Source organism: Ascaphus truei, chromosome 2, assembly GCF_040206685.1.
Source record: "Ascaphus truei isolate aAscTru1 chromosome 2, aAscTru1.hap1, whole genome shotgun sequence".
Taxonomy (NCBI): Eukaryota; Metazoa; Chordata; class Amphibia; order Anura; family Ascaphidae; genus Ascaphus; species Ascaphus truei.
In genome coordinates, this window is record NC_134484.1 from 371,390,163 (window position 1) to 371,462,251 (window position 72,089).

The following is a 72,089-nucleotide window of genomic DNA, read 5'->3' on the forward strand; positions in this document are numbered from 1 at the left end:
GAATTTGGATTACAGACATTCCCTGGACCAGGATCACTGTTAATTGTATCAATTATTTTTCACTTTATGGTGTTCAGCATAGCTCTATTAAATGTTAGTGAATGACTGAGCCACTTATTGAGCCACCTGTGCTGAAGCAGGGATATCCTTAAAACCTGACCGGTTGGTGGCCCTTGAGGACTGGAGTTGGCCACCCCCTGTGCTAGTCACACAAGTCCCAGATTGCAGACCAGCCTTTTCTAAGATTCCACTTCTTTAAAACAAATGTCAACCAGGAGAAACCAGCCCAATATATCTTTCGAAAAGGCTTAGACATATCCTATATTCAGCGACTTTCTATTGGTGACCCTGCTGCCATACGGTATGTGTAGGTTAAGTGTGTCAAACGCCAACACAAAGGACCGGTGGATCAGCTCAGGGAGGTTCCCCTTGATTCAGATACATATAGAAAATAAATAATTAATAAACAAGGTTTAAATTGCTAGATTGTGTAGGTTACCCAAGATGAATATCGAATGACCTTGGAAACCTGATCTTCCATAATGATTACGTTCAGTGATATATCTCTAGTGTAAAGTTGATTGAAATGAGAACAGAGGCATACATTTTATTCTTGTACTTCTTTACCTGAACTGTTTTGTTTCAATATGTATGGCATTTTTTTGTACGTATAATTTCTTTTACTCCGATTTTCATTGTAATGTTAGTCTGTGATACTCCTGTTTCCCTTTCTCCAGTTTCCGCCCCTTTACTCTTTGCTGTATCCCTTCCCAAATATGAAAAAAGAAAAAAAATGTAACAAAAACGGAAAAATAAACAAACATATAAACCGTTTAATAACACTTTATACAATCCCAGCCTGCCCTGATGAAAGGAGCAGGCTCCACAAATACTGTGGGCCAACATTTTATTTTAAATTCGTTATTGTAACTGAACGCAGCAAACGTTACTTATCGTTTTTTTTTAATTTGTTGGAATTACAACAGTATTTTGCTTTTAAATATGAAAATATCTTTTCAAAGTAGAAACGTATTCAGAGTGATGTCCGCAGTTGCTGCTTCAACCAGCTTTGTTGACAATCGGATCAGATATACGTCATAAAATGAAATTAATGATTTTATTTGTGACTTTGCAAATAAAAAAAACAAAGACATCTGTGAAAGGCCTCGGCCATGCTCCCTGCTGGCGTGCTGAGGCGCGCTGAGGCGCAGGGAAAGCGGGTGCTTTCCCTGGCCTTGCGGTGGCTTACCGCACACGCAGTCAGCGGGCCGTCAGGGGGCGGGCCGGGGGCGGGCGCGTCACTGGCCGGGGGCGGGCCAGGGACGTCACGGAGCTGGTTCGCCCTCATTGGGCAAACCGCTCACGTGACCGGCCTGTCGCGCCGGCAAGCGGGGGAATTTTAAATTCCCCTAAGACCTGCGCTTCCGCAAGCACGCGGAAGCGCAGGTGAGCCCCTACTAAAGCCGCTCTAATTGCGGCTGTACGGGCTCAGTGCTGAGCGGGAGCGCGCGTCAGCACGCTTCCGCCAGCAAGCGCTAAACATGGCCAAGGCCTAAGAGACGTGTGCAGAGGTACGCAATGGAGACCGTTTTTAAGGTGAAATTAAAATAAGGCTTTATTGCCTGTTCCTTTATATAGCACATCAAACACAAATATACAAAAACAACAAACAAACACCTATCCCTTGTAAGGTCGCGGCCCGAGGCGTGCGCTGTGCGTACAAGAACTACACCCCAATCAGACCAGGCCCAGTACTTACCTTGGTGCGCATTTAGCAGCCGCGCTATACGACGAGTTTTTGGAAATACAACCAAATTGTATTTACAAGTTGCGACGAAGGGGTGGCCACGCCCCCGCTGGTGGTTCAGCCAATGAGGGCGAAGTTTCCGTGAGAGGTCATGGCCACGCCCCTAGAAAACCCTAGCCACGCCCCCCGTCACAAATTCTTCCATCTTCTCCAAGACCGCAGATCGTGGTGAAGCGCTGTGCACGTGCGACTCTACCCCCCCCCGAACCCCCTGGCACGCGTGCTACAGTACACACTGGGAACGCAGGGCTAACTTACCTTCCCCAATCCCTTTCTGCAGGGCTGGAGGGATAATCCCATTACCAGCCTGTTCCCCAAAGTCCCAAGAGATACCTTAAAGCAGGTGGCCCTCCATGTCAGTCTCTGGTAGGTTTCTGGGTCCCCTGTGCCCACGTATATAGGTCTCTGGGTGTCTTGATCTCAGCACAACCTTTCTACTGAAGACCTCTTTCCTCCTGTTAGCACCCTTGTGTACTGAGGAAAATCTCTCTCCTGTTGGAAACAGGAGGCTTTTCTTTACAGACTTAAAAGGCCAGGTGGAGTCTGGTTAATTGCATGCAGCACTTAACCAGATCCCTGCTGGATTTTAGAGAGTTTCTTCAACAGGGATAAGTCCCTGTTACAACATCAATAAATACAATGTTTGTAGTAATATTTGTAGAATTTCAATAACATTTTTGAATGTTGTTCAATAAAAACATACTGTATTTGTATTTAAATGTGACCTTTGTGGGTGGGGCCCCAATTTACACTTGGCTTAGGGACCCAAAGATTCTTACGACGGTTCAGCATGTATTACACCCTAAAATGTCCCAGCAGTATTTAATGTCAAAGAAATATTGATGTAAACTTATTTTTGCGGGGCCTCCTAAATGTGGTTGCCCTTGTGACTATTCAACGAATCGCCCTATAACACAGCTCAATTTACTCACCCAAGCAACACCCTCTGTGCTATTTATTATTTTGGTCTTTCCATTTGAGATGTATTTAGTAGTAAACATAGGAAGCACGAAGGGAAATGTCAAAATGAAGTATTTTATCAATAATACAAAATGTCAAGAAAGACAAGGTTAGTGGTGACAAAAACAATGATTTGTATTTTTTGAGCAGATGCTAAAAACCCCATTGCTTCTTGGTGCATTTTGCATTATTTATGTGTGGTAAAAACGAAACGGAGATTACTCGGGCGCAAGCTACGGCCGGTTGTCAATTCCAGATCAAAGATACTACCTCCACTGCTCCCTGCTGTTCAAAACATGCCAGGGTTTGAAGGCTCCTGCTGCTCAACACCACCTAGGATCAATCCTGGATCCTTAAGAATTTGTACAGAAAACAGAAAAATAGGGGAGCACAGGATTAAAGGATTGTAGGACACAAATACAATATAAGTAAATACCCAGAGGCAGGCTGCTGAGTTTGTAGCCCGACCCTTTATACCACACTGTAGTGCACAGGGGTTTGCTTGACCACGGTCAATGCTCCTTTATTGGAGCCTGATGAAGCCATTGTCATGGCGAAACGCGTAGCTCCGTGAACTGGACCAGAGAGGCCACCGTAGGAGCGTGTGCGGCCTGCGTTTCAGCTGCGTTCCATAGCCATTGAACCGGATGCGGGAGCAGGAGCGCAGGGTTTCCCGTGGATGGTGCAGACTTGGAGCGGTCGCTTACTGGGACTATCTGTAATGTGAGTTTGGATTGTTTATGCTATTAAAATTGTTTGAATATAATCTAATACTCATCTCTGGCCTCAACACCATTGGTGGGGGTATACCCCAAGACGAAGGGGCACAAGGACCATCAGGACCTGAGGATAAGCTCATCTAGACGATTGGGGTGAGGAGGGAGGAGGAGAAGTAGAGGAAACCATTCTACATGTGTACCACTCACACAGGGCCGTGTGAGTGTTTGTGGTATTTTGATTTGACCCACAATCCCTTCCCTCCCCCCCTGTTTTTTCCCCAACCACACAGCAGGAGCATCGACCATGGTCAAGCAAATCTCTGTGCACTGCAGTGTGGTATAAAGGGGCGGGCTACAAACTCAGCAGCCTGCCTCTGGGTATTTACCTATAGACTGTATTTGTGTCCATACAAACCTTTAATCCTGTGCTCCCCTATTTTTCTGTTTTCTGTCATTACAAACATGTCAGTTAATCTTTGGGGCCTAAACCTGAAATGCTTTCTATCCAATCTTAAATGATGAAATATCAATGTGAAACACCTTGGAGGAGGAGTTACGTTCATGGCGCCTCCCGCCCCATTTTTATTGCAACTCCAATATAAGTTACAAAGTGAACATGTGCCTTTTAATGAGGCTCAGAATCAGCTTTGTGCCACATTTCCAAGCACCCGAGCTAAGGTGGCCGGTGAACACGTTTGTAGCATAAACAGGAGACAACATTGCATGGACACCTTTGCTTCAGAGGCTCCCTGCCCGTGTTTTCAGTACAAACAGCAGTGCAGGAGACAATTCGCTAACAAGTCATGACTGGTTTCTTTTGGCACGGGGCAGGTATTTTTCACTTGCAATATGTTGCATCGCTCCCATCTATCCGTGTCACAGTCAGTAATATCCTGTTGAACTGTAATGGGCACCATCAATTATTTACCATGTAAACATGTCTATTGGAGGCACAATGAGCTCTAGGCTGCTACTGTGCCACTGCCCTTTTGTAGCTGTGCAAACAGAAGTGTACTGTATAAAGCTAGGAAACAAAGCCAGTGATTATATATGTGCACCGATCCTATCAGAGAAATGTTGCTTGCATTTTTGACACTGCGGTTGCCCTACCATTTGTATAACTTCCCATCATGTCCTAAAAGAGCGCACTCAGGCCGCGCTAATAGTAGCGGAAATGGCGCGCAGTGTGAAAACAAAGGCACGAAGTTGGAAGCGGGTGCCCAGAGTGGGCACGACCGCGACGGCGCTGCGCAGTAAAATGGCGACCAAAATCGCTGGAGTCAGTGGATTTTCTGTTGGTGTGCGGCCGCCGCGTGACGTCAGCATCACGTGAAGCCGTTCAGCCAATAATGGCCGCGACGGACTTCATGCCTTTGTTTTCACGCTGCGCGCCATCGCAGCTACTACTATAGCGTGGCCTAACGTGGCCTAACGCGCAATGGTCGCGACACCGCAGGATTCCTGATACAGATGGTCCCCTCGGAAAGCGTGGCCCGCCCCTTCCCTCCTCATCCATGTGACCGCGGCAGGCACCAGAGACAGCACGTCTGGTTAAATGTGTATGAAAGTTTATTAACCCTTGCCGTGCCGAAGGGTTCTACAACAGTTAGTGAAGCACAGAAAGGGTTAAACAAAACGGAGTGGGGAGTGCTCAGAACAGCACCGGTTTCCTTTGCCGTTTGTCTCTTTGTTGTTCTTTGGCTTTCCAAAATTGTAAGAGGCACTAATCGTTTGAGTGACCATATAAGATACAAAGAAGAGGACATAAATCATTTCTTCATGAAGACGGTCAACAAAATCTGCGGTGTACAATGCATGCTGGGAAATATTGCTGTGATGTCCCAAGTAACAGAAATTCCATGCGCTTAATGCGCCATAAAACAAGATGTTATTCTTCTGCGCCAGGAGTATAGAAAACAGTGTTATATACAGGAGATAAGACAGGGACCATAGAGAAACTAATGAACTCTTTCAGTTGGAGGTAACAAAAGTAAACAGGATAAAAAAATACATACTGTGCAAGCCAATTAATATTGAAATAATCAATATTTGGAAATCTGATGCCATTGTCTCCTTTACTAATTAATATTAATGCAAATAATTCTCTAAAGGTCAATGCTAAAACAACATAAATAATTGGGCCCTTTTCATGGTACCAATCAGCTTAGCAGCATACTGTACATTGGAGCCTCTCATGCAGTAAAGTGCTTGCCTGTGCTGGGGTAGAATTTTGTCCCATTTATTTGAATTAAGATTGCCTGTCCCTCAGAAGCTTCACGCTCTCTGTTTGCGGTGTTAGCAGGTCACAGTTATACCTTGTGCATTATCACAGGACATTTTTGGAAACATGATGCCCCTTTTCAATGCAACCTTCCTGGCAACAAATAAATAAAATAAAACATTTTGAGGAGAATGTTCTAAGGAAAAAAAATATATATTATTTTAGAATCAGAACAAGTAAAGACTAAATGTACAGCTCACTGGCTAAAAGGCATTATCAAAACACAATGGATAAATAAGGCATGTTTGTTCTCTTAATTTTAAACCTGAAGCTGGGATTCACTAAGCTCCAATAACGGGTATTAGAACTTGATCCAGCATTAAAGCAGCAGTCGAAGCTGCCGTTTTATTTATTTATTTTTCCCTTTAATATGTGCATCAATACAATCCACACAATGATAAGTAATTAGCTAAGTTGCCGATCAATCCGTTCTCATGAAATCGGTCGGCGAAGATTCGGCTCAGGGGTTCACTAAATGGCAGCAGAAGAGGACCCAAGATGCAAATTTCTGTACGGAAGATCATGTGGTGACCAGTCACTAGATACAATTGGTGCACTGCTAGAGAGAGGACAAAGCTCAAAAAGGGTGTGCCAGAGCCTGTTTCAGAAGAAGGGGGATGTGACTTTGTAAATGGTTGCTATAGAAACAAAAAAATGCTTGTTACATTCTAATACATTAAAAATGTCATTCAGAGTTGTTTTTAAAAAAAATGCTACAAGTTTTTTCTCATAGTACAGAACGGATTTCTGAAAATAAAAACACACATGTAGGGTATTGCTTGGTATTCAGCTTTAACTCCCACTGACTTGAATGTTAGTTAACACAAGATCAAGCTCCAATGTCCCTCTTCAGAGCTTTGTGAAACCCTCCTACAGTAAGTATAAAAAGAAGCACTTTAATGACTTGTTCTTTTTTTTCAACTTTGAATTTGTATTAGTTATTTAAGCAAAAAAAAAAAAAACACAAAGAGGGGTACAAAAAAAATAAAAAAAGGGTGAGGAGAACAGTCACAGTATAACAACGTCATGTACATACTGGAATATATTACAAACATAGCTTCCTGCAGATGGTCTTCCATATTTGTGTTCATTTGTCACATATATAAACATGTTTGAAAGAATTTAACAAACAATTTGGGGTAGGAAGGGGGAGGGGATTGTGGGGTACAGAACACATATGGGGTGGGGGGTGGGGGATGGGGGGGGGGGGGGGAAGACCTGAAATTTAAATAACCTAGATGGGTCAGGTACCAGATACTGCTCAGCCAAGATCATACCAGTTCCTATAAGACTCGTATCTATTCAGGTAACAAATACTCTAGTCCAATCTGCTGCAGGGTCATCCTGGTTAGAGTATTCAAGTTGTTCTATCAAACTGTGAATGCGAGTTTTTTTCTATCCATGGCGACCAGATCTATCCGTCGCTTCATTGACCCAGGCAGTGAGTTTCTCCCTGGATAGAACTTTCCATAGTTTATGTATAATTGGGGGAAATTTTAGGTATAGGACCTCGCCAGGCCGCTGTTATAACATCTCACCCCAGCGACTATAGGGTTTATCAGCTTGCTTTGCTTAAAGGAGGCAATGTCAGACCTTTTGTGTAGTAGTGTCACCCATGGAGATGGTATGAGTGTAAGATCTAGCGTCTTACTTATTAGATTCAACACCTCTATCCATAAAGCTTTAATGATCTGGCACTGCCACCATATATAGAACATTGTGCCAATCTGGCCACAACCCCAGAAACATATTGGTGAATTATTTTTGTTATATGTATCCTAGAGGAGGTCAGGTAACATCTGTACAACAGCTTATACCTTTTCCCTTTTGTTCGAGTGTTAATAAACAATGGCTAGTCCTAAAGTACAAAAGAGCTAAAGTCAAGCACACCAAAAATAACTAGAGTAAAAGGAGGTCAAGTCATAGTCAGTTTAATGATATCATAGCAGCATCCAACGTTTTAGTGCAGACAAGCACCTTCATCAGGGATACATTATCCAGAAAATAGTCCTATATTTATAGTCCGAGAAATTACCCACCGCCCACCTCCCGCCAGGTGCCATTTGTCAGCCTCTGGACATGTGCACTTACTGTTTGATGAAGTAATGGCGCCAGATGCGTCACACAACATGATGATGTCACAGCTTCAGTAGTGGAAGATCTGCAGACATCAGACACCGTCTGACAGAGCAGTAGTTCTACAGTACACCATTGGGATGGAGAAGACAACAGACAGCAAAACCAAACAGATACCACAAGATTAAGGAGATGACTCGATGTATTGGTCTGTTTCAAGTAAAATAAATATGTAACGTGATAACTTTTATTGGGCCGACAAATAGTTTTAGGATTTGTAAGCAACACAGCATGTCAGATTGACACACTTGTTCACTATAAGTATTCTGGAAGCCAGAGGGTCACGTGGGGATGACTTAGCTCAGATAGTGCCAACTCGCCCTCTTTCCTAAGCACGACAAGATCTGTTTCTTTTCTTAGTTTTATTGAGGGAAAACAGGATAAGGTACAGTCTCTTGTGTAGAGGTGTAAGTGTCTCTGTGTGTGCTCAGTATTCAAGGGAGGTGAAAAGATACTTCTACATCACCATTACAGGGATTACAGTAGGGTGCTTCCAAGTCCAGGGAAAATGGTGGAAAGGAAGAAGCAGTGTGTGCTGGGTGGTGAGATAGTCTGGGGACAGACCATCTGTGGGCAGAGCAGAGGGGAAGACAGCAGACTAACCCATTTGGGAGAAAGGCTGGGGCTGCCGTGGCAACTCACAGGAGTGCCTGGGGAAGCTGCAACATGTAGCAAAATGTAGCATCTTAATGCAGCAAACTGCTGGGAAGAGGGGAACTGTCACTGTGTTTGTGAGCAGAATCTAACACATGCAGCTTGCTCTAATAAGCTGACAAGCAGGGCTGCAATAAAAGAGGGGTTAAAACAAAAGTGGAGACAGGGGTATTCCTGTTCCATGACACTCTCCGTCTGGTATCTGTAGATACCACTATATGGCAGGCTATGTGGAACATATGTGCAATACATACAACATAACGATATACTGCAAAAGTCCATATTTCCATAACAATGTGATACCGGCCGGTACCACTGGCATCAAAGTCCTTTGGCCAGGCCTTCCAGTAAGGGAAGCCAGGTGGGTGCGCAGCTCTTGGTTAGCTTGATGCACCACAATGTCTCTTAAAAGTCCACGGCACTGGTAACCAGTTTTTTTCCATCACAGTCCGATTTGGGCATTAGAAGGATAGTCTCTGTAATGGGTCTTATTGAGGCGGCCTCCTACTCTCATGAGGCCGTCGTTGTCGATGAAGGGATTCAACTTCCAAAGTGGACTGTTTTTGTGAACACTCTTCTTTCCGCGAATGCAATTGATCTCTTCCGCATACGTTTCTCTTTGAACATGACTGAGAACAGTTTCCTTAGCCTTTGTAATTTCCTCTACGGTGCGCAGCTCTTTACAGATGTGCCAGCCGTGGCAGCCGGTAGTTTTACCATCTGGTGTCTGGCGGAAGGAGGAGGCTATATGCCCGAGATGGGCTACTGCTCGCAGAAGGGCCGTCCATCTTGAGAAGCGTTGGAATCGATGTGATCCGAATGCGTTTTTGTGCGCTACATTGGTGAGAACCACAGATACTTGTGGGGGTCTTATCTCCGTATCCTTCTCGGGATCCATGAGTTCAAAGTCGCCAACTTGGGTTGGTGGTGTTTCCGTGGGCTGCGTGAGAAACATTGGTCCTGTGAGCCACGACGTATTCTGCAGTTGAGATGCGGGCACTGATCTGGTGGCGTGATCTGCGGGATTTTGTTCTGTGGGCACGTGGTGCCATTGTTCTGGTTGGGTTGACTTCCTGATTCTTTCTACACGGTTAGCTACGTATACATAGAATCTCCTTTTCTTGTTGTATATGTATCCCAGTACCACCTTGCTATCTGTGTAGAGTTTGACGGCATCTGGTTTGCTGTCCATCTCGTTCTCGATGAGCTCCGCCAGTTCTACTGCTAACACTGCACCACACAGCTCGAGCCTGGGTATAGTATGGTCGGGTTGTGGCGCCAGCTTAGCTTTGCCGAGGATGAACCTGATGTGGCAACCTCCATCCACGTCCGTGGTTTTTAGGTAGGCCACCGCTGCTATAGCTTTGGTGAAGGCATCTGAGAACACGGAAAGCTCTTTGCTGTGTGCAGCGGTGAGAGATATAGGTGAATAGGGGCGTGGGATTTGAAGTTGCTCGAGGGCCTTCAAGGAGTGTTTCCACGTTTCCCACTCTTTCCGTTTTTCTGGAGGTAGTGGGGTGTCCCATTCCTGTTTTTCGAAGGACATTTCTCTGAGGAGAGACTTCCCTTGTATAGTGACAGGAGCCACGAATCCTAGCGGGTCGTAGAGACTGTTAACGGTGGACAGGACTCCGCGACGTGTGAAGGGTTTTTCTTCGATGGCTACCTGGAACGTAAAGGTGTCTGTTTTAAGATTCCAGCTTATCCCCAGGCTCCGTTGTATGGGAGGCGTGTCGGTCCCCAGATCCAAATTATTGAGATCTGGTGCTTGATCATCTGCGTGGAACGCCTTCATCACTGTGGCACTGTTGGAAGCTATTTTGTGCAACCTTAAGTTGGCCTTCGCTAACATCTTTTGTGTCCTCTTGAGTAGATCTACGGCTTCTTCTTCGGTGGGAACTGATTTTAATCCGTCGTCCACATAGAAGTCTCTTTCGACGAAGCTCCTGGCGTCTTTCCCGAACTCTGCTTCTCCGTCTTGAGCCGTTATTCTGAGGCCGTAGGCTGCCACTGCCGGTGATGGGCTGTTCCCGAAGACATGTACTTTCATGCGGTACTCCGTGATTTCTTTTTCTATGTCGTCATCTTGGTACCACAGGAATCTTAGGTAGTTACGGTTGTCTTCTCGCACAAGGAAGCAGTGGAACATCTGTTGAATGTCTGCGGTTACGGCGATAGGTTCCTTGCGGAAGCGGATCAGCACTCCCAGAAGACTGTTTGTCAGATCCGGCCCGGTGAGGAGAACATCGTTTAGGGAGACTCCCTGATGCTGAGCGCTGGAGTCGAATACCACTCGGATTTGGCCAGGTTTCTGGGGGTGGTAGACGCCAAACGACGGGAGGTACCAGCATTCTTCGCCTTCTTTCAGTGGGGGCGCCGACTCTGCATGGCCACTGTGGAAGATTTTTTGCATGAAGGCCACAAAGTGTTCCTTGGTCTCCGGTTTCCTTTGTAGGTTACGGCGGAGCGAAGCGAGCCTAGACATAGCATGGTCTCTGTTGTTTGGGAGGCGTCTTCTTGGCAAGCGGAAAGGTAGTGGGGCCACCCAACTGCCCAATTCGTCCTTGAAGAGCTCCTTATCCATTAACCTCAAGAATTCTTTGTCTTCCATTGATGGCGCCTGTTTGTCGTCGTCCTTTGTTGTCTGGAACACTGTACTCCCTAGGTTGTTGGGGTATTTTCTTGCCACAGGCGCGTCTCCATAGTTCCTTTTGGTCTCGGGCTTCTCGTGGACCTGAAAGTGGTTCGGACAAGGTTTGAAGTGGGATATACGACCGTTCTCCAACAAGTTCGTCCGTAGGGCGCCTACGTTGTCGGGTCCTCGTATCCTGTCTATGCATACTTCTCCAACTACCACCCATCCTAGATCGAGCCTTTGAGCGCTTGGGCCGTTGTGGTCCCCATTTCGCTGTTCGCGGATCTTGTGTGCTCTCATGACGTCTCTGCCAAGTAGCAGCAGGATCTGGGCATCTTCGTCTAGTGGTGGGATATGATCGGCAATGGTTTTTAGATGGGGATGGTGTCGCGCCACGTCTGGCGTGGGGATCTCAGACCTATCTTCTGCCATGTGATTGCACTCGATGAGTGTGGGAAGGGGCATGCTCACTTTGCCATCTATTGAGCATATGGTGTACCCATTCACTCTTCTCCCTGTAGTCTCCATTCGCCCTGCGCACGTTCTGAGAGTGTAAGGAGAAGTACTGTCTTGTATGTCGAACATATCGAAGAATTCTGACCTGACCAGCGATCGGTTGCTCGTCGATGATTGCATACATCCGTTTGGCTCTTTGGGGTTGTCCCTCTGGGTGCACTGCTACCAGACATATTTTAGAGCAAGATCTACCGTCGTTTCCTTCTCCGCATACTTCTGTGCATTTGGATGCTACTGACGTCGGGGGTGGTGTGTCTCCCACTTCTTCCTCCCCGCCCTGCTTTGTTGGAGGGTTAGGGGCTTTGCTTGCTTTGGGCTTCATAGCTTCAGGGTGTAGAGCGGCTATGTGCCTGTCGCTATCGCACTCTGTGCATTTCATAGCTTCTTTGCAGTCCTTGTATAAATGAGTTGTGGAAGCACAACATTTGAAACAGGCTCCCCATTCCCTGAGTAGGTTCTTTCGCTCCTCTATGGGTTTCATCCTGAATCCGAAGCACTTGTTAAGTGGATGCGGCTTTTTGTGGATAGGGCATTCTTTGTTAAGGTCCCTTGTTTTTTTGTCCCTGTCGGCCGTCTGGCTGGGACTCGCGTGGGTCGTAGGGGGCACGTCCGTCCTGTGGACCGAGATGGGTGTTCTGGAGTCCTTGTACCTTGCTGTTGACCTTTCGTTCCTCGGGTGGCTGGCGCTGGATGTGGTTTGCGCCCCTAAGATGAAGCTGGGGTCGTTCCTTGTCTTTGCTGCTTCACGAATGAAGCTCAAGAAAACTGAGAATGGGGGGTAGACAACCTGCTTCTCCCTTTTGTATTTGGAACCTTGTGAAAGCCACCTTTCTTGGAGGTTGAAGGGTAGCTTCTCCAGGATGGGTCTCACTCCACGAGCTGAATCTAGGGCGTTGAGACCTATTAAGGAATGGTCTTTCCTTGCGAACTCCAGTTCTTGCAGCAGGTCTCCAAGATCTCGTAACTTCGAGTAGTCTTTAGTTGTGATCTTGGGGAAGCTCTCGATTCTTTTGAAGAGTGAATCTTCGACTGCTTCGGGGCTGCCATAGGACTCTTCTAGCCTTTCCCACACTAGGTCAAGACCTACTTGGGGTTGGTGCGCGTTTGCCGCCCGAAGTCTCTGCGCTTGCTCCCTGGATACGTTCCCCAGGAACTTGACTAACAGGTTGAGCTCTTCCCTTGCTGAGAAGTCCAAGCTGTCGATTGCATCTTTGAACGTGAACTTCCACGTCCGGTAGTTCTCAGGGCGGTCGTCGAAGCTGATGAGTCCTGCGTGCACCAAGTCGCGCCGGATCATGTACTTGGCTATGTCTGTCAGACCTGAGACATCGGCGCGTTTGTCCCGTTCCGAGGTAGTTGCTGGGACGGTCTGTGCGGTCGCCTCTTCCTTGGCGTGGACGCGTGATGGCTGCTGGCCAGTGTGAGGGGCTGTTTTCTCCCGCGTGGGTGTACCTGGATTGCGAGCCTGTTGTGGTGCATCCGTGTGCGCGCTGGCGTGTGGATCACTCCTGTGGCTGTGGCTATCCCAGGCAGCATGTGCCATTGCAGGAACGGCATCTTCTCCTCGTGGGCCTAGTAGGTCTTCGGTATCTGTGGAGTCGCTCCATCCGTGTTGAGATGGTGCGCTGGTGTTTACACTGAAGAGGCTCCTTACGTAGTCTTCAGTGCGTCGGGCCGGATCCTCTGAGGCAATCCGTCTGTACGGTTGCTCCCCGCCGTCCTGTTGCGCGGCTGCTTCTAGGACTTCGGCTTGGGCTATAGCGGCGGCGGCTTCCTTCTCTTGATTAAGTGCCTCTAGTTCCGCATCAAATTCGGCTTTCCTACGCGCAGTGGCTGCGGCAGTAGCGGTGGCGTTAGCGGCAGCAGTGGCGGCATTAGCGGCGGCTGTCTGTTCCTCCTCTTCTATGCGCGCTCTTCCTGCTCTTATGGCTGCCTCTCTGCGACTATATTTGGCCCTGGCACGTGCGGCCTCTGCGGAGGCTCGTGCCTTGGTAGCGCTTGCGCTAGCGCTGGACGCGTTAGATCGCGCTGATCTTGCTGACCTTGAGGAATGCCTGGATGTGCTTGAGCGCTGCGATGCGGTTTCCAGCAAAAGGTCTTTCCTCTTACTCTCTGCTTCCGTGATAGAGGTTCGCACGCGGCTGTCACGTGTCAAGTCAATATTGAGCTGTAAGTCCCTTTCTTGCAGGCTTTCACCGGTGTTAGCCCTGGCCAGGTAAGTGACGTATGCCTCTGACAGTCTTTGGTAGCGTGCGTGATCTATCTTTAATTGAGTTGTTGCCTGCTCGAGCTGTTGCACAGAATTGCCAGCGCCGGCGACATTGCATACCCCAAGTGCGGTTGTTTCCCAGGCCAACTCTAATTTAGCGCGGTGCGCTTCAATGTCAGTCTCATGTTTTTCGCAGGCCTTTTGTGTCAGTGTGACTGTCCGTTTAGGCCTTGCGCCTGCCTGCGCCTGTTGCAGATGCGCAGCGGTCTCTGTGTCTGAGAGATCGCTTTCCTGCGTGATGTCTGGTGAGGCTCTGAGTTCTGCCATGCTGTAGGTGTGTGTAGGCCTTTTGCCAGTGCGTGTGGCGTGCGGTCTTTTACCTTTTCAGCGATGGGCGTCTGTCTCAGATGATGCCGAGCGGTGTCCTGCAGCGTGCAGCGTTGGGGTAGCTGTACTTACAGGTGTCCGTTGGCTCCTCACTGTGGGGCTGAGCAGCTGGTGGACTCAGACAGAGAAAAAGGCAGTTAGGAATTGTGAGAGAAGCACTGTTTGTTGCAAGGCTGCTGTGCAATTTGAGCTACTGGTTGTCTGTGAAAGCAGCAGGCTGTGTGCAGTTGCAAAGGCTGCTCTGTATTTGCTGTGTAAGCTGCTTGCTTGTACTGCAGTAGAGGCTGCCCTATATAGTCATGGAGTTTGGAGTGGCCGCTCCTGTAAGTGTCTGTAAGGCACAGATATCTTTTCACTATTCTGGAAGCCAGAGGGTCACGTGGGGATGACTTAGCTCAGATAGTGCCAACTCGCCCTCTTTCCTAAGCACGACAAGATCTGTTTCTTTTCTTAGTTTTATTGAGGGAAAACAGGATAAGGTACAGTCTCTTGTGTAGAGGTGTAGGTGTCTCTGTGTGTGCTCAGTATTCAAGGGAGGTGAAAAGATACTTCTACATCACCATTACAGGGATTACAGTAGGGTGCTTCCAAGTCCAGGGAAAATGGTGGAAAGGAAGAAGCAGTGTGTGCTTGGTGGTGAGATAGTCTGGGGACAGACCATCTGTGGGCAGAGCAGAGGGGAAGACAGCAGACTAACCCATTTGGGAGAAAGGCTGGGGCTGCCGTGGCAACTCACAGGAGTGCCTGGGGAAGCTGCAACATGTAGCAAAATGTAGCATCTTAATGCAGCAAACTGCTGGGAAGAGGGGAACTGTCACTGTGTTTGTGAGCAGAATCTAACACATGCAGCTTGCTCTAATAAGCTGACAAGCAGGGCTGCAATAAAAGAGGGGTTAAAACAAAAGTGGAGACAGGGGTATTCCTGTTCCATGACAATAAGCAATTATTGGACAAGTAAACGAATAATACGAATGACTTTTTTTAATTACGTTTCTTCATTTTGCCCCCTCACTGTAACGCTCGTGCTGCCCGCAAACCTGACAAGACCCCGGTACTGATGTGGGAAGGCGAGATACCTCACACCCACAGCAGCGGGGGCGTGCCCGGAGTGTGGTATAGCGTGTAGCCGGGACTGGGCTGCAGAGAAAGGTTAGTCGGGTACTTGCCGGATCCTGGGTTAGAGAAGATAGAGTAGTCGTGACCATAAGTCAATGGTCTTGGAGAGTAGAGAGCCGCATAATCAGTATCCGTAAGCCAAGTCCAAGGAGAATGGAGGTAAGCATGGTGGAGGGTTAGCCAAGGTTGAGATCCAGAGGAGGTACGCAGACAGACGAGGTCAGGAACGTGGAGACTGAAAAGATAAGAGCGAGAACCAAGCACAAGACCAGACAGCACAGGGCTACAAGGGATTATGCTGAGCACTGACTGAGTGCAGGAACAGGATGTAAATAGGAACAGGAAACCAATAGCAGAGGGGGCGGAGCAGAGGCTCGGCCCCAGCTGAGACCGGGATAGGTTCACAGGAGACAAGGGGCAATCAGTGCTTGACACGCAGCTGGGGATCATTGCGCGACGTCACGTGTGCGCACCGCGCGCTAGGGAGGCACGACGCATCAGAGGAGGCGGAGTCAAGCTCCGTGGCAGCAGTAGAAGAGGAGCGGATGCGCGCATGTTCTGTAACTGGAGCGGGGGTGCGCACACGGGCGGAGAGGGCAGCTGCGGTACATTCGGGAGGTAAGGAGGGAACACACCGCAAGGGACGTGTTCCCCGATTCCTTACACTCACTAAATATTACTAATACTAAGTGTATGATTTGGGGAAAGAATGGTTAGACGTGCACTGCGATGTGCGGCAGACTCCCCTGGCAGTGAGGTAGTTAATCTGATTTGTGCACATTTGCTCTATAAATCGGATCTGTGGTGGATAACTTGTATTTATACCCATCTCAAGGGTGATACAAATGAGTGGGTGTTGAGACATACTAAAGCTTACCACCTTTTACTGAACCTACTGTAGGTCTTATTTGGTTAATGAACTGAAATCACCAGGTTCTTTCATAAGAAAATGTAGCATAGGGATGAGTAAGGACTGATAATGTTTTGGCTATTAACCCCTCATGTAAAAGCCAAGACACTAGCTTTTTCTTATGAAGCAGCAGCGCTCAGTTAATATCTGCTTGTGACTTTTCCAGTGAGGATAGTACAATAACCTGCTGACTTCCATTGGGTATTATGGGTTTGATTAAATCCTTATAGTATGTGTTCTAATATAAAATTTACAGAAATAAAAACATTTTTTAATATGTTCGAGTCCGGCTACTTATTTAATTTACAATCTCCGGGCAGCAGTATATTTTTATGTGCACAGAGATGTAGCAGGGATTATTGAGGTGTTCTGGTGTGATATTCTGTATTATCTCGGCCATTGATTCCTATGGAATATCTTCTGATAATTTGCATTAGCAGCTGGTGCAACAACCTTTACTTCATCTGTAAGTTTAACCTTTTGTTAAAAAAAATACATATATTTTAATTTAGACTATTTATGCTGGGCGTATAACATAAATATTACATCTTTCTAAATTAGTCTACAGAGCTTTATCCAAATAGTAATTTTTCACACACTGTACAACTACTTATTTTTTAAATACGTCTTTATTACATGTGAACATAATATGACAGGTGTTGACAAATATTCACAGTGTTAACGCTTCCATGCTGAAAATAAACACCAGTAATATCAAAGACCTCTACTCCACCTCAGTACAACTAGTTACACAGCCACAGTTCACACATTTCCCAGAAGCCCTGCACTGAGATGGAAAGAGGAGACGTGGAGAGCCGGGATTTCACTGAAATCTAATGAGCTGGAGTTTGTATGGCAACACTAGAGCTGCTATCTAAATCCAGTTTACTAGAGATGATATATACAGTCCTGGTTTTGTATCTCTCCTCCTCTGCAAAGTTCAATGCAGTTCCCTCTCCCTGCTGTAAGTAGAACATTTCCCTGGCAATATAACACAGGTAATCACATCAAACCAATATTAATAAGGCAGCCATGCCCCCTGTCAGATGTGTGCTGTGTGACAGGTGTCCTTGTGGTATCAACCTGCTCCAGCTGCTGAGTACCACGTTTATGATCAACCACCCTTCTTTTACAATCCCCTACTGCTAGCCACATCAAGCAGGTACATTCAAGAGATTTGTGACCGGCTAACATTGTCTCTTCTATTAAGCCCACCTAGAAGGCTGCTGCTGCTGCTCCATCCATATTCTCCACAGTGTGTGTGACCCTCTGCAATATGTGCTCTACCTGAGCGCCGCCCTTACCCTGCCCCCAGCCAGGAGAATGAGAGGAGGAGGCAACTCTGGATGACCTCCTTCCCCTCTCCAGCGTTAGCTGCACTTTTCATTAGGGCTCCTGTCCAGTATTTCTACAAACAGAAGAGTGGCACAACGTGGGAAATAACTAACTGAAGCTGGGGGTAACGATCTTCACATACAGTCTATGAACAGATCAGACATCCACTGGGGGAGGGGGTAGAGGGGTGTGTGTGTGTGTAGGGATCTCTATGGGTGTGTCTGGGATCTCCTTAGGGGAGATGGAGGAGGCTAGACCCCGCTCCCAGACTGTCACCACCACAACCAGCTCCTACAGTGAGACCTTCTCAAGCAGTGCCAGCTTATCCTATGACAGAGGCTTCCTCACCAGCCCACCTGGAGTCCTGCTGCTGGCTGAAATAGTAAGTATAGAGTCAGACTATCGCACCCTGGTGGTATGTTGGGGAAAAAAAAGTAGTGGTACTGTATTTGATATCAAATCTTACACCTGTTAAACAGGGGTGCATCTGAATAAACATCATTTATGCAATATGCATAGTCTACAAATAGAAACACTTTTTAAAGCCTTTTTTTCTCTCTAGATAAAGTAGAACTAGTATTTGAAGTAGTATAATAAAGCAGTGGTACTGTGCAGCATTACACATTTTAATTCCTGATAGGACATCATTTTAGAAAATTGTATGTAGCGTTTAATGTTATTGCAGCAGAAAGGTGAAGTCTGAAATATATATTTAGTTTTCTTTAAAAAGAAGAGAACTTTGAAATGGTGCTTGGCTTATTTTAATAAGGTTATTTTATTTTTGCTGAATTTAGTCCATTTATTTGAGTTCATTTATTTGACTTATGTTAATGTCATTACCTTCATCACATTATATTGACTCCATAGACTTTGTATTGCATTGTCTCTCGTCTTACTGAGATAACATCTATTTCCTGTTAGTGCTGTATATAGATATACAGTATGTACTAGTTACATAGGTTGAAAAAAAGACATATGCCCATCGAGATCAAACTATGTTAAATTTAGGCGAGTTTGAAACTCTTCTACACTTCTCCTGTTTGTACTGTTGGATATAGAAACGTCTAATAAAGGGATGTAAAGAAAATAACAGTCTGTAAAACAAAGTAATGCACTGTGTCATTGCTAGGAACGGGAAGAATCTTCTCCTCAGAGAAAACAGGCACAGGAGGTAAACAGGGACCTGCTCATGGGAGTTTGCAATCTGGAGAGAATGAGGGCAATGTTGAACAAAGGGTAAAGTGTCTGCTCATTGTGGGACAGAGTATATGCCTCAGGGTGGGACATTGCGGCCCTCTGACAGCAACCCTCCAGGAAGCATATATGAGTTGAACTTGTATAATGTTAGTATTTTCCCCATAAGCAAGTCCTGCTTTTTCTTTTTTTCTTTTTTTTTCTTTTGTGTTAAATCAATTTTCTTAATTTCTGTCTTTTGAGTTTACCATTCAACTGCTCTGGGGAGAGCTCGATTTTAACACCCGTGATGCTTATTTCATACCCTCCAACTGTACCTATTTAGCAGGTAGACTACAGCATTTTGGGTTCAGACTAGCTGTATCTATTAACTGTTTGAGTATCCCATTATCTAGCCACCACGTCATGAAGCCTTACACTCCGGGGCACCATGGTGTGGTTGCTACGTCACGGGCTTCCTGCTCATTTTCTAGGGGAGATCACGTTCTGCGTTCCTGTGGACTGCTGGACGTGAGTGCGATGTCCTGCGACCCCTATGGAGTCCCTTAATGAAGCCAGAAATATGTGTGTGTGTGTGTGTGTGTGTGTGTGTGTGTGTGTGTGTGTGTGTGTGTGTGTGACCCTCCCTGCCCGGCTTCTAGGGAGATAATATTGGTGTACAGGCATACCCCGCATTAACGTACGCAATGGGACCGGAGCATGTATGTAAAGCGAAAATGTACTTAAAGTGAAGCACTACCTTTTATCCCACTTATTGATGCATGTTCTGTACTGCAAACATCATATACGTGCATAACTGATGTAAATAACGCATTAGTAACAGGCTCTATAGTCTCCCCGCTTGCGCACAGCTTCGGTACAGGTAGGGAGCCGGTATTGCGGTTCAGGACGTGCTGACAGGCGCATGCGTGAGCTGCCGTTTGCTTATTGGGCAATATGTCCTTAGTCGCGAGTCTACTTAAAGTGAGTGTCCTTAAACCGGGGTATGCCTGTATAGTGTTTGGCTACTCCGCATAGGTTACCTTGACGATGAGGTAGCAAGGGTGAAAATAATGGGCGCCAGGAACTTTTGTAGTTCAACATACATTTTTATTCGTGTCCCCAAGCACAGGGACACACCACACACATACGACAATGTTGTACTGTCTTACAGTCTTTATTCACGGATCATGTACTTTCGTAAATGCCCACGCTTAACATTTAGAGGGAGATTTGTTTACTTCGTTGCTCTACTGTTATGACCCCCCCCTTTGTTGTTTCGGAATACCTCTTTCAATACCCCATTTAAGCTGGGCCCATTATGGGATTCCTGGCTGGTCCTCTGTAATGGACAACGATACATTTTGACCTGTATGGGAACTGCCACTTCAATATAGACTGAAACAAATACTAGTGCAGATCTGTTGGTAAAGCTGACCCGCCGACCCTCGGGAGCCTTCGCTCCTGAGGTCCTCTGTGGTGTGCTGCTTTCTCACCTTTTGGGACATGCTGGACTCCATTATCCATCTTCTGGGATTCCAGCTTAAAGGGCACTGTCCCTACCTATAACATAATAAATAAAGGGGGGGGGGGGCTGGTCTATTCTATTCTTTTACTGTAGCCTAGTCCTCCAGCTATTGTCTTCCTTTTGGCCCTTACAGTGTAAGTCCTGTTAGGCGCAGGCATTGTGAGGGATAAACTCTCTCATGAAGGCCTAGCTTGTTGTTGCAGCCTGGATGTAATGTTGTTGTATCCAGGGGCGGGCCTAACAACAACCTGCGAGTGTCATCCTTGGGGAGGATACTGTCTGGGTCACATGCACAAAATGTGATGCCTGTCGGTATCGTACCTGCCCTGTTATGGGGCAGGGTTACAAGCCACTGCCCTGAGGTACATAAGCTGACACTCTCCCAGAAGTCAGTGCTCCCTCCCCTCCCCCTGTGGAGTAGGAGCATCTTACCCTTTGTCCCATCAGGGAGTAAAGGAGCTGAGGAGGAGCATACCGGGCCTCAAGCCTTGTGGGTGCTGCTCCAGGGAATGTGCCTGCTGTGAACATCCTATTGCTGTAAATAAAGACTCAGTTGAACTATACTTTTTGTGGCTATCTGTCTGGGCCATTATCTGAGTTGCCAGTGGGGATCATCCTGGCTGCACCAGGATCCTCACCGGTTGGAGGCGCTGCGCTATGGAAGTTCAACTCTGAGAACCTGTCCTGATGCCTCCCCATACCACGGGAGTTCTCAAGGCCTCCTGTTCCACCTCACAGGTATGCACCGACACCAAAATACATTGGTAGCGACACAATCTCCCTTAGGCTAAGGCCCCGCTCCCTCCGTCAGTGCGCCCGCACTGCAGACAGGCGGGGCGCTGACAGACACAGACCGCGATATGCGGTCTGTAGGGAGCAGGAGCCGGAGTGGGAGGTTTGAGCGGGAGGGGGGGCGTGGCTTGAGCGGAGGGACCCGCTACTCTCCCCACCCTGCCTCCCTCCACGGGCTCGGGCTGGCACTCATACACACACGCAGACACACACGCACACACACACACACACACACAGACACACACACAGACAGAGGCAGGCACTCACGCACTCAGACACACACATACACACACACGCAGGCACTCTCTCACACACACGCACGCACGCAGGCAGGCAGACACTCATACACATACACACACAGAGGCAGGAACTCACGCACTCAGGCACACACATACACAAACACACACACAGACAGGCACTCATGCTGCTTTCCCCCCACACTACTCCCCGCTCCCCGAAGCCTCTCCTCCTCCTGAAGCCTCCCCTCCTCATTGGCTCACTGCCACACCACGTGACGCGTCAACGCTAGGGATCACCATTCTCTTGTATCCCGTAGCGGCTAACGCGTCACAGCGTGTAGTGAGCTGTGAAGCCAGGGGGGACCGGGACCGGCTCGGGAGGATTCCCCTGCTGGTGGGGAACTCGCGTGTGGCCGCCCGTGCCGCCGGGCGCACCGGGTCCCAGGCTTTAGGGTGGGGGGAAATGATGCTACATTACTTTATGAATACATCCCTCTACCTTGTATCCTGAGGCCCCTCTCTTCTTGTCCTCCCAGAACCTAACCTTTCTCGAACCTTTGTCCTATTCTAAATATTCTCCCTTGAAGTCAGAATCCTTATGGTAACACAGGGTGGGGCCCAGCATACACTAACCTTTACTATCTCTCTCTGCCGCACACACTGGGTGAAGATCCTTATGGGAGGCAGTTGTGTAGCACAGTAAAGGAGATACAGGTTAGTCAAATTAGAACACGAAAGATTTATACCACCTGCACAACACTCCGATAAATAAAAAAGGTACATTTATTATGTCCAAAATGCACACAGGCCTGTGCAAAATGGGAAGAAGATGTATTGAAAAATGGATCAACATTTAAGGTCCCCTAAGGGACCTTTGTCAATATACAATATATATTTATAACTTTTCATTTAAATGAGCCACCCAAGCAAGTAACAGTAAGAGAAGCACTTCCCCACAGCTAGTAAATACAGTGGTACATTTAACAAAATGAGTGTTTGTTTGAAGAGCAGAGCACTGCAGATAACCCCCTTATCATGCACCATTAGTTACTGACTGATTTGGTTGGCAATCAGATCAGTGTTGCTTGCCCATTTAGGCCCAGATTCACTAAGGGGTGCTAAGCTTTAGAGCTCATTAACTCCTTTTCAAATGAAGAAACAATTATTATTATTTTTTGCTTTTGTAGATTACAGTAATGTATTTGCTGTGGGAAATAAATCCTATATTTAAACAGCTTGCATTTTCTACACTATGTATTGAAAAAGGTCCTGCTGAGGGCCAAATAATTGTCAATAAATATTTATTTTTGCAACCTACATATATATAGCCATGCATAATAATGGTATACTACTTTCCTCTCTGTTGGCAGTAAGTACAGGTATGCCAGCAGTAGTTATGGAGGTTTTCCCTCACACCATGGTGAGGTGCCCTATGTATGGAGGGGAGTGGCTGTATGCTCTGAGTCCCTGGATAGTGACATCAGGGATGCGCCTGCCTCCTGAAGTATATAAGGCACAACACAGTTAGTTAGAGGTTGGTTCCAGCAGCGGTGGGAAGTTGTTGGGAAGTTGTATTTTCCTGCATAAGGGATTGTAGGAACACTTTGTGACCCTAGTGCAGTAACTAGCGGTCCAGGTTGACCAATCAGCCTGTCTAAGCCACTCTGTGTCCAGGGACCTGGCACAGAGAGGATCTCCCTAGGAGAAGAGGGAATCCCACTTCAATACGGGAGGGCGTACCTGGCAAAGGGACAGCACCAAGAGATGTGCGGCTAGAGCCGGCAGCTGCATGGGGCAGACTGCTACATCCCAATCTACAATAAAGATGACCTTGTTAATGAAACCCCCACTGTGTGAGTGTGAGATTACTCAGCAGTGGCAGTCACCCTCCCAATCTCCCTGCGGAAGCACAGATCCTGATGAGGTGGAGGCACTGCACATGATGTAAGTTGAACTCGCACCCACTACCTCAGCTACCTGTCCTGATGACATCCCCTAATACCATCAAGCGGGAGACTCAGGAGTCCTGTTGCCTACAGGTGCACCACCAAACACGAACACGTAATGGGGGTTGGTTGCTAGAGTACCCGGGCCAATGTGAGATTGGGGGGGGGAAAACCCGTTACATATCATTTTCATATCTAAATAAAATGTCACTGTTGCTTCCATGTATGAAAAAGTAGACGAGTAAGGCAGCAGAACGAATGTGAAAACAAAATCTGAATATATTTTTGTCATAACTCTTAACTTGCTTCCCACGCGACAGACATTAAAAAGGAAGGCAGGTAGAAATATCATTTGTTATGCACTGGGGAGTAGGCCAATAATAACATGAGTGTGTCTGCTTTATTAATCATAGTAATGTTTGTGTATTCCTTATTGTCTTCCATGGAATCCATGGCAAGGGTTTCAAATAAAAGTTAAACAAAGCCAGGTTCCGAATTCCTTCCCCTGCTGCAGAGCATGGAGAGAATGTTAGGCTACGTCCATAGAGCCTCAGCCCGCTCTCCTCCGCGCTGACGCTGAGGCTCGCCTGCCCAGTCAGGAGCGATCCCATGGACTGGCAGGCGAGCCAGCGTGCGCGATCGGGGGGGGAGGCGGGGCAGTGACGTCGCTGGGCCAATACCCCTCAACGCACCGACATCAACGTCATAGCGTCATGACGTTGACGCTGCTTTGCTGTGATTGGAGGTTTTCAGCGCGCTGAGATACAGGCTGTGCTGTCGGCTGAAAATTCCAACGCCTCAGCACGCCTGCGGACGCTCGCGTGAGCCCCCTCTAAAGACATCCTCATTGCGGATGCAGGGGCTCAGCGCGGAGCGTCCGCACGGCTCCCCCTTCTATGGACGTAGCCTTATACTTTTACCACTCTGGTGCTCAACTCCAGTCCTCAAGACCCCTCCAACAAGGATATCCCAGTCTCCGACTGAGCCACTGATTGAGCCACATGTGCTGAAGTTGTGATATATCCTTAAAATCCTAACCTGTTGGGGGGGGGGTGTCTTGAGGACTGGAGTTAGAACAAAATCAACCCACAAAGCTAACATTGTATCGGAGGAAGCAGCATGCAAACGCATTCAGATAAGCTGTCTGAGTCGCACTCAAAGGAAACGGCTGAGAGAGAGCAGGAAGGAAGTTAGTGTTATTTCTCAGATCTCTTCAACAAAGGTGAAGTCTCACGTAAGGCTAAATTGCACAAGTAGCGGTGCTTTGTTTAATAGGTTAAATATAGTTTGAACCCTTTCACTGCCATTATTAGGTATCCCCTGTGGCCGTGAAAGTTTTTTTTTTTTTTTTTTAAATGAGTCATTCTATTATTATTATTATTTTTTTTTTTTAAATCTTTCTGGCAGTGTCTGTAAACATTGTAATCTAGTCTATGCATCTTATACTGCACTTATGTCTGCCTTATCTCCCCCTTGTCCTGCCATCTTCTTTCTAGTGGGTTATTTGTTTTGCATTGATAATCCACCCAGTTTACAGGACCCTGTTGTAAGTGAAAGCGATTGGAAAACTTCCAATCAAAAGTTTTATTCAAAGCAGCAATCTTCCCTGCTTGTTTGTTCTTTCTATTTCTCCCCCCACCCCCTATTTTGTTTACAGCAGGCCTGCACAACATTCGGCCCGCACTGACTGTGCGGCCCGCGACGGCTTTCCGCTTTCCCCCTCCCTCTCGAGTACACTCTCCCCCTCCCCCGCACTCCCCCGTGAGCCCGCTCTCCCCCGCGAGCCCGCTCTCCCCCTCCCCCACGAGCCCGCTCTCCCCCTCCCCCGCGAGCCCGCTCTCCCCCTCCCCCGCGAGCCCGCTCTCCCCCTCGCAGGGTAGCAGCGCGCTCTAGCATTGAGGCACTTCCGTGCCTGCTGATGATGTGATTTGAAGTGCAGGGGGGGGGGGGTGATTTGAGGTGCAGGGGGGGGGGGTGATTTGAGGTGCAGGGGGGGGGTGATTTGAGGTGCAGGGGGGGGTGATTTGAGGTGCAGGGGGGGTGATTTGAGGTGTGGGGGAGGGTGATTTGAGGTGCAGGGGGGAAAGTGATTTGAGGTGCAGGGGGGAAAGTGATTTGAGGTGCAGGGGGGAAAGTGATTTGAGGTGCAGGGGGAGAGGGATGTGAGGTGCAGGGGGGAGAGGGATGTGAGTTGCAGGGGGGTAGTATGTGTGTGGTGTGCAGGGGGGTATTATTTGTGTGGGTGAGTGGGAGAGATGGGGGTATGAAAGATAGATGGGGAGTCTCGCAAAGGTTGATATTGAGGGGTTCTGGTGGAGATATATGATGAGGGGTGCTGGGAGAAATATATGAGGGTGCTGGGGGAGAGATGATGATGATGATGATTTTACCCGTGCGGCCCAAATCTTTTTTCATTGGAGCAGTTCGGCCCTTCTCACTTAACAAGTTGTGCAGGCCTGGTTTACAGGATGAGGACCAGGGATCCCCCCCCGGAGCTCATCCACGCTATTTTCAGAGCCCTGATTCCCGACGTTCCCAACCAGTGAAGTTAGTCTTTACTTTTAAATCTCCTTCCAGTGCAAAGAACATGATTGCCAAATAACGGGCCAATGGGAAGCCTCAAAATAGCACAGTTCAGTTCTGGAGGACCCCCCAGTTCCAATCCTGTAAAAAAAGAGGGTTAGTTAGGATTGCTGCTTTAAAATACTTCAACTTGTCTGCCTTTTTTTTTTTTAATAGGGAGATTCAAGTAGTTTTAACATATGAAAAATGTGCCTGTCATGCCCAGATTACAAGCTTCACTTGGCATTGACAAGGAATTAAGGTACATGAGGGCATCAACTGCTGTAATAAGGTGTTTTGTGGTCCATATTTTCTTTTGCATTATATTGCACCATAATTATTGTCGCTCAATGGAGAGGGGTTAATGCATAAGTATACTTTTTCTTATGAGAAGAAGGCTTAACATCATTAAGTTGTGTGTTGGTTGCTGGGTCTTTACGTGTTTTATTCCAATGTTTTAAACGTCAGCATTTTAAGAGCTTCTCATCTATGCAGGTGCATGCACTAAATGGGGTAACACTTCGACGCTCCGTGCTTGCAAAAATTGTATGTACAGCACTGCATACATTGCCAGCGATGTACAAGAAGATTTGGTAGTGAAAGTGGCACACAGGAGCTTTCTGTAAGTTAACTTACACTTGTATTTAAAGCATCAGAGCAGGTATATAAAAAACGTAACGTTTCAGGACTAACGAGTCCTTTCCTCAGACCATACACCTTTGCCAGCAATGTATAAGAAAAACATTTGATCATTTATTATAAATGTTATTATATTTACACCATTTTAGATTTTTGTTTATGAAAACATTTAGGTATTTTATTAGCAAAATAATAAATGATCCGTATGGTTTTCTTATTTTGTTGAAGCCTGGGGCTCTCTTGTACTTTTAAAATGTTTACATTTATTTATTTTTCCTAGCAAAGAAAATTTCTTCACCTGAAACATTCAAAGACTTTGGTCTGTACAGCAGCATAGCGTTGATATTTGAACCAAAATATGTAATAAGGTCACCTAGAGAGGATGTGTAGAGAGAAAAGAGGTCACAGAACAGAGCCCTGGGGTCACCCACACAGAGATCGACAGTGGAGGAGGTGTTGGCAAACAAGACAATGAAAGTACAGTACAATGGGAGAGATAAGAGGAAATCCAGGATAGAGCTCTGTTACGGATACCAAAAGTATGAAGGATGTGAAGGAGAAAAGGGTTATCCACAGTATCAAAGTCACAGAGAGGTCGAGTAATATGAGCAAAGTGTAATGACCTTGGTCTTTGGTAGCATGGAGATCATTAGTTATTTTAGGGAGAGCTGTTTCAGTGGAGTGAGCAGTGCAGAAGCCAGATTGTAGAGCGTTAAGGAGAGAATAAAAGTTAAGAAAATGAAGCAAGCACACGACTACAAGGTACTTCAAGAGTTAGAGGCAAAAGGCCGGAGGGAGAACTGGTGATAGTTAAAGAGACAACTAGGGTAATACTTGCTATTTTTGAGTATAGGTATAACTACTTTGTAAAAAAAAAAAAACTATTTTTTTAAATGGATGTTTGCTTCAATAATGCTGAGTAGTCACATGCTCTTTAAGCGATGTATGGAAGCTTAATGGTGTGACCTGATCACCGCTTAAGAAGTGAGTTTTTTTTTTTTTTCAAAGTTGTCTGCATCACAATTGGCTGCATCTTGAAGAATCAATAAATAATAGGTCCGAATAAGAATAAAGAGCACATCAAAATGAAGCCAGAGAAAATGTCTCCACATTATCTTCTCACATAGCGAATACCAGTTAACCAGAAGTACGACCAATATATACGGTCCAGATTCATGATCGGGTAGAAATTATAACACATACAGTAACAGGAAACAAAAGCAACCCAGACACGACACACATTAAACTGTCTCAAGATGCTGCTCACTACTCTCCTCTCAAAGTGGCTAACAGTGCCAAGCAGAAGATTTCAATTGATTCAACCTCATAAGTAGTGGCTTAGGTGTCATGGCACAAGGGAGTATAAACACCATTTACAGTAATAGGGTTGCCACGTGTATAATACGGGACGCTGAAATCCAGTATGAAAGTGTGACGTCATTATGAGCGATGAATGATTTTCAAACGGTTCAACCTGGATGGGATCTTCCGCTTGATCGCCATATTCTTTGGTTTTTATAATCTCTGCTCGGGGCGGGGAAAGATTCGCATTTAACAGTGGGAGATAATGTAACCCCTATAGTGCTGGGTGTCACGGTATTATGAGATGACCAGGCAGTGTCCTAACATTATTATTTTAATAATTTAGTATGGTGACATCTGTCGGAAAAGGTAATTATTACACACAAGTAGAAATCTATTGCATTGTTATGTCTGATTTAATTACAGTAATTTTAAGTGCAGGCATTTCATGTCAAGGCACTAAAATATGGGACAATTAGGCGTCCCGGCAGACCTGTCCAGGACAAGGGGACAAATCAATGAAATAAGGGACAATCCTGTATATAAGGGACATCTAGCAACCATACCATGTAATCATTTCTAAAATACAATCTACAACATGCCCAACCAGATCCAAAAAGCTTCATCTCATTGTACGAGGTTTAGAATTCTTTGAAATCAGAAACGATGCCAGTGTTTTTTATAAGCTTGTTGTGCATAAGAGACTATCGGAGGTTGTAGCATAAAACAGCATTTCATGTTTGCAGACAAAATGTTATCGTTCTATGTACACTGAATAATTGTGTTCTTTGTCTACACGCTTAAATTCCAACCCCAGTGCCCAAAAGCAAGACCCTCACCAGTTAGTAGTTTGTTTAATTTCGTGCTTTACTTTTCCCCGCTGACCTCTAACCCAGGGGTGCTCTTCCCCATTTAAATTAAATGACGTCACTTGACACCACTGTGTAATTTTACGCCGGCACACAGGTAAAGGGGGGGGGGCGCGCAAGCACTGGGGGAGAGCAGGCAGCGGGGCGCAGCACCAAAAGTTTGTGCTCACCCTCCTTTAACCCACAGTAATGAGCAGTAGAGGAGTCATGTCTCGGTTTTTACATGTATTATAAGAGCTGGCTGAGGGCATCGGGATTTTTAGGAGCTGCTATTATTGGCTCCAATAGTGGAGGATTTTTTTCTGAGTTGTTTGCATTGTTAGGAGTGTGCAGTTATATTCAAACAATAGATGCACAGGAATCTGGCCCTCTAATCTTCGAGAGTGTCTTTTCTCTATGCATCTATTAGATGGGCATATACTGGTGTAACGGGTATTCCCTGTGAATACAGACGCTACTACTGCTGTGTATACCTGTGTGGCTCTCAGGAGCCTACGCCTCCGCTCGGGGAGCCTGGGGTACATACATATAATGCGATCTCGTGCAACGCCTCCACCTGGGAGGGATCCCAATGGAGTGGGTGGAGGCCCTCACAGGAAACAATCACGGTAAGCCAACAGTTGTAAAACAGGACAGGCTTTACTGCATATATGAGCATAACGTATACTAATCACATTCAAGGTTAGCACTGCATAAGGCTATCACATAATCCTCACACCCACCACCGTGTACCCCCACACCGTGTCCACAGTATAACCGCCCCTTGTCCCGTGGTCAGCGCTGCCACTATGTGAGAGTACTCGTGTGTGTGCACGTGTGTAACGTTACCTGTTCAGTGTGACGGCACCTGGGCGTTAAAGGGTCTTCGCAAAGGATCAGACGTACTTTCTGGCGATGTCCGGTTCCTCCGGGGAGATGATCGGTCAGGGCGGTCCACCCTTGGTACAGTTCCGCTCTCTCTGCGGAGCAGGCTTGATCCCAAGCCTCTGGATGGGAAGCGCAGCGTCCGCTGTGTCCCTAACTGGCTCTTGATAGTAAGGGGCAGGGTCCCTAACCTGGGGCCTGTCCCTGAAGCAACACAAGCTACTAGATGGCTCAGGGTTAACTGGGGCCTAGGGGGCTGCTGGCCTAGTGCAGGGAGTCACTGACTCCTGCACCCTCACCTCCTTCCCCTAGCCTCTCCTGGCGCCGACTCACGTGCTTCTAAACCCCGCGAAATGTATCTATTCCTGAGCAGGGAGTCACTGTAGCCCTATTGGCTCCCTGGGGTCATGTGGGGCTCTCCTGAGGCTCATGGGACATGTAGTCCCCTCCAAGAGCCCTCTCCTGATTGGTCTGGGCTGCTCGTGCGATCACTGCGCACTTGCAAGCACTCTAGTGACCGCCGCCTCTACCTGCCGCACTGCGCATGCGCGAAGGACAATATGGCAGCGCCCTGCATTGTCGGGCCGCCGCGGAGTCTCCGGCGTACCGGAGCGCTCCCTCCTCGGCCCCCACCCTCCAGAAACTCCGGTGGGTCTGCTGCTTGGCGCCGGCAGCACTCGCCATAGCTCTCGGCGCGGAGGTAACGAGGGGGGGCGCCGAGCAGAGGGGGACCCGGCTACACTGGTAAACCATAAAACGACAGAACTGTCAAGACTGTCATCTTCGCTGGGTTTTTGTGTGCTCCATTTCACTAGGGGAGTAACTTTCCGTGATGGTTTGGGATTTGCTTATCGAAGCGCCTTAATTTTTCAGCAATAAAAAAACCCCTATCTTGTAACAGCGGTTTGTGATATATATATTCTCTATATCAGGCCTGCACAGCCCGCGGGCCGCATGCAGCCTGCCTGCACTCATTGTGCGGCTCGCGGCGGCTTTCCCCGTCCTCCTCCCTCCCGAGCCCGCTTTCCCCGTCCTCCTCCTTCCCGAGCCCGCTTTCCCCCCCACGAGCCCACTTTCACCGCGCCTGGGAGCCCGCTTTCCCCCCATGAGCCTGCTTTCACCGTGCCGGGAGCCCGCTCTCCCCCCCTCCTACCCTCCTCCCCCTCTTCCCCCCTCCCCTCCTCCCCCCCAGGGGGGGTCATTGGAGGCTCAGGGGAGGGTCATTGGAGGCGCAGGGGAGGGTCATTGGAGGTGCAGGGGAGGGTCATTGGAGGTGCAGGGGAGGGTCATTGGAGGTGCAGGGGAGGGTCATTGGAGGTGCAGGGGAGGGTCATTGGAGGTGCAGGGGAGGGTCATTGGAGGTGCAGGGGAGGGTCATTGGAGGTGCAGGGGAGGGTCATTGGAGGTGCAGGGGAGGGTCATTGGAGGTGCAGGGGAGGGTCATTGGAGGTGCAGGGGAGGGTCATTGGAGGTGCAGGGGAGGGTCATTGGAGGTGCAGGGGGGTGATGTGATGTGAGGTGCAGGGGGATGATGTGATGTGCAGGGGGGTGATGTGATGTGATGTGAGGTGCAGGGGGGTGATGTGATGTGATGTGAGGTGCAGGGGGGTGATGTGATGTGAGGTGCAGGGGGGTGATGTGATGTGAGGTGCAGGGGAGTGATGTGATGTGAGGTGCAGGGGGGTGATGTGATGTGAGGTGCAGGGGAGTGATGTGATGTGAGGTGCAAGGGGGAGAGTGATGTGAGGTGCAAGGGGGGAGAGTGATGTGAGGTGCAAGCGGGAGAGTGATGTGATGTGATGTGAGGTGCAGGGGGTGATGTGATGTGAGGTGCAGGGGGGAGAGGGATGTGAAGTGCAGGGGGGTGGGATGTGTGTGGTGTGCAGGGGGGTATTGTGTGTTTGATGTGGAGGGGGAGTATTATGTGTGTGGGTGAGGGGGAGAGATGGGGGTATGAGAGATAGATGGGGAGAATCGCAAAGGTTGATAGTGAGGGGTTCTGGGGGAGATATGAGGATGATGAAGGGTGCTGGTGGAGATATGAGGATGTGAGATGCTGGGGGAGATATGAGGATGATGATGATGATGAGAGGTGCAGGAGGAGAGATGATGAGGTGCAAGGGATGATGATGATGATTATACCTGTGCGGCCCACTTTTTTTTCCTTGTAGCAGTTCGGCCCTTCTCACTTTACGAGTTGTGCAGGCCTGCTCTATATAGTTGCAGCTGTGGGTAACAGCTTCTCTTCCCCCCCTGCCCTCCAATCCACTTCTTAATGCCGACACACTGATGAAAACTGTCCCACTGCGTTCATTTAACTGGGAACGAGTGATGAGCGCGGTCATATGGCTGCCGAGAGAGTGGGAAGAAGCTATAATCCACACCAGCAACATCTTCACTCTGTCTGTGCTCAAGAGAGAGGGAAAGCGGGCTGCTGGGGTGGCCAACGTTGGCGGCCCACAGGGGAAGCCCCTTGTTGCCCTCAAATGCCCTACATGGTACCTCTGCAGTATACGTATCTATCGTCTACTGATTAAGTAGTTGCACTCCGTCTTGCTTCGAATATATCGCACTATGGTTATGTCGATTGGGACTTCTGAAAATACAATGATTTGCTGGTCTCTTTTGGCTTTAGATATACAAAGGGAAATTGCTGGTTGTTGTATGTGCTCTGTATTTACGGCTTCATTTTCTGTTTGGAAGGCATTTTCTGTTTAAAACATAATGAAGGATTCTGCCTGGTGAGTCACCCCTTTTGAAATGTAAAATCCACCCAGAAATAGTAACAACACAGCAAACGATCAAACTACATTAAGTCTGCAAAAATCAGAGCCTTGTATTTTGCACCTATACTAAACCACTTACAAGTGTGGATATTAACTCGCTACTGTTGTTTAATTGACTTGTGCATAATCTTTGAACAACTTTTCCCAAAACATAATGAAGCTGCCTTTTTTTTGCAGTAAGACCTAACTTTAATTGCTTGGCCCAACCACTTAATCTTTTAGACAGACGTGTCATTGTGTTCCTGTTGTGCTGAACGCTCTGGAGCGTGGAGAAATGAACACGGTTCAGTAGAGAAATATTATCCACTGAGACTATTGATTAGCTCTAAAAATATTTCAGGCAAGTGTCTTGAGTTCCTAGTATTTTGTAACCTGCTGTTTTAGGATTAGTATTTGATCAATACATTTACTTTAATGACTTTTCTTTCCAGCTAAGTTCCTTTTGTAACGTGTGTTTCGTTTTATTTTAAGTAGCGCCAATTATGCGCACCGTGCTTTAACAGAATGAACTGACCTTAGAATACAGGTAATGATCACAACAGACGGGGCTTGCACAGGGCAAATGGAAATTTGGGGGGTGACCTGTGAAGCTGAAAGACTGCGGCTGCAGAGCTGACAATCAACGATCTACTCTCCGAAGTCACGCCCACAATGTCTTACATAGCGCTACGTACAGCATTGTGGAGCAAGCCTTTTCTGAGATGGCTACTGTGGTGGACGAGTAGGACCCCCACGATGGACTAGGGCAGTTAAATACAAATGTGTGCCCCTGATAATAGAAAAGTGCATCAAACTTATCGAATGTAAAAGATATGCTTCCCGGGATCCTTCCCCTGCTGGGGAAACAAAATGGAGGTTTAAATCTTTTTGCTGCATGCAGGCCAATAGGATGCTGGAACGTCATCCATCGTCGCTTCCTGTTGACCTGCGTGCTGTGGGAGATTTAAGAAGCTGGAAATAACCGCAGCACCGACGGAGGCAAGCGGCTCAGACAGCGGGGTGTCCCCGAAGCAGAGAGTAACGTGGTTCGGCTCAGGAGACACCTCTCCCCCCCCTACCTTTCCGCTTATGCTTAAAAATTGAGGGCGGGGCTGGCATTTTTCTTGGAATGCTCCTTTAAGTTGAAGGCGTCCGAGAGAAAATGGCAGCATTCTATCGTGGGAGTGTTGTGATGTATGTAAGTGTCTCACAACCCATTGCAAGATCCCTCATGTAAAAACAAAGTATTCGTGTGAATTTAATTTGCCATTGTTTATAAATTATAAGTTACTTTAAGAGTAGGAAAAAGTAGCAATTACTTTTAGTAACGCACAGCTAATAACAATACCGTCATTGTGAATGCAATTGCTACTAGGAAAGGTTGCTAGTAATTTGGTATTTCGGCTTCTAATACATTTTAGAGGAACCATGACGGTACTAAAATGGCGTGGTGCGCCAGCAGCCGTTCCTCTGGGTGGCGGTTACACAGTATATACTCAAATGTAAATGCCTTGTTGCTTGTTAATGACCTTCCAGGTGCGCGGATGATTACAAACACTGGTGACTTTTGTCAGTGTTTTAGTTTTGGACTACCAACAGGTTTTAAGGATACCCCTGCTTCAGCACAGGTGGCTCAATAGACTGAGCCACTGATTGAGCCACCTGTGCTGACGCAGGGATACCCTTAAAACCTGACCTGTTGGTGGCCCTTGAGGAAAGAAGATGGCCACCCCTGCTATAGAGCTACATCCAAATCTGGTAATAACATTTCAACCAATTATATTTGATGCCCATTTTGTCAGCCAGTGCTCTCTGATACTGTAACCAGATCGAAGCAAAACAAACTTTGGGAGCTACAGAGCTTTGTATGAAAGGACCATTGCACAGAGCTCTTGGCAACCACCTTCTCTGATGACTCCAAGGCTTAACGGAGCATTCCTAGGGGAATGTCACCCCTTTGTAAGCATAGGTGGGAATCAGAGGGGGAGGGGGTCTCTGCAGCTGAACCGTGGTAATTTCAGCTCCGGGGACCCCTGCTCCCCGAAATACTTGCCCTTGTACAGTAGTTGCTTGCAGTACTTGCGATATCCTTTCACACACAGGGTAATTGGAAGCCGAGACAGGTGACATTTGTGGCTGCTTAATGGCCCGCGTGCTGTTGGAGACTTAAACAGCCATTTTGTTTCCCCACCAGGGGATGGTGCGTGGGACCCCTTCCGAGTTAAGTATCTCGGGAAGCACGGGGTCCCCGTAGCTGAAATGAATGCTGTTCTTCTGCAGGGCACGCCTGCTTCCCACATATGCTAAAACAATTTAAAAAACGAATAGTAATGTAGGCGGAACTGTACTGTACCTTTTTATCTTTAAAACAAAAGGGAAATGGGTATAGAATTATCTGAAAGTCTGGCTCAAGGTGATGCACAGAACCGTGTGTGTGTGTGTGTGTGTGTGTGTGTGTGTGTGTGTGTGTGTGTGTGTGTGTGTGTGTGTGTGTGTGTGTGTGTGTGTGTATCGCGCGCCCTGGTAGGAAATGGGGCTATATATCTATCCTCCTGCTGGTATAAGTCCTGTAAGGGCAGGCTGCCAGTAGTTAACATGGGTTTCCCCCACATCAAGCCCCGCTCTGAGTGGTGGAAGTAGGTCACCTGACCCTGTGTGAAAGGCATAGACACAGGGGCGGTACCTGCTGATGTCATGAAGGGTGGGACAGTCTCTAATTTAGTGTGCCAGCCCTTAGAGTGTCTGACGGTACTGTCAGCACAGTGTGTAAGGAGTTAGAGCTAGGTTCCTGAGGAGTAGGGCCTAGTGAGACAGTGAGGTGGAACAATACCTCTCACCCTGTTAGGGGGTGAGGGAAGAGCTAGCCCCACCCTGGGTGCCCGTGGCCTGGGGTGGTGGCAGGGAACAAAGATACCATCCTGAAGGAGAGCAGTTTGGAGGAGAGAGACCAACTGTACCTGCCTGTGTTCCTGCTGCTATTCTGCTGTGCTGCACTGAATAAAGAGCTGCTGCTACTTTTAAGTAAGAGATTGTGTGAGACTGAAATCTCTCGTCCCTGAGTGGGGGACTCTCTGGAAGGATTTTACCCTATGTTCCTAGGGCTTACCAGAGATGGAGGCGCTGCACCCTTAAATGAAACGGAGGCATTCACCCCAGTAACCTGGTCCTGTCATTCCCCATACCATCACGGGAGTCTCAGGCCCTCCTGTTGCCAGCAGGTATGCACCACCTACATACACGTAGCCAGACCCTAGTATAGAGGGGGGGGCCCGATCTGCGATTGGCCCCGGGAAGAGGGGCTACATGTGTTTCTTATTTTTTTAAGAAATCTATCTTAAACTCTTTTAATATACTCCTATAAAAGGAATGTGGAGGCTAATGTAAAACCTCTGACTTCATCTGTTTTCTTGTCGATTCCTTTTCAAGCTACAGTATATGTTTGGCAACGCTGAATTCAATGACGTGAGCGGTTACCTCGAGGGAAATATACTTTCTACATATTATTTCCCTTTTTTTGTTTTTTCTTTACATTATAGATTCATCTTTTCTTGGGGAAATAGAGAAACCAAATAGATCCCGTTTCAATTTATTTTGTTTTCAAGGGCTGTGTTTTTAGATGTTAATGGTCTGTGACAGCTGAACAAGTGAGGCCTCTATGTCTATTTTTCAGCTCGCCCTATTTATCAGAGAGGTTGGGGAAAACAATGATCATTTGTCTGCTTTCTTCCTGATACACGGGCCCCACACACAGACCTCTCTCATTTCCCTGAATGGTATGTGCACCTATAAGAATAAGGTGCCATAAGGTAAACTAGTATTTCTTTTGCTTTGATATGTATGCTGTTGTACCCGTCCATTTTACAGCCTAGGGTGGGCAACTCCAGTCCTCAATAGCCACCAACAGGAAAGGTTTTCAGAATATCCCTGCTTCAGCACAGGTGGCTCAATCAGTGGCTCAGTCAAAGACTGAACCACTGAGCCACCTGTGCTGAAGCAAGGACTATTTGAGCCACCTGTGCTGAAGCAGGAACTGATTGAGCCAACTGTGCTGAAGCAGGGATTGATTGAGCCACCCGTGCTGAAGCAGGGATTGATTGAGCCACCTGTGCTGAAGCAGGGATATCCTGAAAACCTGACCTGTTGGTGGCTCTTGAGGACTGGCGCTGACCAGCCCTGCCCATGGCTGCTAAATGAAGGGTACCACGCCATACATATCAAAGCAATAGAAATGCCAACTTCCATACATACCCCCCCAATGTCTTTTTAGTGCAAGCGGCAAACCACATTGAACCTTTCAATCACCGGTACAACATGGTACCAGAGTTTCAACTTTAAAAGGTAGCCCTAAAATGTTAACTACAAAGTGAGTTTTTCAAAGTGCTTCAAACCAGCCCGTATCACAGCAACTCTTCGTTGGCATGTTGTAGGATTCATTTAGACCAGGCCTCCCCCTTCTCAGCTACTAGGGAAACACGCCTTGAAGAATGAGTCCGAGGCAATGGTCCTTATTCTATGAAGTTCGACTTCACTGGGGCTTTCTATGCAAACGTGTTGCACTTGACAGAATAAGGGCCAGTGAGACGTGTTTCCTAAGTGGTGCTAATGTGTACAGTACCTTACGCCTCAGCACCGCTTGGCAAATATGGCCCATTTGCTTCAGATGAATTAAATACGTTGAAATATTACCTGGCGTCTGAATATTTCCAGACTCTTGTGTACCAGTTTCTGATGCTTGTGACAGCTCTTGTACAGATTAGTATGGGTTCGAACAGCGTGTAAATCTGAACATGGGTGGTATGCTTTGGGGTATGTTATTCTTGCTTCTCTCAGTTGAGCTTTCGGGTGCACATCTGAGAAGCCACTGAACATATCAAATTAAAAACCAACCTTGAAAATGGCAAATAGTGTGACATTGCTAGGTGCTTTGTATTCATTGCAGCTCCGGCAAGCGAGAAGACTTATTTTTAACAGATGCTGCTTCAGTTTCTTTGTTCTTTTGGTGTTAGTGTAACTAATTCAGCTTCTCCTGTACACACATTTGCAGAAGAGACTGTGGTTCTGGAAATTTGCATTTGATATTTACCCAGCAACTACAGCATAACTAGTTTTTTTTATGACACTTTTACTTCTCATCCACAAAACAAGTGATCTCTGGGCTCCCCCTAGTGCATGTGTTGAAAATGACAGGTCGGAAAAACAGTCTACTTGAGGACTGATAGCGGTCGTTTTTGCTTTTATGATGCGTGTTAAAAACAAATGGTCTTGTGCAGATTATGTGCAATATTTCGGGTCCTCCAGCCCTTTAGATTATACATTTTAAAGCTGTTCCTTTGCATTGATATTCTCATACCCTTTTCATGTTTTCAAGTAAAATTAGAGCAAAGTTAAACACAATAACTGAAATTTTATACGTGGAGATTTTTTTTACATTTATTTTTTAACTTTGCTATTTATGATTTAAATTACATTTTTATTTATAAAGGCCTGCAGTAGAGTGTTCACACAGGAACTTCCGCTGTTGATTCTCACTTTCTCCACTCCAACTTTTATGTACAGTAGCTCACCTGTGGTCCTCCGATCTCCAGGGATCCCCCAGTTCTTGAAGCATTTGACGTTTTTGGTGCTGGTTTTAACATTAAAAAAAAAATCTACAAATACAGCCGCTGGGTCACGAATAGAAAGGTGCAATGTCTTCTCCCCAGGGCTGTTGTAACTTTCAATTGGCCGCGGGAGCAAGTCCTGACGCCTGGCCATTCTCTGACGACTGGGCCAAACAGTTTACCAATCTGAAACTGGGTGTCCTGCGGATATTGGGGGACCACGATTCAACTTCACAGGAACCCCCGTTCCCCTGGACCCGGTAAGTTGCCGGAAAAAAAATTGCAGCAATGTGAATTGACGCTTTAAAGAAGGAGGTAAACTTCCATTAAGTACATGCACCTAAATAAATAAGACAGGGGACACCGAACTTTGGAGGAGTGATCCAGGATCATGAAACAAAATGCAGTGTACTTGTATTAAGTAATGACTGTGGTATTGGGATTCACGGTGACTTTGGAGGATTTAAAATCCACACCCGTTGCCCTCTTACTGGCGTAAGTTGGGTCACCGCTAATATTGTCCCTATGTATTTTATGGTCATGTTAATGAACCAAAGGTATTACTGTATATAGTTGTTACTCTTGCATACAGTGGTGTGAAAAAGAAAGTACACCGTCTTTGAATTCTATGGTTTTAGATATCGGGACATAATAACAATCATCTGTTCCTTAGCAGGTCTTAAACTTAAGTAAATACAACCTCAGATGAACAACAACACATGACATATTACACCGTGTCATGATTAATTTAACAAAAATAAAGCCAAAATGGAGAAGCCATGTGTGAAAAACTAAGTACACCCTTACTGCTTCCATAGGAATTAAGATGCTAAGTAGCAGACAGGTGCTGCTAATCAAATGCCCTTGATTAATTGATCATCAGCAAGTGTGACCACCTCTATAAAAGCCGAAGTTTTAGCAGTTAGCTAAGGAACAGATGATTGTTATGTCCTGATATGTAAAACCATAGAATTCAAAGAGGGTGTACTTTCTTTTTCACACAACTGTACATGCTTAGAGTATATCATATTTGTAATCGTCACAGTGCATGTCTTGTGAACCTCACACACTTGCTCTTTATACTGATGCTTCTCCGAGTAATACTTTATATATCTATGTTTTCCTTCTCCTCCTCAGATATTCGGTTTGTTGGTCTGGGCACTGATTGCTGGGACCGAATATTTCCGCTTTTCTGCATTCGGCTGGGTCATGTTCGTAGCTATATTTTACTGGGTTCTCTCCGTCTTCTTTTTAATAATTTACATGACCAGGGCATATACAAGAATTCCAAAGGTGCCCTGGACGTTGGTAGTAAGTATATGCATTATTTCTACATCTAGAAAATAATAAGGCTTCACAATACGTTTGAACATGTAGAATGAATACAAATGGAAAACGTAGTTCTGCTTTTACATAGATAAGACTGCGGCTTTGACTGCAGAGTTATTATAGTGCGGCTGAGAGGGACACCAATGTAGCTCTGATTAGGTTTGCACTGTTAATTGTCAGCGTGATACCAGAGGGGATTCTAATTGAAAGGCCTGCGTCTGTGCACAGCAGCAATTGATACAATTTACAGCACCAAACTCTAACATGGCTAAACACTTTAAAATAGACCTTTTAGGAAAGGAATATAATTAGTTAAGCGGGATGCTCAAAGCCAAAAGAAAAATGCCAAAAGGCTGGAAAAGTCCTTAACGATTATTAAATACTTAAAATATATATATATATATATTAAGCATGAATGTTTATAGGGTAAATACCATAATATATAAGAGATACTTCTGACTTTTGGTTGATATGTGCTTATTGTATGATGATTGTTGCCCATTCCATACACCGCTTTCCATGTTGATGTTGGAGCAGTAAAAGGTATCTCAACTGGAAATAATTGCAGCTTTGCCACCAGAGCAGCAGTATTCACGCATGTCAGCATTTTTCCGTTTCACATACAATATGTTCTTCATTTAATTACATTCTGCTCAATGGGGCAAACCGACTTTGTTGTCACACAGCTATGTCCTTTACACAGTCTTCTTGGATGACTAATATCCAATGGAACACATTAACATATTATTGTTATCGGTTTATATGCCTATTCAGAACATTCACATGAGCTTTGGAAATGTCTCCTCTGTGAAAAGAAATAAAAAGCTGAGTTTTCCTGTTAAAATATGAGCCTTGTCCTCGACACAGAGGCTACAGCCTGTTTGGGTTAGAAATGATGCTCCAGTGATGTTCATTATTCTTTAACAAGTTTCGCATCTTCACAAGCTCTCCTCCCCACCCATCTACTGTAGAAGAGTTGAATTTAAATAGAAGCTAGAAAATGGCTTTTTAATATGTGCAAATGTAAGTCTTGGAACGTCAGAACGCCGGCATCATCTTTGAATCAGGTTTAGATCTGCATACCACACGTCTTCAAGATATATATCGGGAGAAGACAATATATATATATCTATATATATCGTCTTTTCCCGAGTGAAAGTAGATCTTTTACTGAAAATAAAGCCTCCTGTGGGATTTACAGTATGTGGTGTGCATGAGGGAGAGCGCTGAACAGTGCGGAAATAACGGTCCTCTCATTATTTCATTTAGAATCCCAAAGAAACATGTGACCAGATTTAACAAATTCTTCCCATGTGGTGTTTAAAATAATGATGTTTCCATCACTGGACAAAAAGATAAAGGCAAAGGAGAATAATTGTCAGGTTAAAATGACAGGCCCAAAGAAATAAGAAAATAATCACAGGATTCAAATTTGTAACATTTTTATTTAAAGATTATTGAATATTTTGAAGGAAGCCAATTACACTGATAAGCTGTTTAAAAAAACAAAATACAAAAAAAAAAAACTGGTTTTGCTCCTTGAAGTGGTGGGTTACCATTAAAAGGGAAAAAAAGAAAACTGAAGCCAGTATTCACATGTGTTATCTTTTCACACACACACACACACAACCTTTTCCCAAGCTTTCGTTTTCCTTAGTAACCTACAAATTCAACAGTAAATAGTCTCCACCCTCCTCAAATCCTCTTTCAAGAAATCCGTTATATTCGAAATGTGGTATCATTGCAGAGTGAAAAAATGCACAACATATCAGGGGTTAAAGTGGCGCGGTGTGCAGGACACTTCTATTTATACCCTCTGTGTGCTCTGAACTCCCCCCAGCTGTTTGTACCATCGATGCCAGTGGGGATTTTACACGAGCATCACAAACCACGATGTATAACAATCTTGTTACGTATCACTCTACAAAATTACAGCACGAAAAGAAAACATATTAAAAAAAAAAAAAGTAATACAATGGAATCTGCAGTCAATAAGTAGTTTACAGTATGTAGTGGTGTGATACTATAAATAATATATTAGCAATTAGAAGTAGAAGTGTGCCGTTGGGCTGCAGGGAAACAGTGCAAATAACAGAAAGGACAATAAAACTAAATAAACCAGATAATCGGTGTCTGGATGTGTTGTAGACTGTGTTCACAATTAAAATTGATATAGATAGGAGAGATGCACCCCACAGCGACGTCCCACAGGTGATTTTACGTAATAGAGTAACACAAACCACAGTACACAAGTCCAAACAGATGAATCCGTCTATGCAAAGAGAGTCCCAATCGGTAAATTCTTTAATACAGCATATTTTCAAATAGTGTCTCTGCAGCTTCACTCCCAGGTAGGGGCGATCCACTTCCCAAATCTAATCGCCGGTACATGGGGAGAAGCTCGCCAGATAAAGATCACAAATATTTTATAGATTAAAACCGCTGCTGTACAATTGCAATACAATAAAAGAATACATGAGTCGGGGAAATCCAAAGTCCGCGTTTGTACTTGTGTGAGCTCCAGGCAACCCACGGTGCTGCCCCTGGAACACGCTGGTAAATTCCGTCACCGGAACATGTGCAGTAGACGTTACTATGCAACCCGGCGCATTTCGTACAAGACGTACTTCATCAGGGGTGGCATTCAAAGTCATGATGCCTTCCTTATATACCCCTGCAATTATTTACAAATAGGGAGAAAAAAAGAAAACCCCTGAAGATCATCTTAATTAATGCTTAGATACTGAAATTAAAGAACTGACTGAAAAAAATGTAATAACATTTATATAACACTGATAAAATAATCTGCGATATCAACAATTAACTGCAGTTACTAAATATTAATTTAATGTGCACTAATAATCAATAACAACTAGAATATAGTACGTAAATATATAACCATAGTTTATAATAACAATTCATGTACAGTATATAACTAATGGGATTGATAGTGAATCTAAACAAAATTTCTCTACCGTCCCTCCATCATAGGGCATGACCCATATGGATTATGTGCACCTTCAGCTGGAGGTAGGACACAGACCACCTTACTTTATTGAGACCCCTCTGGTCTCTAGTCAGTTTTTCTGTGTCCTACAATGGAGGACAATCTAGCCGCCTCCAATTTACCTCTGGATAGGAGCTTATCCACAAACCGCCGCTCTACCCTCACCCAGCACCGTTCCCCCCCCATCTCCCACACAGGCCGACAAGTTCAGTTGCAGAGTATTTAAAGTTGTTTTCCAGCCGAGTGTAGTTTTCTCACCCCCTCTGATAATCTTACTCTAAGGCAGTGTTTCCCAACTCCAGTCCTCATGGAACCCCAACAGGTCAGGTCTTAAGCATATCCCTGCTCCAGCACAGGTGGCTCAGTCAAAATGACTGGAGCAGGGATATCCTTAAGACCTGACCTGTTGGGGTTCCCTGAGGACTGGAGTTGGGAAACAGTGCTCTAAGGTTACTGTGCTTTTCACTGCTCAGATGTTCCAATAGGTTCTATGTGGGAGGGCATGTTACTCCCTATACCGTTATGCATTGGCGTCATGCCATCTGCGATGGGACGCAAAACGTCATCACCTCATGGTGGTACAGCCTGCTGGTCATCCAGAAAAGCTTGTCTACCAAGAGCAGTATAAAAAGCATCTCCCTTCACACGCTGTTGATGGGTATTTGGCGTTAGCATCTCAGCAGAAAATCCTCAAGGACTGTACCATTCTATCTGATTCCTTGAATTTCTTGTCTGATGCATAATTCTACCAAACTACTAGCTAGATCCTTGGGTCTATCAGTAGCAACACACATAGCTTTTTGGCTTCAGCCGTGGCTTGCGGCTGTCTCATCAAAGAGTCCAAGTTACCAGTCGATATTTTGGTAACCAGCCATTTTCTTTTTTTTTTAAACTTATATTTTTATTGCAATTTGTCAAATTATAAACGGGGAAGGGAGGGGTACAGAAGGGAAAAAAAGGAGGGAGGGGAACAATCATTTTGTAATAGAATTTCTACAGTCATCAACAGTCACATTACATACATACATTGTTTTATAATCCACATATCATATTCTCCTCATCCCAAATCCGTGTTTCTATTGCAATCGTATCCTATATCCCATCCCAAGGTTCCCATACTCTATCAAAGTTTCTTGTGGTATGATTCAAAATGAGGTGAGTCTCTCCATTAGTTGACATCATTGACCCTACTAATTATCTCTCTTCTGGCGGACGGAAGTGTTTTCTTCCACGCTGCTGCTACAGCGCATCTAGCCACCGTCAAAACATGCGTAATCAGTTTAACTGTATAATGGTTCACATCCTCAATGGGTTTAGCCAGAATAATTCAAACTGGGTCTAGCGGCATCTTAATCCCCGTCACCTCTTCTACTAATCTCAGAACTGACCCCCAATATTTCTGCATAACTGGACAAAACGACCAAATATGCGCTAAATCTCCTATCTGCCCACAGCCCCTCCAGCATCTATCAGTAGCTTCCGGGAACATTTGCTTTAACCTCATGGGGGTATAATACCAACGCAGCAAAATGTTATATATATTCTGCTTGGTTACTGCACATAGAGGTTTTGCCTATATTGTCCAAATATCTTCCCAGTCCTCTCTTGTTATTTCAGTCTGGAAGTCAGGGGCCCACTGATCCATATATTTATGGTCCGGAGTATCCCTTTGGGGGGGTTAACACTTAGTAAAGAGATGAGATCAGACCCTTTTGATATTTTTTTTATTTTGCAAAAAATTTCGAATCATGTATAACCGGGGAATTCCTCCCCGTAAAATCTTTGTCTGACAAAATGTCGGACCTGCATATATTTGAACATCTCAGTTGGGCGTAGACCGTATTTTCTAGTCAGTTTTTCAAAAGACATCAACTTGTCTTTTTCTAATAGATCGCCCATCTCTAGGATCCCTCTTCTTCTCCAGGGTTCAATACCCTGGTCCTGAAATCCCTGGATTACCAAACAAGGGAACAAGCCTGGATGGGGTTGACATTACTTTATATTTCTTTTTGCTAGTTGCCAAATTCTAAGAGAGAATCCAATTACCTTTGGGTCTGGGTGACTCCCGATACCAACCCTAGGGTTCAACCATAGCAAAGAAGGCAGGTCAAACGGGTTTTTTAGCGAAGTCTCCAAATCTACCCATGCATAAGTCCCTCCCGGGAGTGCCAGCACACCAGTTGTCTCAAATGAGATACTATATAATATTTTAGAATATTTGGTACTGCCATTCCGCCTCGTTCCTTCGACTCCAACATAATTGATCTGGCTACTCTTGGTTGTTTATGATTCCAGACAAATTGCATAATTCGATTTTGAATATATTTTATAATTGTATTTGGAACTAACATTGGTAATGTCTGAAAATTAGTACAGAAGTCTGGGGAGAATTTTCATCTTGACTGCAGTGATATGCCCTAACCAGGAGATGCAATGGGAATTCCAGACTTGTAGATATTTTCTTATCTTAGAAAAAAGCTTGGGTAGTTATATCTATATAGTGAGTTATAATCTCTAGTGAGACAGATACCCAGATACTTTAAATGGGTCCTTTTCCACTTATAGTCAAAGTGGCCTTTAAGAACCTCAGCCTCTCCTTCCGTTAGCATTAGATTTAACGTTTCCGACTTTCCTATGCTACCGTTATATCCTGATAGATCTCCGAATCCACAGAGGGTAGATTGTAAATTTGGGAGGGACACAAGGGGGTTAGAGATGGTAAGGATAATATCATCCGCAAAAAGTAATATTTTAAAGGTCTCGTCTTTTTTTTATTTTAATCCCTTGTTTATTTGGGGAAACTCATTGTTGCCGCAAGAGGCTCGATTGTCAAGGCGAAAAGGAGAAAGAGGGCACCCCTGCCTAGTTCCATTCTTAATTGTTATTAGATTCTTCTCTCCTCCTAGCAATTTCAGGGTGGCTGTCGGTATCTGGTAAAGAGCACGGACCCCCTGTAAAAAACAAAACAAAAACCCAAATGCCTCTAGCGTTTTATTTAGAAAATCCCATCTAATCCTGTCAAACGCTTTCTCCGCATCTAGTCTCAACAGCACTGCCTTCACTTTGGATTTATGGGCCTGTTCAATCACATTAATAATTTTCCTTGTATTATCTGATGCCTGGCATTCACTCACAAAACCCACTTGGTCATAATGGATTAACCTAGGAAGTATTGGATTCAACCTATTAGCCAGAATTTTACTTTAAATTTTCAAATCTGTGTTAAGTAATGAGATTTGTCTATAGCTACCGCAACATAAAGGGTCCTTATCCTCTTTGGGGATCACCACTATATTGGCTTTCGTCATCTGTGAGGGGATTTGTTTTCCACTGAGAAAATCGTTAAATCTAATAAATATGGTCCTAGGATTCCTATAACATTTTTATACTACAAATTTGAGAAGCCATCTGGGCCCGGGGCTTTTGATGACTTCAGTAAGCCAACAGCCCTTGTTAGCTCTATTCAGGCTATTTTTGCATTTAAAATTTTTTGTGTTCTTCGTCTGTTAATTTCAGGAGGTTGCATTCACTAAAATAATTCTCTATCTGGGACCCGGCCGGGGTCCTAGAGGTTGGGGATGAGTTATAGAAATTATAGAGATCTGTGTAGAATTTAGCAAATTCCTCTGCAATCTTAGTGGGATTGTATGTCACTTCTCCTCCTTTCATTCTAATGGCAGTGACCGTTGGAAGCGTAAATATTTACTAGCGTGAGCTGTTGGCCTGACAGGAGCCAGTGGACCACCAGTGGCTGGAATGGAATACCCTGTCTTATCAATATCGCAATCCCCCCCCCCCCTTTTTTTTTTACTGGTGAAAGACGAGTAAAATGCTATAGGGTAAATCCCACTGAAAGTGTTCGGGGGCTCCTGGGTGTCACACTGTGTCTCTTGTAAAAAAAAACAATATCTGCCTTCAGATTCCTAAACTCTTTTAGGGCTAATCTGTGCTTACCATTGCTTTTAACACTCATGGATACTAACTTTAGTGGCGTTTGTCTAGCCATTCTCAGTGTCGTGACTCTCTCTCATGAAGAAAGTTGTGAGCAGAAAAGATTGATGGTTGTGGGAAACGGGTGGGGACAGAAAAAAAAAATAAGGGAACAATCCCCCTCCGGGAAACTGGATAGTAACAAAAAATAAAAAAAACTCCAAAAACAAAAATCAAGCTACAAAAAAAAGATGTGTAACCAGCCACTCATCCGTAGTTTGCGGCAAGGCCCTATTTGGCCTTGCCTGGCGGGCATATGGCCCTACTGGGGGCGACCTGACATCGGGCATACAGGGCTTTTTCTTACCCGACACCCACCGCCTTACTCTATTTTCAATCCCTCGACTGCACCTGCAACCCAGCCGAACACCGGGCTTCCAAACAGTATGATCGACGTTTTTATTCCACCGATCTGCAGACCATCTTCCAAAATACAGACGGTGAGCTCCAAGTCTCCTGTAAAGCAATACCTACAAAGATTATAAAGGATAAAAAAAAGGGGGGGGAAAACAAAAGGAGAAAAAGACACATAGGGGGGGGATCACAGTTATAAAACTGTTGTGTGCTTCTCATTGTCATCATATATTGGTTGATCGGAAAATGGAGAGAACAGCAGTGGATTCCGGTTAAATCTTCCAAAGTTCTAGAGAACCCCAGTAAAATGGTTCAACAAAAATCTCTCGAAGGCACAAGCGGACTTTGGTCTTTGATCTCCGAGCAACTGCACCCTCAGCCGATCAATCGTCCTCTGTGTCTCCTCCCCCCTCCCCCTTTCCCTCCCCCCGAGGTCTTTGTCGGTGTCTCAATCTATCCTTGGGGGCAGACCCAATGCCGAGAGGAAAGCTGCTGATTCTTCGGGGTACCGGATCGAAATCTGTCTGCCATCGTGGTTGATTACATGACGGAATAGAAAGGCCCATCGGTAGCGAATACCGTTTTCCTGAAGTATCACCGTTACTGATCGCAGCCCTCTACTCATCTCAATTGTCATTCTGGACTGGTCCTGGAAAATATGAATAGAGCTATTTTTAAATTCAATTGATCTGCTATTTCTGCAGCCTTTTATGATCCTCTCCTTGGTTGCGTATTGGTGGAGCCTACGGACCATATCGACGCTTCTCTTGGGGTCATCAAATCTCGGTTCCAAGGCTCAGTGCGCTCTATCCATTTTAAGATCACCCCCTTGCAACTGGGGGTCAATTGATGTAAACAATCTTTTAAGATATGGCTGGAGGGCTTCTGCGGACACCGACTCAGGGACATGTCAAATTCGAAGGTTCTGTCTTCGCTCCCTGTTCTCCATATCGTCCATTCCTCCCTCATAGCTCTTATCTCCTCGTTGAGACGCAGGACCTCATCGTCAGTATTAACCAGGTTTTGTAGGGAAAGGTCCATCTTATTTTCAAGCTCTGTAGTTTTTTTAGATAGTTCAGAAACTTCTGTTTTAAATTCCCTTACAGCTCTATCCTGAGTTAACTGAAAACATGCTTTCATTTCTTTAAGCATGTTCTGTAGGTCTTGTTTGGTAATTACTGTGTCTCCCTCAGTTTTAGACAGTTCACTATCCGAAGAAGCTCCCCCCACTGCCCCCTCAGCTGCTGTGACCCTCTCTGCTTGCTTTCTTAGTGGCCTTTCTATTAGGGATATCCCCTTCTGTGTTCATACCTTGCTTCTCTCCTTTATGTTCTGTGTGCGCGATCTCGTGCGCCCTGCTCGGCTGCGCCATTTTGTTCCCCCCACCATTGCCACTCGCTGCCCGTGGACAAAGCGGGAGAGGTCCGGGGGTCCCGGACCCGACGTCTTCCTTGCGATCATCTCCGCTATCTCCCTCAGCCCGTCAAGCCTCCTGCGGAGCTATTTGCGGCAGCGATCACGGGATTTTATGATGGAATCTCAGCGGGGGGCATGGAACTTCCTTAGCCTGCGTGCACCCGCATCTACGTCATGAGCGCGCCCTGTAACCAGCCATTTTCAAAGCACTCATAGCCTATTTACATCTGTTCACTGGCAGTATCCTATATAAACCATCAGCGAGGAACAAAGCGTGAATATGGAGCAAAGGAGGTTGGAAGATTTTTTTACATGGCGTAGTCACGGCCTTGAAGACCGATATCAACAGATCTATAAATTTCCAAAAATCGAGAAATGTATTTCTCCTATTCCACAAGGGTAGAGCAGCATCAAAAATGGCAATATCCAGATGGATCAAACCAATAATTCAAAAAGCTTTTAAGTTATCAGGAGTGACTCCGCCAGATTCAATTGAGGCTCATTCCACCCGAGTTGGAGCCACATCATGGAATATAAAATGGGTCACCTCCTCCAAACATTACAAGTTAGATTTATCAGTCTCCGCAGACGCCACCTTCTGAAAGAAAAGAACTGCAGGCGGCCATTATTTGTGGGAACTGGTTTGGAACCTTCCCTATGGTCATGCACTGTGATGGAGGGATGGTACAGTATAAATAACGAGCATTTTAACTTACCTATAATTTCATTTTTCTGACCCCTCCATGACCTTACATACCTGGTTCCCAACCTGCTTGTGCTTTCATAGTACTTGGTTGGAGGTTTGTTTTTGTTTATTTTAATCAATCCTTTTCATCTTTAGTATATGAGGATATATGTTCAACTTGGCCAGACGTACAACTGACCAGTGACCAGAAGTGGTGGAGCTTCTATGCTTTCAACAGGTCAGGTGGTCTGTGTCCTACAATGCCTCCAGCTGAAGGTGAATCCCTATAGTCATGTGCGGTCATGGAGGGACCAGGAGAAAATTCTGACACTAATACTTGTAATTGCTAATATATTGTTTATAGTATCACACCACTACATACTGTACACTATTGACGGCAGATTCCATTGTATATAATTACATATTTGTTTGTGTATTTCCTTTTCATGCTGTAGTTTTTATACAATGTAGTTATGTATTCTTTTATGTGATACCCTGTTACATAAAAATACCAGTGACATCACTGGCATGAACAGCAGGGGAAGTGCTTTCTATGTACACATAGGTTGTATATATTGTGATGCCTCAGTCACGTTGCGGGGTCTTTTGTCCCATATTCAAGGCAGGAAACTGTTGAAGATCGTTGAACAGGTTTTCATTTAAAGGGGATAAACAAAACAACAATAGGCCCACCGTCCCTTGAAGAAAAAGCATAAAATAAAGACCTATTTTTATTTAGGAGACTGACTACACAGCTGGTCCCTCTCTACTTGGCTGGTCCAGCTAAACTGGTTGCCATTTAGGGTTAAATTCTATGCGACAATATCAAGTCCTTAGCCATAGAAATACATATTAAGTCCTTATCTGTTGTTGGGGACTCGGTTCCACGAGAGTCCAGGAAATCCCTCTGGATCCAGCAACCAGGACAGGACAGCCCTGCTCCCACAGCAGTTTCATTTCCTTAACTCTTCAGCAGGCTTGTTCTTCCTGGGTGTGCAACCCAGGCAGACCGAGCAGGCTCTGCGACCAGCATCCAGCAAGCCGGGGGAACTGTACCAACCAGCTTCCTTCCTAGTTGGGAAAAAGTCTCTCCCCGTCTCTGGCGAAAACAATCTCCATGTGGCAGCTCTCTGTCTGCCTTTTTAAACTTCTGTTTATTCAGGATACCAGCCTGATTAGCTGCAGGTGCTGCTAGCTTTCCAGAGGAGTTTATCTGTATGTAGGATGGAAAGCACATTAGCTGCACTTCTCCAGCACATAGAGATAGTGACTCTATCACAATATATATATATATATATTCAGGTGTCTTGGTCGCTGTGTCACTTACCTGCACCCAACCAACGCGTTAACGCCAAAAACGTTATGCACTTTTTCACTGCAATAATAATTTTAACAAAATCATAAAAATGTCGCTCTGACTACTGGAAAGATCATTTGAGTGCAGCAGAGCTTATTCACTAGTGAGTTTACCCTTTGCTGAATCCCCAGCACACTTCGGACCAGCACCAACTCTCCTCTTCATAGTCATTACACTTGAGTAAATAGAGAGAAAATACCAGGGTGCAAAAACACACCACATCTCAAAAAATAATAAAAGTGAAAAAGTGAAACAATACAGTAAATACAAGTAAATAAACAGCTAATTATTCCACTTACATATAGGGAGAAAACAGGCTCCGTCAAGGAAAAGCACTTCTGAGCCACAAAATATCTGTATCTGTCTACTTTTCTCTGTAGAAAATCTCTCAGGGATTTAAACCTGAGGAAGCTCACAACTAGAAAGAAACGCGTAGGATTGCGTTGTCTGACCCACGGCATCTCTCCAACACGTCTACATTTCCCTGCCTCCGATTCTGATGTCATGGAGACATCTGGGTACCAGACGCGAGGCTCCGTCACTGATAAGTGGTGGCAGCCAGCTCCGACCAGAGCTACCAGCGTTCCCCCACAGAAGAAAAGGAGAAGATCCTTCTGCCCAGCTGCTCTCCCCAGACCCAAATCAGGACTTTATTCATGGAAGACAGGACAGCACAGAGACACTGAATTAGGGGAATTCGACTGTGTGGCCATTCTGAGGTTACAACTTTCAGAGCCTTTGACCATTATTTGAGAGTTGCATTTCACTTACTCCAATACATTTTGAGTATTACTCTATTACAGGGCTGTGCAAACTGGGGGGCGTAAGATTTTTCTGGGGGGGTGCGGGCAGTTGCAGAGGCCCCGCGCTTTTCCCCAAGGCATTTAAATTAACTGCCGGGGGATCGCCTGAGGCCTCTGCAACACTCAACTTACCTTGATTCAGACGGCTGTGTGACGCATCGCCATGGCAACGCAGCATCAAATGATGCCGTGGGGTCATGTGACGTGACGTCACACGCGTCAAATGATGCCGCCGGTCACGTGATGTCACATGACCCCGCAGCATCATTTGACGCAGCTGCAAGGTAGGGTAGGGGGCAAGCACTGGTGCAAGCAAGACAGGGGGCACAGCAGCAAAAGTTTGTGCTCCCCCTGCTCTATTACACTATTGTGTTTGTTTCTTTCTTTTTTCCTTTATCTTTCCTACTGAGGAAAGTCGACCGGTACACAGATATTTTGAGTATCAGAAGTGCTTTTCCTTGACCAAGTCTGTTTTTTCTCCCTTACTTTATGTAAGTGGAATATTTACCTGTTTATTTACACAAGTATTGTTTCACTTTTTTATATATTATTTTTTGAGATGTGAAGTGTGTTTTTGCACTCTGGTATTTTCTCTCCTTTTTTACTTTTTGGACAAGTAAAAACCTTGTCTTTTCTTGGAGCTGTATCGCCTTTAGAAAATATTACTTTATTATTTATTCACTTATTTTATATTAGTAGTAAATTTGCGCTTGTTCTTACCCCACCACATTACACTTGAGTGCCTCTATCTCACAGACTTCTTTAAGGGCTGCCTACCGTGAATAGTCACCAGAAGATAGAAATTAATGTAAACCCTTATCTCAAGAAGAGCAGAATATAAAAGGTTTGAAGAGTTTTCTGGGGGTTTTCCCACTGAGCAGTAAACTTGATAAAGACGAGATGTGTTCTAATATTTTTTTTTAAAGTTTAGATGCTCTACAATAAGATTTTAAGACCCCAAATGTATCATCTTTTGCTGTCTGAGATCCCATTTGGAAGCAACAACCTTTCTCCTGGGGGAATAGGGACTACCCTGTACTTAGAAATGTACATGTATGTATTCGGGCATCCAATGCATTCTTCCCCACCACAAAGCAGAAACATAGAACCACAAGCAATTCCTCCAGTCTTGTAATGGTCACTTTCCAGATATGTGGGTGTATCCGTATTTTACTCCAGTCTCCCAGTCGTCCTTTTGATCATCTGCATCACAATGGTGTTGTAATGTGTGCGCTAAGCTTTATTTTTTGTTTTGTTTTTGTTAGGGGCTGTGTTTTAATGGAAGTGCCTTTGTTTTATATCTCACCGCTGCTATTGCAGATGCAACTTCTATTGGCATAGAGAGGCACCACAACCACAACTACAACAGCTGGACCGCATCTTCAGTAAGTAGCTGCAAAAATGTCATCTCTCTAAGCGACTTCAACCCCCAAATACCAGGAATAGTAAGGTCAATGACATTTGATCAATGGACGCAGCTTTGCGGTTTACTTGATCTAATCTTTGGGAAAGGACCTTTCTCACAGCAATTTTAGGTCTTGTGCAAAGGAGGACTTAAATGGAACAGCAGTTGTAGTAATTATTGTGGGATGTAGAATGTTTTTCAGACTCTTGGATGCGTTCCAAGGGTGAACACCTAATTTTTATTGATTTGTAGGTGCAGGGGCGTCCTACACATGTTCTTCAGTTTTTTATTTATTTATTGCAAAAACACAAAGAAGTCCCCTGGAGGTGATCAGGGGACCCTCTCCTTCTTTTTTTTTTTTTTTAACAAAATGGCCACCAGGGTAGCCTTGCTGCGGCAGCCAAAACAAAGCAACAATGTACAATAAGTAGGGAGATGACACTTGTGACTTTTTCTTGGTAGCCCCCAAGCCCATATTGAATTTTTTGGCAGGCAGAAACCCGGCACACACAATCAACTGTATCTGAGGTTCCCTGGAGACCAGGGATCTTCTCCAGTATACAATCAATGGGGATAGTCCGTGGTCATCCCTATTTATTTTTGAGTTACCTGAACAGTGTGTCCACTAAAGCATGGCCACACACTCGCCACCCAGAGCTCCACTTCATAGCAATACTGCTCCATTCCTCCAAGTCACTTTAGTTACAGACAACAAAGGGCCACAATCCATGAATGTGGGGAATGTTGCTTTGATGTGCAGCACTCCTCTTATCTCCTGAACTGGGGGCGATGCCCAAGTAAAACAATCAGTGCAGTTCTGCTCTAGTTCAATTAATAACCAACAAATATACTTTTATAATGGGAATGCTGCTTTGGATGTGCCCTTTTGTTGTATACACTATGGCCCTTTTTTTATTGCGTAGTGAAAGCCATTTCCAGTGGTGGAGAAGCGTTCCCTTTAAATGACTGCAACTAAAATGTTCTCCAGCCTTTAGGAAGCATCTTCACAGCATATTGAATAAGAGTGTATGCATGTTTTACCTATTTATAGGCCATTAATAATGTTCTCAGAACTTATCAACATGGAATAAACTAATGTATATATTTCTTTTTTGTCTCTACAGTTTTTTGCCTTCCTGGTGACGGTCTGCTATGCCGCAAGCACGTATTTTAGTTTTCAGTCCTGGAGAACAAGGAGTTAATATGGTGTCGATATCAGAAACAATAAAAAAAAAGTAGTCCTGCTATAAAGCTGGTGCACGGTGCACTTTGAAATCCTTTTTTTTCTTTTTTTCTTTTTTACGTTTACAATATGGTTGTTAAACTCACATGATGGAATCGGAGTACAGAAGTATTTATAATACTAATTCCTTCAAACATATCCGATTGTGGGTTTTTTCAGGATGAAATGCTGCTTTCTGTTTTAGGATACCCACTGTATCACTTAATGTATAACATTTCTTAACTAAAAAAAATATATATATATATATTGTGCCACAAAAATCCATTATAAAAAACATTGCAAATAAATGACACACTGCCACTTATATTTCAGATGTCCATGTTGTCATTACAAACAGTATTCTGTATTTCAGTTTTATGAAGCCGTATGACACCAGCTGTACAATTTATTGGGCACAAACAAACTCCCATTTCTCAATTTTTAAGTATGAGTTACAAGATGCTTGAGAAGCCAAAATGGGTTTTGAATTCTTGGGGAAGAGATGGATGGTAAGCATTAGATACATGTCATTAGCTCAGAATCGGAGGGTAGAATAGATGGGGCAAGTTTGTGTTGCATAGTTTAGTTATCAAGCTGGTTTGGTATTTCTGCCGTCAGTGGTAGCTATGCTAGGTGTGTCAAAAATGACAATGGAATCAAAAGATGACATGATCTGAGCAATACAAAAATGAATTTTGTAGCAAACAGGGATGGAGCAGTCTTATCTCTGAGCTGTTCAGGTTGACTGGACTATTGTAATAGGTTTCTTTCTACTTCCTCTTTTGTACAATTATTTTTGCTTGACTGCGCTGTAGTCTTTTGCCTTTACCATTATATGAGTCATGCTCTGTTTAAGAGAATATTTTCACATGTAACTGTTGTGTAATTATATGGCAATACACAACCAGCAATGCGATGTCCCAAAAATAAATAATTCCCAGCGCAAATGTTGAAGATATTGGCATAAAAGATTTTATTTAAAAAAAAAAAGGTAATCTGTCAATCTATCCTAGGTCTGCCTTGCAATAAACAGCATGTAATACTTTGTGGTTCATTTATTAGAGAATTAAAGGAAGAGTTAGGAAATGAGAAAACGGTAGTGCAAGGATCATCAATATATATAGACAATGAAGTCACCAAAGATTAGTCTGAAGCGAGGGAGGAACAAAATACTGTAGGAATGTTACGTGAGGATTGTCATGGGATCAACAGTGGAAAGTGTGGTATAATGACCTTGACAGAGAGACCACCAAAAGACATACAGTACTAGAATCCATTGTTGAGTTAAAAACAGATAGACCAGTTTCAGTAAGAGCAAAGCATTCTAAAGGGAAGTAAGACAAAAAGTGATCTGCAGATACATGCACGAACTACAAAAAAAAAGTGACCGTCATAGCACTTGGATGAGGTTATATGGGCTGAAGTATCTGGATAGTTGGCAGCATTATTAGGTGCATACTGGGATACAAAAGAGTGCACATACTGTATCATTATTCTTAGTAATGAGCAGTGAAACGTTTAAGATTGGAGCAAAACAAGCACACTGAATCACTTCAAGAGTTTTCTGTCTCATTTTTTTACGTTGTTATGGTCTAATTGTCACATGAGGCACATACGGTTTCAAATGGCCTCCACCACGTCTTCGTGAAGTTCAATATTTCAAGGGAGGATAATAATAATAATAATAATAATAACTTTATATAGTGCTTTTCTCCCAATGGGACTCAAAGCACTTCAGTTACAAAAAGGGAAAAAGAAGAAAACATTTAAAGCTATAAAAGAGACCAAACACAAGAAAAGATCAAATACAGGATAAGATGGCACTGTAGCTATTAAATGATGGACTGGTTGTGGTTCATTAATTAGCTACCTGGTTAATCAGGTTGTTATAGATTTCCAGAGAGGGAGCCACTCAAACTGTACGAGGCATAATGTTCTTCCGAAGAGGGTGTAGCATCATGGCTAAAAGCTCGGGCCCCAAAACAAGTCAAGGAGATTCTGGGAACTGTTAGGAGTTCTTCATCTGCAGATAGCCAGCGAATGGGAGTGTAGGGAACTAAAAGCTCTTGCAGATAGCTGGAACCCTGGTCATGTAGTGCTTTGAATGTCAACAAGAGCATCTTGAAATAAAAATCGCAATTTTACAGGCAGCCCGTGCATGGAACGCAGAACAGGTTTCATGTGGCAAGAACGAGCCTGGTTAGTTAACAACCTGGCCGCACCATTGTGCAGCAGCTGCGGCTCTTTTTCCGGAAGACCCAGACCCCAAATAGCCCTATGATTTCCTCGGGGCAGCATAAATTTAGTGGTAAATATATTTTAAAGATCTGCTTCGCCTTAAGACAGAAACCCAAGTCTTGCTTTGGTTGAGTTGCATTCAACCTAAAACCAGGATGCAGAATGTGTAAGGTCACTTGGTTGTTTTAATAGCTGTGTAGAGAAGAACAGCAGTAACCAACACACACCAGCAGCTCTTCACATTGAGTGCACCATGTTCTGCATTACTCATTGGCTCAATCAGACTTCACAGAAAAGGTCAAATCATTGTCACAGGTAACACCGTATAAACTATTATTGTTCTTTGAAAATTGATTTTATCATTGTTGTTTTTCCGCCTCTGACTTTACGTGCTGTACTACTTCCGTTCATATATTATTAGTCTTTGTTTACTAATTTTGCGAAATAAGAGTATTTCCGTATTTTGTAATACTTTTTTATTATTTAGATTAACAATTGATATTTTAGGACACATTTTTGAGTTCTACTCTATTTCTCTCAGGTCAGAAATGCGACGTTACAAAAGATTCCAAGACTCGTGGAGTTTTTGTAAATCAGATCGGAAGAAGACAGTGGAAATCTCGAAAGCTTGTCTTGTAATATCAATTGTTAGTCCAAATAAAAAATACGAACCACCTTATACTAGGGTACTCTTTTATTTAGCACTATCTCAACTGGATTAACACGGCGACTCTGTATTTAATTTACTGATTGTAAAACAGCGGAACAATGAAATCATGAACAAAAGTTATAAACATTCCATAGAAGAATGTATCCGAATTGAAATTCTAAGTAAAGCTTGGGTTCCTTTTCTCGTTCCCAATGTTTATTAAACCATTCAATTGTAGAAAGGCTGTGGAGTGCAATACATTGCTCTATAGAGATGCAAATTGTCCTTCTCCTATTACTGTCCATTTGGAAATACTCCAGTAATTAATTTATTATAGAGAGATATTGCTGTCAAATCACTTTTTGCAGGTAGTCTAAAAATGGGGAATTAAAAACATACTTCTTAACAGTGCCCATGCGATTTTAGTTGTTCTGTGCTGTCGACAAACTCCAGTTTTTCAGGACAGTCTATCAGTCCTGGTCTAAAACCAACCAATATCCAATGTACATTACTAGGTAGAACTTTCATCAATTAGCATGCATGTGGTAGGATACCTTAACTAGAACGAATAAAACATGGAACAAATACTCACACACAGCACAGATTTATTAAATGAAAGTCATGAATGCACTTAAACCTTCCATTACTTAACTATAAACGCTGGCAATTAAATAAGCATTTTAGTTTTAAACAACTTTTAGCCTCTAAAATCAGAGATAACAAAGTAATACCATCAGGCCATCGCCAGGAGATGCAAAATAAAGACTATCAAAGTTCATCCTATAAATTACCCTTTAAAACACTTTTTTTTTATAAGGTCCCAAAACTGGGCTGAGGGACAAATGACCAAAACCACCCTTTATTTTACAATATACAAATAAATCATAATAAAACAGAGAAAACAAGGGAGGGAGTTGACCAACAAGGCCAACCTGAGAGGTGAGGTGACCTTCCTTCCTGATGTGTGCTGTTTTATAGAGCAAGAAAATTGCCCTAACTAGCCAAATCCTATTGCAGCAACCAACCAACCAACCATAGCTGAGAGAAGGGGGGTTATAGCTGTTTGTAGACCCGAGTTTCATTGCTCAGGATTTTCATTCTTGCATTCCTAGCTTTGTTCTTTGCTTTTGAAAAGCAGGACTACAAAACAGAGGTCTGTGTATGACAGGGAGTCTGTGTTAAATACTGTTCATTCTTTTGGGTGCCGTTTAGACGTAGCTACTACTTCATGGGGTCTGGCACTCCAGGGTCACATGACGTGCTGTAGCTACAACATAAAGTTCCTGCTAGTTTTTCTAGGGGAGATCGATGTGTAAGTGGAACGGAAGGAGGAGGACTTTGGAGCAATATTCAAGGCAGTCACATGATTACAGTGCCGGAGAGGCTGTGTCACTCTGGGGCCGTGACCCTTCTGGGACTCAAAGGGTTAAGGTGAAGGATAAAATAAAATACAAGCGAATTTAGGATGCGCTAAAAAAATATTAAAAAAGGTCTAAACTACATATACAATAATAAATCTTATGTGCTGCATGAAAAAAGAAACTGCTCCCAGTTCCAACAATTTAATGTTTTCAGGAAAATAATTCAGCGCACCTCAAGTGAACAAGACAAAGGAAAAAAGGAAGAAATGGTGAAGCACGTTCAAAAAAGCTTCCAAGCAAATGCCATGGGTGAGACATGCACTTACATGCAAGCGCCTGTGTTTAGGCAATTAAAGGTATCTTTACTCCTTCTCCACACAGTGTCCGGGGAACTGGATACTGTGTGGCACCAAAGAACCAGAAGTGACGTCGTCCGCCGGCTAGAAGGGCGCGGGGAGTCGCGGTAACCGTGGGGAAGAAGCGCACACGAACTTGTTCTCTTTTGATCTATGTATACTCTGTATACTCTGGTGAGAAAATGCCTTTATAAAAGCGATATTTTAAGAAGGAGCTCCGTTTGCCTGTCAGTTTTCCTGACTATGGCTGTGGGGGAGAAGGAGTAAAGATACCTTTAAGTGCCTGAACACAGGCACTGGCATGTAAGTGTAGCCATGTGTAAAATTGGTGTTACATATCTCTCTCATTCTGAGCAGTAACTCCTATTAAAAGGACAGGGTTGCCAGAAGTCATCATGGAGGTTTGCCCTCAACCCCTGTGATGTGTGACATGTAGCAAAGGAAGTGACAGCATGCTCTGTGTCCACTGTTAGTGACTCGAGGTGGGTCTTTCTGGAACCTATATATTACACCTCACTTCCTAAAGTTAGGAGTTCTAGTGTTCGGTCTGCAGTGTGTTGAGTATCAGATCAGATCCAGAATGCTGCAGAGAGAGAGACAAGCAGACCCCACTGTGTCCAGGGCTCTGGCACAGCTGGTAGTCTCCCTTAGGGGAGAGGTGGCAGAATATACCTGGCCGAATAGAGAGTCAGGAGGAACCTTCCTAATGGAGTGCAGCTACAAGATGTGCGGCTAAGTGTCAGCCGCTATGATGGGCAGTCTGCCATGTCTGATACAATTAAAGATGCCCTTGTTCAAGAGACCCTTCTTGTCTGAGACTGGAGTTATTCAGCAAGAAGATGCACTCAGGAGTCTCTTCCAGAAACTCCTCCCTGCTATTGTGAGGATCTGGAAGGGATGGAGGCGCTGTACCAACTGTGAGTAGAACTCAGCACTAACTCATACGCCTGTCATGGTGAAATCCCCACTACCAACGAGCGGGAGACTCAGGAGTCCTGTGAGCCAGCAGGTGCACCACACTACACTGAGATGTAACTGGGGGCAGATTATGCACATAGGGGCCAATATGAGATTGGGGGGGGGCTCGAACCTGTTACATAAGGATAAAATAAGCACAGAAAAACTTCAAGAAAAGTAATGCAAGCCACACATTTTATAAACACACAGACCTGCACCAAGATGCAAATGTAACTGCTCTAAGGCTAAGGCCCCGCTGCCTCAGACCACGCGCCCGCACTGCAGACAGGCGGCGCGTGGAGAGGCACTTGACCGCTATCTGCGGTCTGTAGGGAGCTGGAGCAGGGGGCGTGGCCAAAATGGGTTGGGTGGGCGGGCAATGACGTCGGGGGTAGGGCCAACACTCTGTATGTCAGGGGGTTCCCTCCTCCGCTCCCCGAAGTCTCCCTGAGAAGAGAGTCTGTGGGAGGGAGCAGGGGGCTCCCTTGGTGCTGCAGCTGCTTTCCCCGCTCCCCGAAGCCCTCCCCGAAGCCTCCCCTCCTCCTCGCCTCATTGGCCCATAGCCACACCACGTGACGCGTCGCCGCTTGGGATTACAATTCTCTTGCATCCCCTGGCGGCTGACACGTCTCCGCGTGTAGTGAGCCGTGCAGGGAGGAGAGACTGGGACCTGCAAGGGAGGATACCATCAGATGGTAAGTAGCGCGCACCGCCGGACGCAGCGGGACCAAAGCCTAAGCGTCTCCCAGTTGCTCCATAAATCCCTCACCTTATCACAGAACAAGGCAGACCTAAATGAAACTGAGGTTAATAGGATTACATAGATGCAGCCTGTTGCAAGTATTTTCCAGCGCTACTGTGCAAAGATAACAGTATAATACAAAGGCACATCTTGACCCTCAATGCTGCTACAGTGTACTGAAAATAGCAATGTTTCATGCAACATTGAGGGTCAGGATGTACACAGAGCATACTTTACACCGTACAATCGGGAGACTCCGGGTACCTGTGTTGGTGTGGTCTAGAAGACATTGCAGATAAATGTTGGGGTTGACTGCTGTCATTATTGTAAAGGGCTCAGTAATATTGTTGGATCTAATTAAACGCATCTTAATTGTAAGCAATTGAAGTTATAATTAAAAATATTCATCTCATTTTTCTTTTTTACTTATCTTATAAACCATGAGGCATAAGTCGCCAAATACATTACTTGCTATGGACAAGGAGTGACTCAGAGAGTAAGACTCTGACTCTGTGATCAATGACATCGAGTTTGAATCACAGGAATCTGGTCCAATTCCGGTGTCAGCAACTTGTCCAGTTGGGCAAGTCACCTTATCTCAGGCACCAAAAACATAGATTGTAAGCTCACCTGGGCAGGGACTGTCTGTAAAAACATTCCTGTGGGCAGGGTACCGCACGCTATACTGTAATTGTGGAGCACTTTGAGGCCTATTGGGGGAGGAGCGCTATATGATATAGTTAAGTTATTAAAGAGAATTTATTCTGCCCCCAAAAAATCTAAACGGTTCAAATACATTTCTAGAGTGCAACAGGTAAAAAGAAAGGTACGTGTCGCTGTACAGAACAGAGAACTGGTTACTTGGAAGTTAACCCAATCACTCATTTTATTGAAGAGCACCCTAGGGGTTCATCACATTATTTTTTAATTGGGTTTTATGGCTTGCACCTTTGAAACGGTAAGACGTGTGGAGGTATTACCAATACTGGTCTGATTTCTCTTGCATTTCAGGTCTGTAACCTGAAACGCTATCTTGCATGAAATTGACTTCTGCTTTAAAAATGTACTTGAAATGCTTTAATCGTATAATTTAAAATAGATGTCAAAATTGTTGAAAAAATGGTCAACTGACTGTGGTAACAAAATACAAAGAAAACAGACAAAAATATATAAAATACTATAACTGAGGTCTAGGGGGGGGAGAGGTGGAGAGCCCACCTAGCTGCTAACTAGCAGAAATCAACAATCAAGGACTGTAATAGTCAATTTGACAAAAATCATTTGACTATTACAGTCCTTGATTGTTGATTTCTGCTAGTTAGCAGCTAGGTGGGCTCTCCACCTCTCCCCCCCCTAGACCTCAGTTATAGTATTTTATATATTTTTGTCTGTTTTCTTTGTATTTTGTTACCACAGTCAGTTGACCATTTTTTCAACAATTTTGACATCTATTTTAAATTATACGATTAAAGCATTTTAATTTTAAATTTATCACCAATTCATATTTGCTTACAACGAGTGCTGCCCATAGGGTGTCTTTTGTTTAATTGTTATAATTCTGCTCCTTCCCCTTATTGCACCGTTGTTAATTCTTTCTTGATTAGAGGCTGATGCGAGGGTTTCCACCCCTTTCCCCCTTTCCCATTGTTGTATTAAAAATGTACTTCCCTTTTTCTTCGGGGTAATGAAATGTGTATTTACATGTAACCCATATTCCCCCCCCCCCCCCCAATCGCAGATAGGGTGTATATGAGGGGATCTATATGCATTACCCTGTGTGGTGCTTTACCTGTTAGGCTCCCAGGAGGCCTAAGCCTCCGCCACGGAGAGCCTGGGCACGAATGACAATATGAATAACCTCGTACTTGGTGCAGCGCCTCCACCTGCGATGGCTCCCACCAGAAGGGGGAGTGGTTCCTCGCAGGAAATATATATATCACTCCACACAACGTATGTAAAACAACCAATGACTTTACTTGCAGCAACCATAAGCATATGCACATATAGCAACAGGTGTCCCTCCCTAGAGGAGACACTAACTACGGCGTCGTGCAGGACGCTATCTTCACCTCCACCTCCACCGGATGATCCCACCCAGTGTCCAGTAACCCCACACAGGATTAACCCACCCTCAAGTGATATAATTATGTGTGACTGCGCAGCCATTATGTCCCTTGTGAATGTGATGACTCGTTGGTGCACTTGTAGATTACCTGCCGGGCACTCCGGTGCCCGGGCCTGCCAAGGAACTTCACAAAGGATCCTGACGTCGACTGTACACCAGAACTACCGTCCGGGGCGATCCCACCCGGATGGCTGATGCAGCAACAGCAAATGTCTGAGCCCAAACCTCTGCACGGACGTGCAGCTTCTGCTGTGTCCCTAACTGGCTCTAGATAGTAAGTGGCAGGGTCCCTAACCTGGGGGCTGTCCCTGACACAACTCTCACTACTGGGTGACTCAGGGCTAGCTGGGGCCTTGGGGGCTGCTGGCCTAGTGCAGGGAGTCACTGACTCCTGCACCCTACCTCCTTCCCCTAGCTTCTCCTGGCTCCAACTGCCTAACGTGCTCCAAGCCCGCGAAATGTATCTCTTTGCTCCTGCAGGGCCATCTTCCAGCCCTATTGGCTCCCTGGCATCACATGGGGCGTTGCTGAGGCTCATGGGACTTGTAGTCCCTTCCAAGAGCCATCCCTGGTAGGTTAGGGTTCGCGCGCTCCTTTCTGCGCAAGCGCAATTCTCCAGGGCCGCCTGCAACTCCCTAGCCTTTTCCCTACTCTGCTCCGTTCATGCGCGATCGCGCCGCATGTGCGCGCACGCGCAATGGCGGCCCCCGCTAACCGTGTACGCCGCCTAGCCTCCTAAGAATCTCACCACTCCCTGCTCCGGCCCCCACCTTTGGAAGCAGCCGGCGGGTCCGTAGCTGGCCCCGGCAGCACCCGCGACCGCGCTGCCACAAAGGAGGGGGGTCTCTAGGAGCCGCTGGGGACTAAGGCTACACTCTCCCCCTGGTGAAAAATCAAACGACCCCGCTTGGGGAACGACATAACCAGGTACAAATGTTATATAATCAAAATGCAGTGCATAGAAAATACAACTTATCACATGGTCTTTATATGACTTGGTACACCACATAACACCCACAGTAATACCCGAGGCCAGCTGAGTGATTGCTGTTTGCTGAGACCATTTGTGGGGTGCCCCTAACTGATCATGTGGGGGTACCTCACTTTGACTTTTGTGAGCCTCCGCCGTGATAATCTCTTGACGATCGTGCTCAGGGGTAACAGTCACTGGCCCCTTTATACGTCCTCCCCCTGGTGGAAGGAATAGTGCAATGTCTCTTGGCCAGACCTTTACCCAGCCATCCGCCTCGCACATGCGGTATACCGGGAGGTCCTGACCTTTTCCTCTGTCCACGACATGCTGAACAAACCGCTCCATGTTGCGCATGAAGACGGCAACGATTGCCCTAGCTGGCACGGCACATGCATTGTTGGCTCCATTAGCCAATTCTGAAATGATGCCTTCTGGATACATCACGAGCTCAGGGTCTTGAGACAGACGACCTTGGTGATCCTTTGCGGAGAAGTAAGCACCGGGCAGGGCCTCTTCACCAGATATCTCCATCACATCCTGCAGGGAGTAAAGGGTTGGAGCCTCACCGCTGTATTGACTCTCGGTGGCCAACAGGTCCTCGGGGACGCTGTCATTTTCCACCCGGGCTGTCGTGGGACCTGTCCCTGGCACTTCTGGGGCAGTCCATTCACTTTCTGCAAACTCGGGAGCGTGGGATCCCAGTCCTGGGACCATTTGGGTTGGAGCGCACGGGCTCACACTCAGGTCATGGACCTTTTCTACGGCCGCCTCCATCGGAGCCTGTGGGGAGTAAGGAGGTTCCGCACCACTCTGCTGGCTTGCGATGGGTTCCTCTTCCTCCAGATGTCCCTCTGACACACTGGGAGTCGCCACGGCCATGGGACTCTTCCGTGGCACCGGCCGTACCAGTGCTCGCCGCCGGAAGACTATCCTACACTCTAGACGCGCCCTCGCGTTTGTGGTTGGCGTTCTATACCAATCCCTACCTCAGCTCCGCGGTCGCGCCTCGTTTGTGGTGAGCTACGCTTTACAGTATATTTGTCTGGACACTTTATTGTGTTGACTCCTTACTGCAGTGCCAAGTGGGATGTTTCCAGCTAAATTCAATTATATGTGGGACTTTCATGGTTTATTATCAGGTTCGTACCTTGATACCTAAAGGGTATTCCATCCAAGGACTTTACAAGTTCTCTGCTTATTACAGCTATACTTGCGTATGTGTTTGAGCACCACACAGTGTGTTTCTTTTGATAGGAAATACCTGTAGCCTTAGCGGGCGCTTTCTCAGAGGCAAAAATGGTAAGCAAAGTCATATAAAATATCTAGTGATCCCCCACTTCCACCAGTAAAATGACTCTACCTCCGTGATAAGCACACAACAAGACCTGGACTGTATGTAAACTAAATACCATGACAGAATTATCTATTCATACAATGCATGTCAAAAAAATATACAGGCATACCCCGCATTAACATACGCAATGGGACCGGAGCATGTATGTAAAGTGAAAATGTACTTAAAGTGAAGCACTCCCTTTTCCCCACTTATCGATGCATGTACTGTACTGCAATCGTCATATACGTGCATAACTGATGTAAATAACACATGTGTAACAGGCTCTATAGTCTCCCCGCTTGCACACAGCTTCGGTACAGGTAGGGAGCTGGTATTCCTGTTCAGGACGTGCAGACAGGCACATGCGTGAGCTGCCATTTGCCTATTGAGCGATATGTACTTACTCGCGAGTGTACTTAAAGTGAGTGTCCTTAAACCGGGGTATGCCTGTATACAATAAAAACAATTGCTAAATCCCTCAAAATATTATTCTATTTCTCCATTTACGTTTCACTTTTTCTTGCTAAATATTGTTATTTACTTATAGCGTATTAATTGTAATTCAAAGTATTAATATTGTTATTAAGACCCAAGAGGGCAACAAGGAACCTCAACAATAATGAGAAACCTCCCATTCTTTATTCAGCCCCAAACAAGACTCTAGTTTCTATATTAAATATCAAAAATATACCTCACGCTTGCACAGCAATTTGAACAAGTCCTCTGATATTAGTCCTAACTTTTTTTTTATCACCTGAAAGGAAAATAATGATTGATCAGCTTTGTCATGTTCAGTGAAATGTTTAGATACTGGAGAATGCTTATCCTGTCTCTCAATATGATTCATATGTTCCTTGATGCGCTCTTTTAAAAGTCTGATCGTGCGTCCTACATATTAAACACCAGACTTGCAATTCAATAAATAGACAACATTTATTGTATCACAATTAATAACATGATTGATGACAAACTTTTATTCCTGACAGATTACTTTTGAATTGTTTGGTTATGTTAACAAATGTACATAATTTACCACAAAAAAAATTCCACATCAAAACAACCCTAGCAGTTTTGTCAGAAGATTTGTGGAAGAAGATAAATGTCAATAAAGCCTAGGGCACAATAAATCTCATAGGGTGCCATACTCTGGGCTTCTCCAAAATACACTACAGATCTGAATCAAGGGTTAGAACATGCCAATGTTTTCTCACCATTTTACAGGCATTACCATATTCCAAACTGACGTTTGTGATGCATTTTAGCACCTTTTCAATAATCCTTTTAGAACCAAAACCAGAATTTGCAGATGATTCATTATTTTTACATGTTCTAGCAGGAGGTATGAGTGTTTTCCTATCACAACTGCATACTCTGTGATGGGCCTTCTCCAACATTAACTCAGGTTAACCCCTTTCCCTAATTTTGAGCGCCTCTGCTCTTGCTAGAAATGTTTCCTTCTAATCCTAGGAATGGGATATCATGCATATCTGTGTCGCAGATGCAATGCAATAAGTCCAAGGCAACCCACAACTGGCAGAAACAAAACTTTATTTATTTTTTTGCCAGCAGAACACAAAAAGCAACATAGTACAGAGTGTCAAAGAGAGACCAAAACAATACACCGGGATCAAGGCGCGAGACAGGACAAAGGCGTTCAATAAAACAAGTTTCTTTTGGCCGGAGCCAACAAGCACAACAAAATATACTGTAATTTACCAAAACAAGGGGTACGGGGGGGACTGACTAGATAACTAGATGCTGGGCGATGCTTCGGTATGCTTACCCAGGAGTACTTCCACGTCCGCAGGGGTTTCAGGTCTTGCACACCTTGGGAATATTATTTGGAGAATTGCAATTTCAAAAGTCTCACTCGCAAACCTCGTCTTGGGTATCTCCGGCCAAGCTTTTCGGAGATACACCAGCAAGCCGAGAGTCCTAGTGCATAGAGCAAAATTTACATTTCCTGCTCGGTTCATCACCAAGCCTTGTTCTGGGGTTTCTGTGGCAAGGCCTCGGAGCACACCACTTAGTCAGCTTACAGGCAAAACTCCAGGACTGACTGTGGAGCTCAGATCGGCTCCATTTTAAATACTTTCCCCATCTCCATAGGAAAGTATGGAAGACGGGGTCATGATCAATCACAATACGAGGGCTTGCCTTTGGCAGCCAACCTGGGCTGGGTGTGTGACTGTGCGGCCAGGAGTGGGCTTACTGGAGATCGGGAATTACAAACCAGCCAATCGGAACAGCGCTCATCCAGAGCCGGCCTTATCTTTGGTGGGGTCCAAGGCAGTATGCCAGCAGTGGGGTCCCTTCTCCTGACACCACACTGCTGCATAAGGAAGGTAAGACCTCTCTCAACTTCATACACACGCAAACACCCACACCTGCCCCCTTCCTCCCCCCCTCCAGCTACAGACACCTCCACCAGCTACAGGAACACCCTCCTCCCTTCCTACTTTGGTGTGAGTAGTGGTGTGGTTCTGCGCTGGTTCTGAGACTTCCCAGCTCCATCCTCCATCTCTCCCCTCTCCTGTCAGGTGTAATTTGGATCCCGGCCCCAACAGGAGGGAGCACGGGGCCCAAAGCAGGTTCCCCCGACCAGATGAAGATATAGAAGCCTTAGTATCAGGGGCAGACAAAGGTTTCACTCTTTGGACCAACATCTCCCAGACATACTGTAAGGGCTGCCCATCCCCACTCTCCCTTTGTCCCCTGCACCTTCTCAACTAGCAAGAGCCTGGACCCCTTGCTATGCAGGCTGGGTAAGTGTTTTACTAACCTATCACGCCAAGGGAACAATATAATTTGACAGTTTCAGGACACAAGAATACATTGAATAAAGGTTTCCACCTACAGTAATACATTGTAAAACACAGGGTTTTGGGCCAAATGAGCCACAATAAGATGTACCTGCAGGAGAAATCCTGCAGCTCCATCCAGACAGTTAGGGGCAATGGCTGGGCTTAACCTTTAATATGCAAAGTCATTTTGCCCCTGCCGTCACACAGCAGTAAGCAACGATACCAGCATAGTATTGCCAAACAATATCATGGGAAGGACTACTAAAAAGCAATAGCAATCCCTGGTATGCTGCCACACCAGTACTATGCGATGTCCCCAAGCTGATAGACACTGTCAAGTACATGGTGCATAGTCTTTCAGGTATTTGTACCCAGGGCCAGCTCGGAGTACGACGGGGCCCAAAGCCAGCATCTCTTCCCTTAATCATTAGGGAGAAGGAGTTACTCAGTTAGTAAAGACACTGACTGACAACCTCTTCAGTTGTTCTGCTGTACCCGGGTGCAGGAGCCCGGGCAGGTACAGTCATCAAGTGCACCAACTTTAACACCAGTCACACCCTTGGGGTATTGTGGGACTCTTGGGGACTCTGTGTGAGATACACAGTATGAGGCACAAGGTGGGGATACGGCCCTGCGAGGTCTGGATGGATAGTTGTATTAGTAGTGATCCATATAGAGTGTTATGTGATGTTACACATAGTTATGATACCAGTAAAGCCCTTTCTATTTTTACTAATGTGTATGTGTTCATTGTAAGAGTGTCCTGTGAGGGGCTGCTTCCACTCTGCTGGGATTCCTCACAGGTGGAGGCGCTGCACCATATAGTAAGTGGTAAGAGTAATTCACCCCAGGCTCCCAGCGGCAGAGGCTTAGGCTCTTGTGAGTCTAAAGGTAAAAGGGCAGCAAGTAGCTATTTACAGCCCACCATCAGATCTCAGGGGTGGGGACACGAAAAACATGGTGGCGCCCTGTAACTGTTGTCGCCGGGAGCCCCCGGCGACGCAATCACCCCTGCAGCTGCCCTCACGCTGTCGGAGGTAAGGAAGGGAGGAACGGAGGTCCGGGGAGCCAGAGGGGACCTGGCTACATCCGTATAATGTGTACAAATGCTTCCAGACAATGTTTTATATATGTCCAGCAAATGTACTCGTCCTTGGAAAAGTATCCAGACAATTGCTTCTCCCAAATGTCTCCACAACTCTTTAGTTGCACATAAATCACAGCTCCAAAGCTGCAGACAAAACTCCATTGTCCCCCACGTTCCTAGACAAAATTATTCCCAGCGTGCTTAGGCAAAAATATCCCTGCTAGCTTGCTGCACACCTGTCGCTTGTCAATCTTCCAGAGACAAACACAGCATTTTTATTTTTTCCGTTCAGTTTTCATTTTTTTTTCTCTAAAATCTTTTGGTTCTGGTATATACCTGCAGTTTCCCCTCTGATCAAGATTAATAAAAAACTGATTATGGCGGCTCATCAATGTAAAATGTTCTATGTCTCTTGTATTATTACGGCGGCATAACAAACCCTTCATTCCGGTTTTTGCACACAAAATACATTTCTTATTCCGAATATATATTGCTGACATCCAGAAACAGTAGATAAATGGCGGTGACATCAAATAAGTTATCATATTTTCAAAGATGGTTGCATAATCATTATTTTCTTTTGTTAACTCTGATCTTGAAATGTCCTTTCCTGGTGTTAACCGGTCTCTCAGCTCCCTTAGCTTTGCTGCCAATTTTTATCGAAACTAAATCACGTAGTCAGCCATCTTAACTCTAAACATGGTATTTAGATGTGTCCTATAGCTTAACACTGATGTCATATCACCATATGTATATGTGGCACCCTTATCCAACCCCCCTAAGGGAGATCTGCTCTTCTGGGATAAGTGCCACATGTTCCCGGTGTGATGGTGCATACCTGTTGGCTCACAGCAGACTGAGTGCTCTGCAGATGGTATAGGGAGGTTCAACAGGACATGTTCTTAGCTCAGATCTTCCAGTGCAGCGCCTCCTGTAGGGAGTTCTCCCCACAAGCCCTCCTTCTCCATAAACACGCATAGGCAGATGATAATACAACTGGTGTTTATTGAGATATTCACAGCCACTCCATTCTCCTACTTGAGGTCCTTGGAGCCCATCCTTGGCCCCCTTACTCCCAGATGGGGCAAGGTGGAATAGCGCCCACTCCACAGAGGGAGGGGACAGAACCACCACAATTTAGTGGAGTGCCAGCTTTTATCCTGGGGCAATAACAGGGCAGGGTTTATCCATAACAGGACAGGTCCGGGTACTGACAGGCATCACACCATCTGCATGTGATCCAGTCAGTATCCTCCCAGACTTGACACTCTTGGACTCCAAACTGCTGTTCGGCCTGCACCTGGATATGATAACAGTGTATCCTATCCAGTCTGCAATTCACATGCTAGGCCTCTGTGCAGGAGTTTAACCCTAACACTGCCTGTTCCTATCAGGACTTATAATGTTAGGGCCAAAGAAAAGGGGCACTAGGCCACATATATATAAGGAATAACCTAGTTATTATCAGTTTTGATTACATCAGCTTTACCAACGGCCGTCGATGGCCACTCAAATATCACTGCAGGGCCCATTCCCCAGACAACCCAACACTGCTGCAATCCCATTATAATGCTAACCTTTATCTCTTGACTTAAAAATACCTCTTCTATGTAATGAGATCTACAGAGAAGATTCTTTTGCCAATCAGAATAATTCATATGTGTGTTCATTGGTTCTCATACAGTATACCGGATGCAAACCTAATTACAATATAATAATGTGTGAACTGGAAATCTTACACAACCTACACCTATTTGTATCTTACTCCACAGAAGCAGTACCTGCAGTAATAGAGACTATACTGGATTATTGTAAATTTGCAGGATTCAAAGCAAATGTATCAAAGACAGAGACACTGTATATACAGAATGACACAAAGAAAGGTTATAGGGGACAGAGATACCATTTAAATCTATCAAATATCCCTGTATACAATTCAATAGAGACTTTACATATTATACTCAAAATTATATATAGAAAATGTTATCCCAAAGATTAGTCAGATAGAAAAAGAGCTAGATAAATGGAAGGATCCACCAGTTTTGTTAGCAGGTAGATGCTGCATTATAAAAATGATACATTTTGCCAAGATATTATATCCGCTTCAAACATAAGGATATAAAAAGACTAAACTACTGTTTTAATAAATCTCCATGAAAAGGAAGGACGATCAGAATCTCACGAATAAATTACAAGTACTTAAAATGTATGAGGGATAAATGTACCCAATAACTGATATCATTTGGTATGCAAAGGGGGCGCACCTGCACTGATAACAATTGTCTCATATGTACCCACTCACCACATACTCAATCTGGATGATAATAAATGTGTAAATGCTCCTCCGAGGCAAAATCTATATGAAAGCAGCAAAGAAAGACACGAAAAGATGTATCACAAAAGATCAATATATATCTATTACATAGCAAAATACAAAAACACAGCCGTTAAGATTAAAAACACTAAGGGCCTCATGCAGTAAGCGTTGATAAGGGAATTATCGCCATTTTATAGCCAAAATTGGGTTTGAGATTCAGTAAGCGCCGATAAGTGCTTGATATCGCCAGGTTTCGGAGCCGATTATTTTGTTATGGCCAGTCGGCTGCCGATAAGCCTGTTTTCGCCACTGATCGCCACTTTTTTAAATCGGCTGGATTCAACAAAAAAAAACAGCTTATCGGGGCTGATCGGCACTACGAAATTGAGATGTTATGGCCAATTTCTCCCGCCAACTAAAGTTGGCAGTTTGGAGGGGAGAACGATCGCTAAGGCTGCCGCAACGGCACTTAGAAAAAAAAAACTTCTGTACATCAATGGAGTCAATGGAGCGGGGACGTATAACAGTATAGTACTGTTTACGTTTCATTGCTCACAATACAAACGTCATTTGCATTACAGTGTGGGGGCATTCCCTGCATTGTGTCACAGCTGACGTGTATTATTTGCATAACATTATACTTTTACATGTTTGCAGCATTTGCGGGTCACATTACTCATCATGTGATGATGTGCCAAGGGAAAATACTATACTCAACTCTTAAAGGAGAACCTCACATCATATCACACATTTTTATGAACTGAGCGACAATTATTTACATGATGTTACACATGTCACACATGTCACACATACACAGTATATTCATCTTCCTTTACATTACACAATGCTAGTAATGTGACACGCATCTTTAAACGTTCATGTACATCTGTCTTCTCATGTTTACATATACTTTTGGGTCCTCCCTATTTTCATGACGTCACTTATTGGACGATCAATCACATTGCATGTTTACATTGTAACCGTAGCATTACAAGCACTTCAACCTAACTTATACACACATGTACAGTAATTCAGCATTGGGACACCTTGTAAACTCATTCTATACCAACTATCCTCATTACACAAATGCATGCATATGCACACGACTATTCATTGTTGTCAACATGTCACAATAACATGCCTAATTACACATGTTACACACAACTTTTCCCACGTCAATCTCAGCCTTTTTGCCTAATTACATGACTGACTGTTGCGTTCACAAGTGTTACATGCATTGCACATGCAACTATTTATTTGCAAGCAATGTTTCTACAAAGGTTCACGTCACATCATTGCCAAATATCATCATTCCCTGCAGAATACACACAACAAATACTTATAACAAGAACTGCACACAGCTTGCCACAGAAGTACTTTATTATGTTAATGTAACACCTTGCATTTTACTATGTCACCTGACATCATCACATACCTATTTAAAGGACGCCCATTACCTGATCATTCACAGCTACTCATTTCAAAATGTTGAGATTGTTTAGGAGACGGAGGAACATTCTTTTCTATGACATGCTTGATGATGAAGACAATCATATAGGGCAAGGGAGGGACACACCGAGGGACAGTGACAGTCACGCGGATACGACAGAGACAGGGAGAGGGACAGGAGAT

The 72,089-nt window shown here is 45.0% G+C and overlaps 1 protein-coding gene across 2 annotated transcripts; it reads left to right on the forward strand.

The window, feature by feature from the left end:
• Positions 1-17,490: 17,490 nt before the first annotated feature.
• On the forward strand, positions 17,491-56,419 carry CMTM8 (CKLF like MARVEL transmembrane domain containing 8). 2 transcript variants are annotated; one of them, XM_075587030.1, is made up of 4 exons: positions 17,543-18,047; positions 39,082-39,255; positions 52,151-52,270; positions 53,415-56,419. In XM_075587030.1, the coding sequence occupies exons 1-4, from the start codon at positions 17,877-17,879 to the stop codon at positions 53,490-53,492; spliced, it is 543 nt and encodes a 180-aa protein (XP_075443145.1). In that variant the 5' UTR covers positions 17,543-17,876; the 3' UTR covers positions 53,493-56,419. The 2 variants fall into 2 exon arrangements, with proteins under 2 accessions (XP_075443146.1, XP_075443145.1); XM_075587031.1 differs by lacking the exon at positions 39,082-39,255 and having other exon boundaries at positions 17,491-18,047.
• Positions 56,420-72,089: the final 15,670 nt, after the last annotated feature.

Bases quoted from the DNA above. Each gene is read 5' to 3' on its own strand.
- CMTM8 (XM_075587030.1), top strand. From the start codon at position 17,877: ATGGGTGTGTCTGGGATCTCCTTAGGGGAGATGGAGGAGGCTAGACCC. The intron at 39,256-52,150 runs GTAAGTATATGC...TGTTTTTGTTAG, and splicing joins AGGTGCCCTGGACGTTGGTA to GGGCTGTGTTTTAATGGAAG. The intron at 52,271-53,414 runs GTAAGTAGCTGC...TTGTCTCTACAG, and splicing joins ACAGCTGGACCGCATCTTCA to TTTTTTGCCTTCCTGGTGAC.